At 33.2% G+C, this 72089-nt stretch overlaps 3 protein-coding genes and 1 long non-coding RNA gene across 9 annotated transcripts; 2 read left to right on the plus strand and 2 right to left on the minus strand.

Annotated features, from left to right (window-relative positions):
* Positions 1-10136: 10136 nt before the first annotated feature.
* Positions 10137-10609, minus strand: LOC127149503 (uncharacterized). The gene is made up of 2 exons (XR_007821182.1): positions 10359-10609; positions 10137-10273 (listed from the first exon to the last, which is right to left on the minus strand). It is a non-coding gene; the product is annotated as an uncharacterized LOC127149503 (long non-coding RNA).
* A 16602-nt stretch (positions 10610-27211) lies between these two features.
* Positions 27212-29871, plus strand: LOC103491218 (uncharacterized). Of its 3 annotated transcripts, XM_051085257.1 has the most exons (5): positions 27280-27608; positions 27956-27976; positions 28115-28549; positions 28632-28824; positions 28914-29871. In XM_051085257.1, the coding sequence occupies exons 1-5, from the start codon at positions 27591-27593 to the stop codon at positions 29504-29506; spliced, it is 1260 nt and encodes a 419-aa protein (XP_050941214.1). In that variant the 5' UTR covers positions 27280-27590; the 3' UTR covers positions 29507-29871. The 3 variants fall into 3 exon arrangements, with proteins under 3 accessions (XP_008449296.1, XP_050941214.1, XP_050941215.1); XM_008451074.3 differs by lacking the exon at positions 27956-27976 and having other exon boundaries at positions 27212-27608; XM_051085258.1 differs by lacking the exon at positions 27280-27608 and having other exon boundaries at positions 27961-28026.
* A 13777-nt stretch (positions 29872-43648) lies between these two features.
* On the plus strand, positions 43649-45848 carry LOC127149396 (uncharacterized). The gene is made up of 3 exons (XM_051084607.1): positions 43649-43916; positions 44594-45013; positions 45724-45848. The coding sequence occupies exons 1-3, from the start codon at positions 43649-43651 to the stop codon at positions 45846-45848; spliced, it is 813 nt and encodes a 270-aa protein (XP_050940564.1).
* A 22121-nt stretch (positions 45849-67969) lies between these two features.
* Positions 67970-71815, minus strand: LOC103491216 (uncharacterized). Of its 4 annotated transcripts, none has more exons than XM_051085260.1 (5): positions 71549-71815; positions 71385-71446; positions 69723-69810; positions 68868-69019; positions 67970-68355 (listed from the first exon to the last, which is right to left on the minus strand). In XM_051085260.1, the coding sequence occupies exons 4-5, from the start codon at positions 68994-68996 to the stop codon at positions 68254-68256; spliced, it is 231 nt and encodes a 76-aa protein (XP_050941217.1). In that variant the 5' UTR covers positions 68997-69019; positions 69723-69810; positions 71385-71446; positions 71549-71815; the 3' UTR covers positions 67970-68253. The 4 variants fall into 4 exon arrangements, with proteins under 4 accessions (XP_050941217.1, XP_050941216.1, XP_050941219.1 ...); XM_051085259.1 differs by having other exon boundaries at positions 68868-69029; XM_051085262.1 differs by lacking the exon at positions 69723-69810.
* Between the last annotated feature and the right edge of the window lie 274 nt (positions 71816-72089).

A 72089-nucleotide genomic window follows, 5' to 3' on the forward strand; every position in this document is an offset into this window, starting at 1 on the left:
AAGAATGTTGCTAGCAAATATGTGAAGAATGAGATGTATATCCTAGGATTTTAATTTAATTAAATAAGTATGAACAGTTTAGAGGGGGGGGGGGGGGGAGGGGGAGGAGGTTGTGGAAAAGGAAACATTTAAAGATGTTTTCGTTAGTTGTTAGTTTACGATATGTTAATGTTTATTATGATTTTTTAGAAACATTAGTAGTTGCCAATGTAAAAATAATTAACTATATTTTTGTATTTACACATTTATGTAATTTAGGAGCGTGTCTACGAAATTGAAAATGAAGGGATAAACAAGTCTACAAAAGATGTGACAAAATAAGTAAGGTTCTTGGTCCTGATCGGGGTCATATTAGAGCATTTGGATTTAGAGTCACTACGTCAAACTTTTCTTTATTGTCTAAAAAAAGATGACCATTATGCCAAACTCAAAAAAAAAAAAAAAAAAAAAAAAAAAGTGAGAAGATGGAGGTTGAAATGACTCGAATGAGTTTGAAACGACTTAACCATTAGAAATAACATTTTTTGATTTTTTGCAGGACATTATAAATCTTTTGAGTTTTATTTTGTGCAGGCAATATGTAAGAATCATTTTTTGTTACTTGACTTTTTATGTATGAGTTATGAACAATAGCATTTGAAATATATTTTCTTCATATAAGTGAGATGATTTTATATGTTGATGTTGGGAATTGAATATTGATATTTAAAAAAGTTTATTATAGATAAAATATGTGAAAATACTACTTTATTAAAACTTTTATCTAAAGGTATCACTAATTGTTTAAACTTGTTAAAAAATGTTATTATAAACAATAAATAACAATTTATACTTGCTATAAAAAGTTTTTCATAGCTCTAACAAAACCCTATCATAAATAATATACATACAAGAAATGCTATTACAAAGTTGTTTTTATAGCCTTTCTAAAATGCTATCAAAATGCACACTTTTCATAGCTTTCACAAGACACTATAAAAATTTTTTCATAGCTTTAAAAAAACGCTACCATAAATGATAAAAATAGAAAATCGCTATTACAAAGTTGTTTTCATAACCTACACAAAACACTATCAAAATGCATACTTTTTATAACTTTGAAAAAATATTATTAAAAATCAAGACTTTTAATAACGTGAACTGACACGACTTTTTGTTAAACGCTATAAAATATCTAAGATAGCATTTTTAGCGAGCTATCGTAGACATTTTTTCTTGTAACGTTAACAACATATTTTATAAATTGTTACAAATATAATGTCTATCGCAACACTCACGTTACAATTCATTATTTAAATCGTTCAATGGAACCAATTAACTACGAGAGTTCAATAACAAACCATGAGAAGATCACCATAGATATTAAAATTGCAAGGAATCAAAATGTCCAATCAATACATTGGGTTGCTAAATGTAAACTATTATAAACATATTTATTACTTTCTTCCCCTTAATTACTAGCAAATTTTATATAATCAATATCAAGTTCTTTTATTATATTTAGAAATTTCATCATTTTAGAGCGGTTAGGAATAATATCCCCTAAAATCGATAAACAACTTATTTCAAATTTTGTCGTTATTGGTTGCGAGATGAGATTAAAAAAGTAATTAGATCACATGATCTTTGGCTTATTTTCCTATGGGCAAAAATGGACCATAACTGATGTAGCTTAAGTAACCTGAAGGTGAAATCCTCCCAGAACCAAGATTATAGATCTTTTTATTTGAATGAATAATATGTTTCATATAAGAGGAGAGAACCCTTATTATAGAGTTATATTACAAATGGGGTAAAAAGGGAATCAACCTAGAATATTATCTAATTACCCAATTAACACTTAGTCTTCTTGCATCAATAATATATCAAAAATGGAATAATATATAATTAAGATAGGCAACATACTCCTATAATGAAAGAACCAAGTTAATGTGTTGCATGAAATCCTGTACTAAAAAATAATACAATGACTCACATACCTAAGAAAAGATGATCAAACTCAAACAAAACAAATCACAATGGTCGAGACCATAATTCAAAAGTTTAGTCGAAATCTAGAAATTTTGAAGATCTCTCTCACTTAGACATCATTTATATATATAACTATGATAGGTGAGGGAAATGAAGTTTTTTCTCGTTTATCATGTAAAATTGTTTCCAATAAACTAAGTATTTTTGTTCAAATACTTTCTAGTAAATTTTCATATCATTTTTTTTTAAAGGAACGTAAGTTCTCTGATAATTACTTTCATTCTGATCTTTCGGTTCTATCTATTTGTAGAATTTTTATTTTTTGCATATCATGTTGTGTTATGTTTAATGTTATGTTTTTGTCTTTAGATAAAGGATTTTTTTTTTCTTTTTATGTTATGTTAGTTTATTATTCAATTTTGCATCCATTTCATAATAAACTATATTTACATTATTTTATATCCAAGTATTTCATATCCTTTAATTAAATATTGTAAATTATAATTTGCAATATTTGATATTGTTTCTTTCGTTTTTTTTTAATATTGGCTTTCACATAGACATTTAATAAGATATTTTACGATATATATACATTTAAATGTTGTTTTACTTTATATAAATGATTATTAAAAATAATCAATTATAGATTAATACAACCAGAACTAGAGTTTCACTGGTTAAAAGTAAAATGATTGATGTACAATCAAACAAAATGTCCTTCTAGCTTAATATTAGAGAAACAAAATCATCCGATGTAATTTCAGTCATCGAATTCTCAAGGTTGACTTTAACTCCCAAGTTATCTATGCCTATCCCACCAACTAATTATCCTAGATTCAAGAAGAAGCGAATTTCATCTTGTATGATTATGTTCCCAGCTCTCCACTCGATCTTGTCCCCAAAATGGTAGACTAATTGAGTCGACAATCTAGGCACTCTCAGCCGTACAAATCAAAGGACAATCCCTTGCGATAGGAGTTCATAATACACTTAGGATTAAAGACTGAGTTGTCTAATTCATCTTATTGAAATAGAAACCTAACTAGTTAATGAAGTTACATCTAGTGGTTACTATTTTGTGGTCTAGTCTTATGCAAAACTCATTACATAGGATACCTCAACTCACAAGTCACCTACACAAACAAGTTAGATCATTGTGTTTGTATTAAATACAAAGTAGGTTATATTCATAGTGTTATTAGGATAAGGTCCTTATCTTTATAATATAGACTTTTTAAGTTATATGTTGAATATTAATCCTTGTATGTCTCCACATACAATTCAAGACTAATAAGACGACATATAATGTTACTTTATTTGATTTAGGGTTACAAAGCCAAAACTGATAAAATAATCAATTATAACACTTATTAAGAAGTAAAATATATAAACATTATTAAGAAGTAAAATATATTAACACTTATAATCTTATATTAGTAACAGTAAATGAGTTACATTTACTATCTATGAGTTTTAAGACATAAAATCCAACACATATATTTACAAAATATAGAAAATGAAAAGAATTAAAAATCAAAATAAAAAACAAGGATTTTTTTTTCCGCGAGGATGTGATTCCAAACAAGAATTTCCCGACTTTCCAAAGCTGAGAAGGACCAGACGGGCACGGGAGTGCATCCACGACCCTGCCCTGCCTCATTGCCAACCCTAGCTTAAACCCACTAATGGAAGTTTGTAATTTTTGCCACTTCTGTCCCAATTGCTTTATTAGGTTTTGAATTATTTCGTTTTAGCTCAATTTTCTTCGTAACACTCGATTCTATTTCTTTGATACTTGATGCCTATAAAATCATTAAATAAACTCATAAAACTAAGAAACAATCTTAAATTAAGTGGAGCATGATACTACAGTTTTTATGCTATCATATATTTTATAATTTTTTAAGGTTTAAAAGTATTATTGAAAAATTTAAGAGGACGTTTGAGGCAAAATAGTTTATGTATTATAATTCTATGTTATTAGAGTTGAGTTATAATAGTTTGTGTTTGAGTTTTAGATTATTTTAGTTTGAGTTATGAGAGTGTGTTTGAGGAATAAACTATTTTAATTTAGAAATGAAATAGTAAACATTGTAACAGCGAATAAGAAATGATGAATATAAAATAATAAAAAATGTAACAACTAATACATATCTTAGTAAATGAGGATTTTTAAATAGTGTTGGTTGTAGTTAATTAGAGAATATAAAATAACATACGGTACCTATCACCATATTAGATATTTCTTATTTCAAACATGCCCTAAAAATTCAAGAGGATTCTAAAAACAAAAAGTATATATAAAATTTAAATGTATTTGCAAATGTAGTTTTAATAACGTTGGACGTACAAGGGATGAGGGATGAGGGGTGAATCCACGAAACAAAGGCTCAAGTGTGAGTGCTCTCCAACTTAAAAACTGTATCACGTGTACACTTATACACACCAAAAATTTTGAGACTTAAATTTAATTATAATTTTGGGTCTTTTCAAAAATATAAAAAAACGACAAAATATTTACATTGTATAGAACAATTCTAAAAGTGGAAAAAACTTACACGTCCATCATGAAAAATATTTAAAATGCTCAATCGACAACGCGCATAATATATTTGGTAACGCATCATTTAGATTTGGTTATTGTCTGGTACATGATTGTTTAAATTTGGCTATTATTTGGTACATGATCGTTTATGTTTGATCATTTACGATTTTTTTAGAATTTAATACACGATCGTTTAGGTTGGCTAAACGATTTTTTAAAAAATTCTTTTCATACACGATCGTTTAGATTTGTTTACATTTGTACAAGATCGTTTAGATTTGACTAATTTTTTTACACAATTGTTTATATTTGTTTACCCAAATTGTTCGTTTTTTTCGGTCTTTTATATTTTTAATACATGATCTTGAACAACCAAATAAAAAAGTTTGAAAAAATTAAATATTTTATATCTGATACACGATGAACCAAATAACACTCTGGATTGATACACAATGAACCAAATAACATTCTTGGAAAAAAATGATGAAACAGACGAAAATGGAAGAAAGGAAAAAAAGAAAAAAGATTGAAACAGAAGAGGAGAAGAGGAGAAGAGAGTCGAACGAACAAATTTGGAATATTTAAAAAATAACTAACTCTATGGGTTTTGTTATACGGACCGTAAATATCTTACCATTTTATTATATTTACATGGACACCATTTTGAAATCATAAATTTTAAATTTTATATATGACTTTTTATATTTAGAAAACAAGATTTTTAAAGCATAAGTATCATAAGTTGACGGAAGAGAGAACAAAAGAAACCAAAACTACCATTATTTTCCTTTCCTATTGATTTTGTAAATTTACATTTTGTTTTCTCTGTATGTGGGCTCCTCTAATTTTACCTTTAAAACAACGATTCAACGTTCTTATATTTTAAACTTTATGTCTTCATCAATCTTCCATCTCCTAAATTTATTTGTAAATAATTCAATGAAAATGTTACATTGTTGTCACACTCCAAATTTTCTTATTAAGAGACAAAAATACATATTATCTTATCTTTCTCATTAAATAACATTAAATCTACCATAAGCTACACCCAAATTATTTGAAAACATTCATCGTTAGATCATTTTTTCTTTTAAGTATTATATAATATCGTATCTTATTAACCTTTACACACATCACTACTTAATTTTTTATTTTATATATTATAATTTCTTATATTACACAATTTTTGTACTAACAAAAAAAAAACACACTTATGTAATAATTGACTAAATAAGATTTATAAGATAAGATCTCGTTGTTTTTCTTTCATGAATCTAAGTTTTTTGGACTATAGTATAGGTGTTTAATTAGATAGAAATTATCTTTTCATAAGATTAGACTTTGTTACTAACTAAACCATGATGTTTTTTATAATATAATTTGATAGGTAGTTGTGTTATACTATGGTTTACCTATATGTGATATATTATATTATTGAGAAAAAAAATATAATGATATGTAAGAATATATCTTGTCAGAATATATATGATAACAAGTTAAGGGTATTGACTAAATTTTAATAACTTCTAATATAAGCCAATTATATTATAAATTAATTAAATAATTAACTCAAAAAAGTTCGACGGTTCTTACAATATTTCAATGTCCAATATTCAATGCCACAAATAATTTGGGGATGATATTTTTATATTAAAGTTGAAATTAGAAACCCTAATGATCTCATTGGTAAGACCATATATGAAAGAAGCTTTATAAATAATTTTGTAAAGTACCTTTGAAATCATCAATATATAATCTTTCTCTCTCTCTCTCTCTCTTAAACTATATATTTAATATATGATTAATCTTTTTTTGATGATACCATGGATAATTAAGTAGGTTTTGCCCTAGGTAGGTCATCAAAATAGGCCTCCTTTTCTTTTTATTTATTTATTTTTATTTATTTGCAAGGACATATTTTATTTATTAAAAAAAAAGTAATATGTTTCCAAGCTTTTTTCCTTTTCTTTTTAATAAATATAATATGTGGATGTTTCATCAACTTCATTATTATGATATGTAGGTGGATTAGTTTGGAATCCCTATGAGTTTGGTTGGAATATTTTAGGGTAAGTTTTAATTTAGTCCCTTTTCTTCTGTTTTTTACTTTGAACAATTTGAAACAAAATACATGCCAAATTAAACCAAATGACAAAAGCCCAAAAAGAATTATTACCAATCACTATTCTCTCTTACTCTATATAAACCCATCAATATTATTATGATCACCGGTGTTTAGGCTTACGTTCACTTCGACTAATTTCATAAAATAATCCATACTTATATTATTTCATGGAATAATCCTAATCCTTTATCAAACTCAATGTCATTTATTTACTACTAGATAAACCCATAATGATAATGGTTATTATGTTAAACAAATTCTCAAACAGGTTTAATTTTGTCATTTCATAATATAGGTTAATTTACAAGTTTCATATGCAAACTTATTTAAAAGAGTGATAAATTTTGTGAATATCAAAATATGAAAATTAAATAATTGACTACACGTATCTTGATGTAGGCCACTAGTTCCCCAATTACAACTTTTCATGATAAAAAATAATTTTAAAAGATAAAATTATTATATTATTACTATACGATAAATAATAGGTTATATGGAGATAGGTGTGAGTAAGCTTTATCATTAGTGTAGCAGAGAGAGTAAAAAGGAAAAAGAAATTATAATGGAATGGAGTTTAGGATGAAAGGTGTGAAAATAGTACCACCTACATCAACAAAATTAAACCACATTTATTATATATTAAGCTCTAGAGATGAATTTATAGACTTCTTTTAAAAAAAAATATTACACCCTCATTACTATGAATGTGACTAAAGATAAGATATGACCTCTCATCTACCCCAAGAAAAATTGTGGATGAAAATCCCTTTGATCAAACAAAACCTCTGTTGTGAATGGAAAATGACACTTTTTTTTTCTTTCTTTCCATTATGTATATTCTAAAGCCTCGTCTTTGGCCTCTACTTTTACCCCTTTTTTTCATTGGCCAAAGTCTTGAATTTCAGGGTTTTTTTATTTTTATTACTTCTTTACGTTAGAATGACTGTTCTTGTAATGATTTATAATTAATGTTTCAATTAATTTAGATTTAGTGTATTAAAACATAACAATATAACCATGAAACGATTACAATGTTTATAACCACATCAAAATAATAATAATAATAGTAATTATCCTATTTCAATTGAAACATTATTATAAATTATTACAAAGATAGTTATTTTTCAACAATCCTCAAGGATGACTACCATTGCACTATGTTAAAATAGTAATAAAGCATTTTCTCGTAGCAAGAAATATAAACTTAAACATCAACATCATTTGATTTGAATTGATGCACAGTGAGGTGAGACAAAGTTACCTTTCATTTAGATTTTCAATAACTACGGTCGAGACCCCCACAATATGTTTTACTTCTTAAATTTTCATTGATTCCACGATAAAGTTGATCACAATAGACCACTCAACACTGTGCTATTTAAGACCATGCACATAAAAAACCTCGGGTCAACGTGAAAGCTCTAGAAAAAGATCATCCTTAAACTTTTTCATAGAAGATGACTTCACCTTCACAATCATGTTTATTGCTCCATCAAGTCTATCACAATAGATCACCCAAATAGAGGAATATGGACCATCAAATGTTTGAATTCCATACTTTAAGAAGGTAATTCTCTTATTCAACAATCCTTTCAAGCTCCATTGATTCAGGCGAATATGCCACAATAGTATAGAAGCAACAAAGCTTGAATACATATCCACAATGGTACATCTTAAATAAAGATAAGTATAGAAGGCACCACACATTGGTACATCTATAACGCTCTAAATGAGAGAGATTTTAAGGACATGAATGTACGGTTAAGAAAGACTTAAAAGAATTTAAAGTTACTACCTATACCAACAAGGTGCACACTCCTTTTCGGTAGCTCGATTATAGGAACTCCAAAGTTAAGCTCGATCATAAGAACTCCAAAGCTAAGCTTGATTAGCTTAGGACAATTCTATGTTGGGTGACTTCTTGTGAATTTTTCGAGGATGCATGCATGTGAGGACAAAGCATGTTGAGAGGACTAGTACTGTTGGTTTGTGGGGATGACTTTCACTCTAATAGACCTTTAAGACAAGTATGGATGATGTTTCCAAGTCGTAAATGATGCAAGGGAATGTCAGAGGATCCAAAGGAATGCAAGGGAAAGTCAAAGATCCGAATTCCAAATCTTAATTCAAATTCTAGGGCGGGGGCATTACAACATCTCCCATGAGGCTTCTAAGTCATTCATACTGATGTGTCCCTGTACAATGGTACATATCTCATTAAGAACACATATTTACTAGCAAAGCTTACTTTGTCATTCAATGTTAACCATTTTGCATACACTACCTCTCTAATATGGTAGAAAATTATTAAAATGCAAATCATAATCTATTGTACCCTTAAGATATCTTAATAAATGACAAAGAACAATAAAATAATCTTATCAGAATTATATATATATATATATATATATATATATATATATATATATATATATACTCAATCTTCTCAAAACATATGCAATAACAAGTCTTGTACAGTACTTTATAAAAAACATAATACTTTCTATAATCTTTACATATTTAGATTGAAAAACATTGTCTCATTTATTTTTCTTAAGGCTCATACTAGAATCACAAGGTGTTCTTACAAGAGTATCGTTAAACTATCAAATCTTTTTAATACTATATTCAATGTGTGATTGACATAAATCAAAATTAAACATTCTCAATAATACTAAACACATCATATTAGTCTCACATAAATCTTTCACTTCAAAATGTGAGTACCTAAATAAATTTATAGCATTACTAACATTTATGTTTGTATCAAAGATAGGTATATCATCAACATACAAACAAATAACCACACAATCAATTCCAAACAACTTTTAGTAAACACATGTATCAACAATTCACTTTTAAAGACATTGTTTACTAAAGTGTTTTTAAAATTTTTCTCATCAAACTTTCAAGAACTAGTTAAAGACCATAAAGAAATCTGACTCTTCCATGTTACCACTGAAGAATATCATCTTTACATACATTTGATGTATTAGAAGAGACCACATACAATTACAAACACTTTTAAGGACCTATAGTTGCTAATTTAATCATATGAGAACAAGCATCAAAACATTCTAATAATTTAATTAGTCACTATACAGTCTTAGAAGCATTTATAGCACTACAAGAGACGTGGGTACTCCCGACGTAGAAATACGTCGGCGAAAATGCAAAGTACGTCGGGAAAGGATATCCCGACGTACAAAACGGCGTCGGGAAGAACGTCGGGAGAAATGCATCGCGAGAGGCTTTCCCGACGCCGGGAGATGCGTCGGCATCGACGGCGTCGGGAAAACCTGTTTTCCGACGTTTTTTTTCCCGACGTAATGAACGTCGGGAAATATTTTTTATATATTTTTTTAAATATTTTATTTTTACTTTTTTCCTTATAATATTTTGTTCAAACATCCACAATGATGTTCGGATTGCTCAAAAAAATTTCGTGACGTTTTGGATTAAATTAAAATAAATTAATAAATATACAAACACAAATTAAAAAAATAGAATTAAAATTAATAATACGAATAAGTTGACTACAAAAAAATATAGTTCTCAATATAGAAAAAACATAAACATAAGACCCAATCTCCCAACGAGGTGCGTATGCGCGTCATTCTACACCTTCGATCCTAAAAATGGTATAAAAATAACTAAGTATAATACATAATCATATATTGCAAAAACTTAAGAATAATAGAGACATATACGACGTACCGCAGAGCTAGGGATCATGTGGTGGTCCCTGTTGTGCACGAGTTAGGTCTTCAATCATCTTTTTGATAGCTTCCACTTGTGAAGCTAATGCTTGGTGATTTCTATCTTGTACTTCAATCCGTTCCAAAGCTTCATGAAGTTTAGCTTGTAATTCAATCTCTTTTTGTGTGGACTGCGAACAAGATGTCGACGAACTGCTTGCACTTGCTGTTCTGCGGGCCTTCGGCTTGGGTCCCCAACCAAGACCTTTTGAGTAGCCTGGTTATCATTATTAAAACTTGTTATCATTATTAATCATGACAAATTACCTGGAATGCACGGCTGATATAATGGTCGCAGAGGAAGTGCCAATCCTCATCACGTCCAACCAATGCGTTTGGTGGGTTGGCACGAGCCTCCTCCGGGTCGCTGTACTTTTTGAAATGTCTATGACAGTCGGCCCGGAACTCTTTAAAGGTCGTGAGCATCTGATGCTCAACAAACCTGTTCATTGCTTGATCATTGAAATCAAGCACAAACAATCGCTGCATATTACAAACATAACACATTAGATTGGTTAAAGTTAGATATGTTTCAAATGAAATCATATATAAATGTGTAGTGCATTTAATTACCTAGAGGTCGCCCTTGACGACCTCAATGTATTCTCTCCCAACATCCGCCCACTTAAGACAGCGGACGGGAAATGTCTTTCGCACGCACACGCCTATCGCTTGGCTGAAGCGAACGACGTGTGGAGAAATAGGCTTCTCCGCTCCAGGGGCGATCGTCATCGGAATGCGCCCATTTATTGCAACGTGGCGCTCTAACTCCAAGAGTCGAGACTGCGCACGTCTCCTAGGAGTCGGAGTCGTTTGTTGAGAAGAAGATCCTGCTCAATAAATAGACAATAACATATAAAGTTAGGAACCCCTACATGAAATATTTGTAAGTTAAAAATGAATAAAATTCTTAGACTCACCCGTATTGTCGCCCACAGATGACGACCCTCCCGCAATGTTATCTAAATCCTCCTCAAACTGGAGGAACATATCGTCCGTCTCCATAAAATTTGATCGTCGATATGACATAATGACTATGGACATATAAAAAACAAACATTCAATAACCAAATACAAACACATAGCTAGAATCAAAATATATAAACTAGATATAAATATGTGCATACGTGGTTTAATTTGTCACTATAATTCCTCATCGCTTGCATGTGACAAGTGTTCATCCACATCGTCGATGAAGTCGTCAGTGACATGACGCACAACCGGTCTTTCAACGATTGTGGGATCAACGTCATTTCTGCATAGAGTGTCATCCTCGATGTGGCCATCCACTTGGTGGCTTACAACAACTTCTAGTATATTAATATGGTCATTCTGAACATCCTCCACTTCTGGCACGTCCCAAATACGCTTATTTTGGATGACTTGCACAACTTTCCAATTGATACCATTTTTTGGATCATCTACATAAAAAACTTGATGTGCTTGAGTTGCAAGAATTACAGGTTCCTCCGCGTACCAAAAACGGGATGTGTTGAGAGATTTTTACCCTACTTCAATGTGTGTCGTTCTTTGACTTTTGTTTACGTCCGTGTCATACCACCGACACTTAAATAGCCATACATTTCTTCCCAACGGATATTGTACGTGCAACACTTCGTCCAGAACACCGTAGAAATTATTGTCTCCAGTTCCACTTGCATCGCTTTCACCAATGACCATTATTCCCAAACATAAACAAATTCAGAACAAAAAAGCTACCATAACTGCAGGATAGCCAAAACAAATCTTAACACACATATTACATTCCCAATTCAATTTAATTATTAACTCCCCCCCCCCCTCCAATTTCAATTTTCAATTCAACTATAAATTCCCCTCCCCCCCAATTTCAATTTTCAATTTAACTTAAACCCCCTCCGTCCAATTCAATTTTAAATTTAACTATACATTCCCCATAATTCAATTTAACTATTAACTCCACCCCCCTCCAATTTCAATTTTCCATTCAACTGTAAATTCCCCTCCCCCCCTCCAATTTCAATTTTCAATTTTCAATTCAAATATAAACTCCCCTCCCAATTCAATTTTCCATTTAACAATAAACCCCCTCCCCCAATTCAACCCCCATTCAATTTTATTCAATTTTATTCAATTTTCTAAAACAAAAATCCTAAACCATTCAAATTTCAAATTTCAAATTTCAATTCAACCACAAATTACACACACTCTATACAAAAATACATTTAACAAACAAAAATCTATTCCAAAAGAAAATCCTAAACTAATTTTCATAAAAAAAAACCTTAAACTAATTTTTATCAAAAAAAACCCTAAAACATAAACTTAAACTAAATAAATTTACATATTTCACTTACCTAAAGTGGCAGACGGCGACGAGGAACAACGACGAGGGCGGTCGGCGACGGACGGCGGTGGAACAAAAGATTTATGCACGGCGGAAACTTCTTCTTCTTCTCCTTTCTTTTTCTCCTCCTCTCGGTTTCGGTTCTGTGAATACAGAACTGAAACGAATTTAAAGGGGATTTCCCGACGCAGTGACGTGGCGTCGGGAAATCCCTCAAAATGCGTTGAGAAAAGGGGAATTCCCGACGCTCATTAAACCCCTTTTCCCGACGTTTCACGCGGCGTCGGGAAAAACCCCTATTCCCGACGCCGCTCCCGACGCACTATTCACGGCGTCGGGAAAAACCCCTTTTCCTGACGTATTCTTGCCGACGCCTTCGTGGTGCGTCGGGAAAGATGGTTTTCCCGACGCAGCTCCCGACGCGTTGTTGAGGGCGTCGGGAAAGCCCTTATTCCCGACGTTCTTTATGCCGACATGCTTTTCGGCGTCGGGAATGCTCCATTTTCTTGTAGTGTAGGTATGTGGTCTTCTAATACATCAAGTGTAAACGGCTTCAATTACATATTGATTAATCTTATCTTTTAGGTTGAGTCTATTAGGGAATTAAAACTTAGAAATTGTGAATAAAGTTTTTAGATTTGAAATGAAAAAACTTCTTAAAATATTTACAAATATAACAAGATAGCATGCATATACATATATATTTATATATATAATAGATCACTATAGGCCAAAATATTTTCGTTTATTTTGGTGTATTTGAAAATAGCTATTACTTTTTTAAGTCGGGTTTAATAAGTTAAACTTTTAAAAGCTTACGATCGATCTTTTTGGTCCTTGTTCATTTTACATCTTCCTATGTGCTTTCAATGGTACATCTTTGAATCAAATATTTTTTTGGTTAATATATCATTTTAATTCTTATATTCTTGAAGTCTCCTTAATTTTAGTCCTCATACCTTTTCAATTATTGTTCAATTTTAGTCCTTTAATAAATCTTAACTTTAGTTTCTCATGAAATTCTTTATATAAAAAATAATGTTTATCTATCATGTTTTACTATAAATTTTGAAACATATTCACATATTCTTTCTTTTTTTCATGAAAATTATTATTATAATTTAATCAAATAAAAATAATTTTGAGAGACTAAATTTAAAATTTATTAGAACTATATGGATTAAACTTTAACAAAAGTACGAGGACCAAAACAGTATTTTACCATTTTTATTTTTATTTTTCAAAGTTCGTGTGACTTATGGGGAAAAAATTGATAGTTTAAATATCTATTAAAAACATTTTCAATTATGAAGACTTTTATTATTCAAATCTTGATTTTCCATAAGATGAATAGTGGAGTTGTTAATTATTTATAAATGAGTAGACATCTTGAAGATTGATACCAAAATATGTATAAGAGAACTTATATCAAATGGTAAATTTTTAAATTTCTTTTTATAAATATAATAAAATTTTAGATTAAGTATTTATAAACTCCGATAAGTGTCTATAAATATCTAACATTTATAAAATCTAAAATTTTATTATAATTTATAAATATTTTAGTTAATTTTGCTATATTTGAAAACAATTATATATATATATAAATAAATAAATAAAGTCCTTCGTGAGATAGATTTAGTAAATATTGATGATAGCGACAATATATGTTTTCTTTTCCAATAAATATAGTTAATTTAAATACAACTCAATTGGTTAATATATATATACAACTCAATTGGTTTATATATATATATATATATATCTTTTAACTATACTTTAATCTATATCTGTAATTAGAAGCTAACAGATCTAAATTTTTGTTTTATATGGATTTCTAAACTAAGAAAAGAACAAACATATTAGGGTAGAATTGGGTAGAACATTTTGACATATTTGATCTAATGATTAAATTGAAGTGGATATTAGTGTTTGAATGTTACTTGATTTTCAAACACATTCTATCTTAGTTTTGATTATAAATGTTAATTAAATACCTAAGCAAAAACTGGAGCTCAAAAGCATAATTTAAGTTTAAATTAAATATGAACTTAATAAACTATAAAGTGTTTTAAGATAAAAGCCTTGGAAATACACAAATCATCAATTAAAGGAGACTTTGAAATTAGATGTTTGGCCATTGAGAAAAGAAAGTGGATGTCCTTTTGATACTTTTCCTCATGTGTCAAAAGAGATGAAAAATAACACAAAATATTATTGGAAGGAGGGCCCAAAAATTCCTTTTCTTTTTTCACATCAAAGTTGAGATTATTATATACTTAATGGTGAATTAATTCATCCATAGTTATTACATAAATTACTAATCTACTGCAAATTGATCAATATTCAACCATTTTAAAACAAAGAAAAAAATTAATAATGAATATATTTATAAATATGAAGAAAATTGATTCTTAGGAAAAATAATAATAACAATAAGAAGGTCATGTGCTTTATAAAGTTTGAGAATGATGAGGTGAATTAATTAAGATGAAAAATATTTAATTGAATCAATAAATTGAAGTAAGTATGATTTAAAGGGCTCACTAATTGATAATCTTGCCTCTTTAAAGCTAAAAACATATAAAGGATGCAACAAAGGTATTAGTGGGGAATTTCTTATTTTATCATCCATAATGATTTTGTTAATCACTTTTTCTTTTTAATCATCAAAAGAATATAGAATAATTTGAAACAATACTATGAATACTTAAGTCACCTTCTTTTTTTTTTTTTTTTTTTTTTTTTTTTTTTTTTTTCTTTTTACTTTTTTATACCTAAATTTTGAATGAGTAAAGTAATTTTTTTTACGACACCCGTATTTGAGCCGCATGCTACATACAAGTTCACTCGAATACCTGTTAAGTTAAACTCTTGTTAGCGAGTAAATGTATTTTAATTTCTTTTTTTTTTTTTTACACAATAGATAGACTTTCAAACATCGAAAATTATCCCTTTATTTTTTACTTTACTTCATTTTCACTCCAAATCATCACTTGTAACTTTTCAGAAAATAAAATTTACTTTTACTTTTATGTTAGATGAGAGTTATGTATTATGTGGTTTATGTTGATTAAATTATGTATGTAGTTTTGTTTATGTCGAGTATAGCTCAACTAGCATTGCAATCTCCATGCATGAATTCAAAGTTTGAAAAATATAGTTTTAGAAATATAGTTTTAGAGAATATTAAATAATTCGACTAAAATTCTCATATTACTTTTTTTTTTCCTTTTGTACTTCAATTTCGTTTTCAATTATCATTATAAATATATCATTTAAAATCATAATAAAATATACATAAAATGTAGGGATGTTTTCAAATATAACAAAATGAACTATTACTTTCTATTTGTAAAAGACTGTGATAAACTCAAATAGACATCTATCACTTTAGTGTTTATTTGGATTTATTGTGATTTACTCTAGAAAATAAAATTTTATATATTTGTAAATATTTTAAATATTTTTTGATTTAAAATAATTTTCCTAAAATATAGGAAGAAAAAAAAAGTAATCTAATGTTAGTGTTATTTTTTAAAGTGAGCGAAAAACTAATAAAATAAGTCTATCTCAGCCGACTAATTAATGTTTGTACTATCAACATCGAAGTCAATAATAAAAACAATGATATTAGTATTTGGTTTCTATATGGTTCTTAGTTCACATTTAATGGGGTTTTATTTTAAATATACTTACGAAATATTTTTAACTTTGTGAATTGTCATTCCAAACAAATCCTAATACTCAAAAAACACTAGTAAATCCTAAAAACTGGAGAGAGATTTAACTTTATGTAACCTAAAATAGAAAAGAAGATAATAGATTAAAAAAATTGGAGTTGACCGATTAAAATCTAAAACAATAATAAGATGTCATTTGGGGTGAAAATTAGTAGATTGCCCAAGACTATAATAACTATCTCTTGCTACATGAAATACTATTTAAAAGTTTCCTATTAGCTTCGATACACACTATTTCTAAGCTCCAAAATTGTTACTGTATTTACTATATATTTGCTACAGTTTTTACTATTTAACATTCATCATTTTTTTTATTCTTTGATATAGTGTTTACTTTTTCCTTATCAAACCAAAATGGTCTACACATCATACACATACTATTATAATCCAAACGCCTTAAATACAAACTATTCTAATCAAACTATAATAACCTAAGATTATAATTAATTACTCATTGTCCTAAAACACCCCAAAATTGTAAAAATTTAAATATTAAGCTCACCTAAATCGATAAATTTAAACAATTTTATTAGCCATTTGTAACTATATTCACCTGCTTCTATCTAAAACCAATTCAGAGTCGATTAAAATTAAAATTTTCCTCTCTCGTAATCCTACCAATGGAAGAGAAAAGCAACATTTTAGAACATAACAAAATGAACTAAAATACATTTTAAAAAATAGAGCAATATATTAGATTATATCATTGATGAACATTGGTAAAGGTGAACATAATAGACCGAAAAATCGAGTCGACCGACCAAACTGAAATCGGTTGGTCGAAAAACGAGAGGAATCGGTCGGGATCAGTTTCAAAAAGTTTCAATAAATCAAGAATTTCCAAAAAATTATTCTTTTAAGTGTTAAACCGATCCGACTGATAGACCCTTACTCATTGATATTAAGGTTGATTTGACAATTTACTAAATTGACTATGGTCAGTTCGAGGTCGATTTTGTCAAAAAAAATCGACTCTGATCAACCGATGATCAACTCTAGACATTGATAAACTTCTATAAATATATATTAATGACACCGATAGAAACAGATAAAAGCATATCAATATCTATCAATATCTACGATAAAATAAAATTGTACGGTAGGGTTGGCAGGCAAATTTTCTATAGAAAAATTAAGGAGAAGATAAAAAAGAGAGAAAAAAAAGAAGGCAAACTGCTGTGAATGAAATATGTCGGCCGGATTGCATCTAATTATAATATTGATCTCCAATATTTCGCTTAGTACTCCTCCATTTAAAAAAATATTAAGTACGTGTAAACTTCATAAAATGACACCTTTTTAATTAAATGAAAAACGACAAACCACAATTAAAGGGTGTCACTCCTCCAAAGAAAAACCATTTCCCTAACAAAAAAAAAAAAAAAAATTAAAAAACAAACAAATCAATCGTAAAATCTAGCCATTAGATACAAAATATTCGTAGATATAACACAAAAGAGAAGTCTTCGTAGATATAACAAAATTTAAATTATACTTTTGAAATCTAAAATCGTTGTTACACACTTTAATTATTATACATTCCAAAAGTGTTATTCAATATAATTATTTGAAGGATAATCTAGTGAATTGATGATGGCGTTGAAAATAGACTATCTTATTCTGCTTAAGTCAGAATTGTTCAGGTATTTTACGTATATATTTCATGATTTTGTAGGTAGTGAGCTGAATTCACGTCATTCTAGGTTATGATGTTCAAACAAGCATAATTAAAGGTTTAGAGCATTACAGGAGCAAGAAGTTTTGATGATTGGTATTGAAGACATGGAGTCGTAGATGGTTGTAGTGTTGCAGTATCGTAAGGGAGAATGGATAACTTTTTTAGCATAATGCATAGTACCGCGATGTTGTCCTATAGTGTTGTGATGTTACGAACTTCGAACGCGAAGGATGAGGATGCAAACGCACAATGACGCGTCCTACACCACAAAACGCTGCAACATTGTTTTTTAGCCGCCAACCTCAAGACACACACTTTGATATATACTTTTAGACATTCTTCACATAAGCTCTTGGCACTCAAATCTATTAGATTGAAGACTTTTTCATATTATTTTTTTATGTTTTTGATGATGTATTATAGCTAAAGTACTATTTTCTAGCTTAGATTCGTTGTTTAGGATTTTTCTCATATTTCAAGGTATTTGTGACTTTTGAACAAGTTTTTCTTTGTTGTTAATTCAATTTTTTTTGTATTTGATTTATATCTTGTTTTCGGACACTTAAGGATAGCTAGCTTCATTACTAATTTATTGGAACAATAGATTAAGTTTGCTTGCTATAAGCATTGATCAATCTAACCTAGAATTTAATTTGCACGAATACTTAGTTAGGTGGTTGATTAACTAACTATATATTCTCCCTAACAAACACTTGATCTTAGCGCAATTGATAGTACTTAGGATTTAGCATGCTTCTCATTGGTTCAATTGATACCATTAGTTGCTTAGGACAATTCAATTGGCTTTTCCAATTGAATTGGTTATGTGAAAGCAACATAGAAATTTAGTAGTGATAAAAGCATGATCGAATATATAGAATAGGAAACTCTTTTAGACCCAAACTAGATTCCTTTGACATTTCATTTTACAATTCACTTTTGTCTTCCAATTTAACTTTGTTGCACTTGAGAACAACCATAAACCCCCTCCCCCTCGATTACCTCGATTGAAAATAGTTTTATTTAAGAAATTAATTATTGTGCTTCCTGAGTTTGACCCAAACTTACTACTAAAACTAGTGTTTGGTGTAAAATAAAATAAAACTATAGTCTAATAAAATCTTCGTAAATCATCAAACTTTAATTTTAATATCTAGATATTATTTTTATGAATCATAATAACCGAATTTATAATTTAACACAAAAAATGAAAATGTTACTTTTGGGTTCGGACTCTAAATATGTTTTCAACTAACATATATATATATATATAAAAGTCTTACAAAATTTGTTGATAACATATCATTGTTTGATGTATTGTTTTTCAAGGTTTTGACTTATTTGACAACATTTTTTTTAAAGAAAACATTGCTTAATTAATTTTATTTGTTTTTTGGGAGCAAAATTAGAACCCCACTCTTTAGGCTTATTCATCTTTTGTTACCAAATAATTTTTTTTTTTTAATTTTTTCTTTAAAAGAAAACCTTAAGAATCATAACCATTATTTTCAACATAACACATTTGTTATTTTCTTCATTGAAATCAACGAGCAGTTGAAAGATAATATACTAATGGCATTTAATATCTCTTTATCTAAACAAAAAGAATAATTAATTATATTTGGAAAAAGAAAAAGCAGATTTTATGTCTCCTTAAATGGAAACCTCCTTCATTATGTCTCCATTTTATTGCATTTTAGTACTCTTTTTAATCATATTTTTTTCCAAAAAAAAAAAAAAAACTCATAACTTTGAAGTATTTTACTGTTTCACACTATTTTTTTTATTGAGAAATTCTCTTGTATAGCAAAAAAGAGAGAATATATATGTTGAAAAAAAACTTGAATACCGAGAATTTGTATAAATTTTGCAGTATTTTGTAAATAGTTTCAATTTTTTTTGCTACATTCGAAAACGTTAATTTATTATTTTTGTTTTCATATTTTCAGTATAAGTATATGAACTAATTTTTGTCTAAATTCCAAAAAAGTGAAAAATGATTTCAACACTACAACTTTTATAACTTTTGTAACTATTTTGTATTTGATTTTTCTAATAAAATTAAGCCTATTCTTTCTTTTTTGTTTGCAATAATTTATTTTTTTCTTAAAGTATAATAGTTGAATTATTAGTTAAATTCTGAAAACAAAAACAAGTTTTAAAAAACTTATTTTTATTATTTTCAAAATTTTACTTGGTTTTTTAAAATCCATTGGTCAATGGTAGATATTAAAAAAGGAAGAAATTTGGAAGTAGTAATGTTTATATAGGTTTAATTTTTTTAAAAAAAATAGTTATCAAACAGAACTGGGTTTCTTAGCTTTTACAAGTTTAACTTGATTTTGAAAATGTTGTTAACATGTAAACAACGCATAAAAATCACAGATGAAAGTGAAATTTGTAAACTTAATTTAAAAGAAAAAACAAAAGTAAAAATGCCAAATAACGTTACTAAACGTAAGAACCAAATATACAATTCAATATTAATTTTCTAATTAAAAAATTTTATACTTTTCTAAAACTACATGCCTTTTCTTTCAGGATCATTAGCAAAAAAGGCAAAACAAGAAGTTATAATAATTAAGTCCATAGCACACACATTTATTGTTTGTAAAAATGGCAAAAACAAAGCTCAACTTATATGATACAAGATGTAAAATGTCACAAATACCCTCGTTACTGATACACGTTTGATACACTTAATATCCATTGGTACACACTTATACTTCTTGATACATTTGATATATATTTGATACTTCTTGATAATCTTTGGACCATGATACACTTATACTCTTTGATATACTTGATAACTTTTGATACACCTGAAACACCTTGATACACCTAAAACACCTTTTTACACATAATACTCTTTGTTATATTTGATACACTCGATACTCTTTTGACCTTGATACACTTAAATGCTTCATTAATAAGTTTAATACACTTGATGCTCTATTAATAAACCTGTTATACTTCATTGGTCCACTCAACAAATTTAATATGCTTGATACACGTGATATGTTTGAATACATCTGATGTACTACAATACACTTAGTATTCTTCACTGATACACTCGATTAATTAAATACACTTGATATGCTTGAAGTCTTACTTATAGACTTGATACCCTACTAATATACACTTGTAAACTTGATTGATATATCTGATAATGATTCACTTTACTAATTTGCAATATTTTAATAATATATTGTTGATATACTTTCTAATGATACACAGAGTACGTTATATTGTTCATATACTTATATAATCAATAAACTACAACAAACTACATAAAATTTGAAAAAATGAAAATCACGTAATAAGTATATCAACCAACTAATACATATAATATTAGTACATAACGAATAAAAAGTAAAATAAAAAAATCAACACAAAAAAATAAAATAAAATCATTTCAAATCAGATTTAACTCAAAATACACATCAAAGAAAGTAGAGAAAAATCACAAACGAAGTTAAATTACTCCAATCAACAACCATTATATTTCATATTGAAAATAATGTGCCATTAATATCTTAAAATCAAGATTAAGATAGAAAGAAAAAATTATTTTTCCCGTACAAGAAAGGATGATTAGGGTCTTAAAAAGATGGAGAAATAATACGTACACTATTGAAGAAAAAAATTGTTTTTTTCCATAAGAGAGAATGATTAGAGTCTCAAAAAGTGGGAGAAGAAATAAGGAAAATTGACAAAACTAGCACCTTTTTTGTTCTATATTTCAAAAGTAGCACAACTTTATAAAACTCGTAATTTTTTTTCTCGGGGTTAATCTCGATCAAGATTTACCTGAGATTCTTTCTAGATTATAAAAATATTTTTGAAGGAAATTTCTCGACCTCTCTCGATCAAATGCGTCACCGAGATAGTTTGTTTTTTTATTAAAAATTTGAAGTTTATTAAACACTTCTGGTGCTAAATTTGCCACGAGAGTTTTTGAGTTGAAAACACAAGCATTTAGGTTAACTATTCCTTGACCATCGTGGCCTCGAGATGCATCAAGTTGAAAAACAGAAGCAATTATGTCAATGATCCTAGGCCAAAGTTACCCTGAGATAGCCCCGAACATAAGTATTAGGTAATATGTTCTCGAGTTAAGGTTGTCCCGAGATGTCCTCGAGTTTAAAAACATAAGCTAAAATGAAAATTAAAAATTAAGACCTAGACACTTTTTAGTCATTTTTAGGAAAATATCTTATCCATAAATTAAAGATGATGACCAACGTGGAAGCTCCTCCATCACTTTTTTGGGGGTTTAATCATTTCTTAGTCAATATATAGAATAAAATTATTGAACTTGTCCTTCAATAAGCTAAGTTCAACTTCGTGGCTTCTTCATACAATAATAGACTTAGTCAAAGGTTTGAATTTTTTTTTTTTTTTTTATGTGTGTCGAACATTGATCTATTGGATCACATAGTAGGTTATGTTGTTGGTTGACTTGTTTGACAATAGACACACCATAAAGACTTCATTAAAGCTAACACAAAATATGATGTAGATTAGTTTAAAGTTCCATTTTTAGTTATAGAAGGAAGAATATTGTGGAATTTTTTGAACAAGAGCTCCCCTTCATGGCTTCCTCCAATTGCAAGCAAAATGACATCCTCAAATGACCTTGTAAAGCGTCGAACGATCTCCATTTCTTTAAGGTTGTTCTTGCTGATGTTCTCAAGAAACAAAAGTTTGTAACCAAAATTTATTATAATATCCAAAGTCTCTTGTTATGTTGTTTGACAGTTCTTTGTCTTTACTTTCAAACTTTTAATAAAAACGCACACTCCCAGTGCTGCACTCAATCGAGAGAGACTGAAAAATTTCCTTCAAATAGTTTTTTTAAATTTGGAAAGAATTTCGAGGTTGATTTCGGTCGAGATTGACCTTGAGAAAAACAAAATTACGAGTTTTCTAAAACTATGCTACTTTTGGAATATAAAACAAAAATGTACTATTTCTCAAAATTTCTCAAGAAATAAGGGATGATTATGACATTAAAAGAGGAAAAAAAAGGTTATTGAAGGGTTGTAGTTTGGAGATAGTAACAAATTTAAAATGAAGAGTATTTAAAAAAAAAAAAAGAAAGAATTTTGCTGTATTTACAAAATTCGAAAACAATATACTATATTTGCTATAAAATCCACTACATTTTTTTTCTTTTAAATTTAAATATTACATAATGATATCAAATCATCGATTTTTTAAATAATAATTAATGTTTTATCCACCTCACTTCCTATTTTATCTTAAACATTGATGTCCTATTTTATGTCTTAAACATTGAAACAAATCAACGTGAATGCTATTAAATGAACATTTCATCAATTCAATTACATTGGACCCATTTTTTAACTCATTAAAATCATAGCACTAATCAACAATTTCTTTTTTGTCTCAATTTAATAAATAAGTTAAATCACAAAAATTAACCCTTAAACTTAAATTTATTTGATATTTTAATTATTTTAAAGAAAATTGCTAAACTAAAATTAGCCCTTACGCCTAAATCTCTAAAATTTGAGATTTCTATCAAATATTTCCCTGGATAAAATCAAAATTTATTTAAATAAGCCGATCTATTATATACAAGTTTTGATTTCATGTCTAATAAAAAAGGAAACCTTAAACTTCCAAATTTTTGTTTAAAAAGTCTATAAATAAAATAAAAGATTAAAATTTTAATTTTATAATTTTGAAAGTTTTAGACCCCTTAAACACAAACCTTAAAATTATTTAATCTAAATTCTAATTCATGGATTTTCATCATTTTCGTCTTTTTTTTTACATTAAAAAATTTGATATTTTCTCCCTCTTTCCACTTAATATAATGTAAAATATTTTTAACATTAAAATTTTGTTTCATATAATTCGGATATATCTTCAATTTGGGTACTATAAATTTAAAATTTTCAATTTTATCTTTATAATTTGGTTGAATATAGCAAATTGTCTGTTGAGATTACGTCGCCAGTTGATGTTCCTGGTCCTGACTTGAAGACATTATCCTTACAGAAAAATTTCGATATTTGCTCCACTAAGTATTGTAGAAAAAATAAAATTCAATTTTATATTTTACTGAAATAAGTTACAGAATTTTTTCAAGGAAGTTATGTTCCTGATATAGAACATGATATGAGACCTACAGAAACCCCGTATATTTGACACTGATGATGTAGATGAGAATGCTGAAGGGTTCTTTATTCATCGTGACTTAGCCTCCAGAATAATTAATTCGCTTACAGTTGAGTATCAAGCTCTTTCTACATCTATAAATATGCTATCTGATAGAAGATTGGAGGTTGATTCGCTAGTTTGTCACCTGAAGACACTTATTCCCTCTTCTAGTACTGGTGCTCTAGATCGGGAGTAATATTTCTTTTCTGTTCAAAGGGGGAGAAGTTGTGAAGCTAAGGGGCGGAAGTAGCTATAGCAAGCCAATATCCTGAAGCTATTTATACACTACGAAATTAGGAATCTTATATTATTATCTATTTGAGATTATCCTTGAGGAAATATATATATACACTACGAAACTTGTGGGTTGCAGTATTGACTGATGAACGAAGAAAGCTTTTAGAGCTATTAGTCGAATCTATATTGCAATAACTATGAGCGGAAGAAGGTAGTGTGATTATCTATCTATGATCTTGATATGTTGATGTGTGATGATTTTTATGATGAGTAATGAGAAAGATGAAGCTGTGATCAAAGTGGTCATCTTAAACTCAGAGGGATTATGAAGACATCATCAAGTAAATTCACTCATACATTCAGGAGGAGCCTAAAGTCTATAGCTAATAAACATGTTATAGTAGTCATATAGTTGAACAGAGATCGTATGCCGATGTATATTGACTAAGAGTGAATCATAATAATATTACTCATCAGGGATGTGCGCAGCTTCCCAGACATAGACAACATTGTCCGAACTAGGTTACCAAAGTTCCTTGTGTTATTTACTTTTGTTGTCCTTTAGCTATTACTATTGTTAAATACTTTAGATTTAACTAGAGATTAATTTAATTATTTCACTCCATTTTTCATTGTCCATAAACACATCTTTTGACTACATGGGGAAGTTGATATACTTCATTTTAGTTCTTACTCAAACCTAAACCCTAATACCAATGAAAACAATTAGTTAAGTAAAAGATTATGTCTTAATAATGTCATTAGGAACTATTTGTAAGATTCAATTATACTATAAGAACTAAATTACACAATTTAAATTCTTTAGGAATAGATTGATAAAGGAACTAAATAAAACCTCTAAAGTGATAGAGCAAAATTAAATTTTACACACAATCGGTAAGAACCAAATTTGTTATTAGATAAAATATATTTTTAGTTCTTAAGGTTTCAGCCTCTACTAGCATTTGGATGCTGAAGTTTACATAGACAAACTTTCTTAATATTGAAATTTGAAAAGAATTAATTAACCCTCTCTTGGTTCTTGAAATTTCTTGTGATAAATGACTTGTATGCTTTGATTTAAGGTTCAATTTTACCCTAATCTGTTGGGAATGAATCTAATTTAAAAGGTAGGTCCTATGTGATTACATTTGGTGTTGTTTATCTTCGTTTTACATTGGTATTGACAACTATAATTTGATTGACGAGTAGAAGGTGATCAATCCAATTGTGTTCGAAATTATGTCATATTTATATTACCCCTATTGCTATAGTTCGGATTATGGTTATGGTTATGTTTGTCATTATAGTTATTATTAGAGGAAAAAAAATGAATTTTGATTCTTCTATTGTTATCGTTCCATCATGATTTGGGTTATCGTTAACGATAACATAAATTTGACAAAAATTCATAATTTTAAGTAAACACAATAAGAAGTAATCTAGTTATACTTGTGATTACGATCCATTATGATTTATGTATCAATGTAATTTCATTAATTACTATTAGAGAAATTGCCTTTGTAATAATTAAGTTGCAAAGTAGTTGCTAAGCTTTGTTAGTTTGGTTATCTGTTATAATAAACTCTTAGTTATTTTGTTATAAGTTAGTTGGCCATTTAGTATCAGGCTCAAAGGCTACAAATATAGCCCTCTTATTTGTATTTACATTAAGTGGAGATTATTGTTGAATAATATGAGGAATAACTCCCATTTAAGAAACCAGTCTTCTAATTCAACACTACTTAAAATGTTATCACAGTCTTCTAATTCATGCCCTTTTAAGCATCAATATGTTTGGGTCTTACATTCTGGTGCATCTAACACATATTAGTCATAACTATTATTTGTTTAAAAATTTTAGAATTATACAAAACCATGATTGTCATCTTGCCAAACAAAAATAGAATACATGTTCAGCATATTAGCTAGAGATATTGAACTAATTGAGGATACTTCTTTGTGTGATGTTCTTCTCACTCCTAAATTTGAGTACAATCTTTTGTCAATAAGTTCTTTACACAAAGAATCACAGTAGTCTACTTATTTCTGCTTTGATATTACCTTGATAATCTAAATTTAAAATTTCATATAGATCATAAGAAACAAAACAAGTGGTGAATGCATTTTTTTTAAAAAAAAATTCCCCCATTTTTCGATTATTAACCGAATTCAAGAATATTGGAAATTAGTTAATAGTTTCAAAATATAGGATTATTATGAAAAGTGATAATAAACAAAAAAAAAATGGTGAAGTGAAAATTGTTTTGAGTGTTATCAATTTTTAGAGGAACGTAGTGAGCAATAGGGAAAGTACATGTCCTACATGTTGTACCCAAACACCGTCGTCGGAGTGACTGCACATTAATAATACGCATCCCCAAAACTTGGTTTGGACTTTTCGAGAGATTTACTATTTTGCCACGCTGGATTTTGATGGGTTTTGGAGATTCCATGGGTACAATAGGGTGTAGGGTCTTCCAACAGTCCACACAAAACCAAATGCCCATTTATGTAACTTCACAATAATTGACTCACAATCAATTAGAACCCTCCACGTTGCTTCTCTCGGGATAATATCTTCACCCTCCACGTCACAAATCCACATTATCAGAAATCAAAATTATTAAATTCCATGTAAGTTAATTACGTGTCTCAACCCTCCTAGTCAGCAATCTTCATTTTCTATAAAGAAATCCATCCCCAATTTTGCCCACTCCACACTCCACAACCACACAAATCCCTGCAAATTTCTCTATCTTCTTCTTCTTCTTCTTCTTCTTCTTCGTCGTCTTCCTCATCATCATCTTCTTTCTCCTTCTTCTTCTTCTTCTTCTTCTTCTTAGCCGGCGAAGAAAATCGGGCCGGTCAAATGAATATTCCGGCCACCTCTTCTTCCAAATCATTACTCACTCTTCGTATCTCAGATCATCGCCGTCATGTATTTCACGAAAAGCTCTGATCCCAAATCCAAATTTCTCGTTCGCTTAGTCACTAAGTTATCCGCGTCAATTCCATGGAAATTCGGGGAAAGGTATCCATTTCTAGCATTCTCTATGTGAAAGTATTTGGTATATTCTTACTTCCTAGGGTTTTTTTTTTTTTGTCTGTAATTTTGAATATGAGAAGACAGTGGTTGGGTTGGTAGAGAGGAATGAATTTTGATGAAACTGCTGCAGGCATTGATTTCTTGGTTTTAATTTCTCTGATTGTCCATCGATTTTGTGTAATCTTTCCTTTTCTTCCTCTTGATTTCTGAATGGAGGATGAATGTATAAGAGGAAAACTAGAAGCATCGAGTTTGGGTTCATCTACTTCGATTTTATTCACTCTGAGCCTGTGTAATTAATTATGAAGCGATGTTTATTTATTGATTATCAGAATGGAGCAGAGATGACGAGGGTGCGTAATTACTAATTACTGCATCAAACAGAGAGCCTGAGGGTTATAGAGTTCAGATTAAGCTTAAAACTCCCCATTTACTTTCTCTTTTAACTATTCTTGTTCTAAGAACCTGTTTGTACCTTGTTTCACCTTCAGATGAAGGTTCAACCTATCGATATCGATCCTCCAACTGGAAGAGTTGCCATTCGTGCTGATCCTGGCAAACCAGTACTGAAATCGCGTTTGAGGAAGCTCTTTGATCGACCGTTTCCGAATGTTCTTAAGAATTCAACTGCGGAAAAGCCAATCGCGGCTGGGGAAGCTGCACAGTTCATCATCAATAAAGATGGGTTCTCTGAGTTTGAGCCGAGCTCCATTTGTTTGGCTAAAATGGTGCAGAGTTTTATTGAGGAGAGTAACGAGAAGCAATTGTCAGTGGCCACTGCTGTGAAGAACGGTCGCAACCGCTGCAATTGCTTCAACGGGAACAATAATGACAGTTCTGATGATGAGTCCGATGACTTCGGCGGTGGTTTTGGTGAAACTGTAACAATCGGATCATCTGGTGCCGATGTTTACGACTTACTCAAGGTAAATGCCGCTTCAATTCTCTTTAAAAGTTTAATTTTCTCAACTTGTGAAACTGAAATTGATTCAATTCTTTTGGAATCAGAGTCTGATACTTTGTGCTAGCGTAGCTGAGAGAAATCTCTTAGCCGACACCGCAAAGATTGTTGAGAAGAACAACAAAATTCACAAAAGGAAAGACGATTTGAGAAAAGTTGTCACAGATGGCCTTTCATCTCTCGGTTACGATTCTTCAATCTGTAAATCGAAATGGGAGAAATCCCCTTCACATCCTGCAGGTACTCCATTGTGATCTTCTAAAAACAAACATACAAACAATGAAACACCTCCATTATATTCGAATTAAAACTAGAAATTCTGTGTGTAGGAGAATATGAATACATCGATGTGATGGTGGAGAACGAGAGATTGGTGATAGACATAGATTTCAGATCGGAGTTTGAGATCGCTCGTTCCACTGGAATGTACAAGACGATTCTTCAATTAATCCCGAATATCTTCGTCGGAAAAACGGATCGTTTAGGTCAAATCGTATCGATCGTATCAGAGGCTGCGAGACAGAGCTTGAAGAAGAAGGGGATGCACTTTCCGCCATGGAGGAAAGCTGAATACATGAGAGCTAAATGGCTTTCGCCTCACATCAGATCCAAGCCTCCAAATCCTTCGGTGAAGGAGATCGAAATCACGAACATGGAGGAAAACGAGAACAACGAAGAATCGCCGACAGAGACGGACTGCGGAGAATTGGAATTGATATTCGGAGACGAAGAGACGATGATCACATCAGGTGAAAGTAATTCAATCGCTTCATCGCCGCCTCCGCAGGAAGGATTGTATGGCGGCAAGAAGGCGGCGTTGACAGTGACGCCCTGGCAACCTCCGGCGATCAAACCGAAGAGTCTCGATAGAGGAGCTAAGATCGTTACGGGATTGGCATCAATTCTGAAAGAGAATCCGTAAAAATTTTGGGTTTTTTTTTTCTTTTTAAAAATTTTTCTTTTGTCTTTTTTCTTTTTTTGTTGGGAAATGAAATATCATAAACAAAAGTAAAAAGAAAAAAAAGTAAAAAAAAAAAAGAGGAGATAATTAAGGGGGGGTAAACCGTAAAAGTAAATAATAGTAAATGTGAGAAAATGTATGTGCTTTTGTTTAATTGAGGAGGGGGGAAAAAAGAAAGGAAAATCCTTCGGTTTTTTGGTTGCAAGGGTATTCTACTCTGTGTAATGGGTTAGCAATTTTAGCTTTACCCAATCGTGTTTATAAAATTAAAATTAAAAATTAAAAAAAAAAAAAAGATAATCGAATCTTTCTATAGCAATTCTCAATTATTAGTTTTTAAACAAAGAAATCATACATTATTATTTTTGAAATCTTCAACCAATGTATTATGATACTTTGAAATTAGATAAATATTAACAATTTTATTATTATTGAACTTAATGTAGAGTATATGTTTGAGATTAATAGGTGATTCAAATCCCGTAAAGAGTTTCATTATACTAAGGGCATATAATATTTAGAGTGTTTGTATTTATTTATGATTTATAAAGTTGTATGGATAAAATTGAATTGAAGAGTGAGTGCTCCCTGAAAGGGAACAGCTGGACGACTTTAAAGCTTATTTTCCAAAATATTTGTACATAAAACTTTAATCATTTCTCGTCTTTTGAGAACTTTCCTTTCCCTTTTTATTTATTTATCATTATTTTATTCTTTCATTTTCTAAAATTTTATTTTATTTCATTAAATATTTTCTAGTGTGAAACCCGTGGGATCTCGAACGTCGGAACCCAGAAGAAGACAAACTTTAGTTTTCTATTTTTCTTTTTTTCTTTTTTTCTTTTTTTGTGTCATTAATGAAGCAAAAATATCAATTTTTAGAATGTTATTATCTATAAATAAATTTTGTAAAAATAATTTTGCTTCAATACTTATATTGACTCAAATAAGTTAAACAATTAACATTAAGAAATAAACTTTTCTTTAAATAGTGTTAGTGAAAGAAAATCAATGGTTATTTACGTGACGAAAATTGGATTCTTAATTCTTCTCTTTTTTCTTTTTTCTTTTTTTTTTTTAAATTCACATTAAGACGATTGTATTGTATTGTTTTTTTTTTTTTCAATTATTATTGAATTAAAATCTTGGTTATTAAATTTGTAAAATTGATTTTTTTCAGAAAAAATTAGTTATTAGATATAAATTAAAAATTATAACTATCTTTTTTAACTTTCAATTTCTTATTCCATTGATTTATATATTATAAACAATCAGCATTCATGAAAACAATTTGTAATTTTGAAAATCGAAAAACTAAATAGACATAAACTTATCTACAATCAATGAATGGTATGTATGTATGTAATAAATAATTCCAAGAAAACATTTTTTAGAAAATGTATCATTGATTTAATTTTGATGGTTTTCTAAGAAACCAATTGAACTTTTAGTTACAGGGAATATGGTTTTCTCTACTTTAAAATAAACATAGTGGGTCCATTTAATATTCTCATGATTCTCTTCTTTATTTTCACATTACATATTATAGGTTGTTACCCTTGGAAAATATAATAAATTACAATGTTATATGCTCCAAACCAAATAATCAAGACAATTATTAATTATTTAAAGCTTAGGTCATGAAAAGATGCTCATTAAATTTTTAAATCTTTGCTTATAAGTATCTCAATTGATTTTATAGTTAGTAGTTTACCCAATTAAATATCAAATTTTGGATATCATTTTCACAATTTTTTTTTTTTGTTGGATTAAGGTCAAATAAGGGTTAGGGTTGAATTGTTCTCCTTGACTTTAGGTTCAAGTTGATTACACTTGCTTATTGAGTATGATCAAGTCAATGAAAAATTTATTTGTTGAACATATGACTTCTTAATACAATTTTGGAATTACAAATTATTTATCTGTATTTAAAATGCTTGTGTATTTTAAGCTTATTAATTGTCAACATTTTATTGATTTAAATAGTTGTGACAAATCATTATTCATAAGAGACAAAGTTAGTATATATCGGTATTAAATAATGCTCAAATCTCCATCAAATAATTTGAGATAGAAAAGTAATTTGTTAATTATCCTATTTATTTAACATTTATTCTAGATAGTAAAACTTTTGAGAATATTTACAAAATACAATTTCAAAATTGTTATAAGTATTGATGGACACTAATAAAAAAACTATCAATAAAAGACTATAGATCTAAAATCTTGTAATATTTTATAAATATTTTAGTTCATTTTGTCATATTCATTTCTTCCGTGGTTTCTAATATTTATTTGGAAGGAAGAGGGTTTAATTTCTTATAATAAAATTGAATATACATAGCACTAAATTTAGAAATTTTTATTTTCATTTGGATTGTTATATAGCAATTAAAAAAAAAGGCTAAGTTTGTTGTTATGTGTTTGATTAATTTATGTTGTCTATGAAATTAATATAAATGTGTAAGTTGAACTAAGAAATTTTACAAATGAAGCCAAATAATAGTTGTTTAAAATATTGGAATCCCCATTGTTGTGAGCAATTGTAAATTAATTTTCAATAAAGAAAGAAAATTGGCCCAATCAAATGAACTAATAATTTAGAAATTATAATAATACCCATTACATTATTGGAGAGTTTTCTTTTATATATATATAAAAGGAAAAGAAAAAAAAGAATAATGAATATGTCTTATTCTGGATATGACCTATTTATCATTACCATTAATTTTAATCAAAAATCGTTTTCCATTAGTTCAAATTAAAGATAAATTTAAAGTTAAATAATGATGAGTATTTTTTAATCAATTATTATACTTAGAGAAAATATATAAACGATTAAATTAATTGAGTATATGTGAGAAATAAACTTTGCATACACTAATTTATTTTCAAATAATAATTTGATAGAATTGATATACGAAATATTAGGTTTAGTTTTAGTTTATTATTTTGTATCAAATTAAAATTTATAATTTATAATTGTATTAATGAACGTTTGTAGGTATTGATTCACATTTTTTTAGATTCTAGATTTTGTTTAACTAATTTGTGTAAAAGTTATAATTCAAGTCAATTAAAGTCTAAATTTTTTATAAGCAAATCAGTATGAAAATTTTGTTGCAATTATCTTTAAAAACTATTTATGCAATCTGTTTGAAACGTGTTTAGACATTTTTAGATGATTTTGTAAATATTTTTGATTTTTTTTCTAGATCTAAAAATCACATATTGTAATATTTTTGAAGTCTAAATCATGGTAAAAAAAAAAAAAAAAGAAGATGTAAATGGAAAAAGGTTAAACCTAATGAGAAATGAGAAATGAGAAATGAGAAATGAGAAATGAGTGGTTGTTGTTTTGCTCCAAAATTTTCCCTCAATTTAAAGTTGTAAAAAGAAAATTCTTTTCCATTTCAAATGCAACTTCTAGAAACTCCTCTATATTCCCACCCACAGTTTTATGGGGTTTTATTCAAAAAAAAAAAAAAAAAAGTGATTCTTTCCCTTTTTTTCCCCTTTTAACTTTGGGTAAATGATATAATAATAATAAAAACATCTTGTAGTTTGTGTCAAAATATAGAAAATTAACAAAAACACCATAATTTTGATTTTATTTTTTAAAAATAGCACATTCTTTTAAAAACTCATTAAACTATTTTTTTCGGTCCAATCTCAGGCAGATCAACACCAGCATCTCAGTAGACATTAGACGAAATTCTATTTAATCTCTTTTATCTTTTTAAAAAATTTGTAGATCTCAATTCATCCTGGCATTTTTTTTTCTGAAATGATATTGTAATACAACTTAAGGTGGGGAGATTTGAACTCGAGACGAATACATACATGTGCCAATTGAATTGAGCTCATGTTGACAATCTTAGGCAAAATTGTAGCAATAGAGCCTAAAAACTTGATAATCTCGTTCATATCGAGTAAAATTGTATTGAGAAAGCCTAAAAAATTGATAAATCGTATTCGTTTTGGCTCAAGATTACCCCTAGTTTTTAGTTTCTTTCGCTTTGGATCTCCAATTTTAATATTGCTCCCTAAAATATTGTATTAATTAACTAATTTATTATCATTATCTATAATTATTAACCAATTATCATTCTACAAAAAATATGAAATTGTGTATAAGACCTTGTTAATTAATCTTCTTTGCAACAATTTTGGAGTGATTGGTGTAGTGTTTTTGCTATTATTGTGGTGTTCTTCGTCTATCTCTTCAACATCTTCTATTATATCTCTTCGAATCTTCCTCTGTATCACCTTATCTTGATAATTCTCCATAATATATTAATAATTTTATGGTGCTTAAGTTAAATTTATGGAAATTTTGTAGAGGTGATTGTTGGTTGACTTGTTTGATAGACACGTAATAAACACTCCATTCCGTTAAATAGCTAGTGCAAATATAATGTAGATTAATTCAAATCCCTATTTCTTTAAGGTTGTTCTTGCTAATGCTCTCCCAATGAACAAAGTTTGTAAGTTCATACATTTGATAAAACTCTTTATTTGAAATTTTAAAAAAAAACCAGTACACAATTTCAATGTCGATCTTGATCGAGATGGATCGAGAAATTACATTGAAAGAGTTCCTTTTAAATTTGTGAAGCATTTCAGTGTCGAGATCGATTGAGATTGACATCAAGAAAAACAAAATTACGAGTTTTCTGAGAGTGTGCTTGAAATGTAAAACCAAAAGGGTGTTATTTCTCAAAATTTTCTGAAAAATATAACTTTTAAAAGTTTCAAAAATACCCTAAATTTTTTAGAAAAAGTTAAAAAGATACTCTTACCATTAGTTTTAGATGGAACCATTAAAATTTTGTTTCAAAAATACCGTTAAACTATTGAAAAGTTTCATAACTTTAAACTAAAAAAAAGTTAAAAAAAAAAACACTCTCACTAATTAAATTTTTACACTAAATCTCTTAGCATCCAAAATAAAAACCAAAATTTTAATTTAAAGCCATAGTTTAAATTTACATCGATATGTCGATATTTCTATCGATATTTTTACATTTTCATAGAGTTGATGTCGACATAGTAGGTTGAATCTATATTTCCATTATAGTGTAGAAAAATCTACGAATCACAAAAAATAAACATCAAAATGACAATTATAAATATAATATAATTAATAGGGCATGTAATTTACTTATTTAGAATAACAATAATTATTTTAAAAAATGTCAAGAATGGAAAATTTGACAAAATACTCACAAAATATAGCAAAGTTTCAGATTTTATCAATGATAGACATTGATAGGCACCAATATGCTTCTATCAATTTCGGTCAGTGATATTGATAGATAAGCTTATCAGTGTCTATCATTGATAGAATCCAAGATTTTGCTATATTTTGTAAATATTTTAGTTTATTTTACTATATTTGAATAATATCTCTATTTATACTAATTTAAATTTATTTTTTAAATTTTTTATTTTTATAAATTTTCCAGAAATATCCATCAAAATCTAAAATAAAATTTCACAAATTCAAAATAAAAAAAATTCTTCTTAAAACATGTTAAAGCAATAATTAGACGAATAAAAAATTTTATACCGATAGATCTATCAAAATATCGCAGTATGTTAATAGTCAAATACTTTTTTTATTTGACAATTAACTATTTGTTAATTACAACAAAAATTATTGAGATTAGTTGTGTTCGTGGTCAATCATTCTGTACTAATAGTCAAATAAATTTAAAATTGTAGTTGACTTAAAATTTTGGTTGTTGAGAAAATTAATGTAAACTTTAGATTAATGAGTATTTTTAAAAAACTTTTAAGCTCAATGGTATTTTTGAAGCATAATTTTAACAGTATCCATCCAAAATTAACGATAAGACTATTTTTTAAACCTTTTTTTGAAAGTATAAGAGCATTTTTTAAACTTTTGAAAGCTTATGGGTATTTTTGACACAATACAAAGTTTAGAGGCTTTTTGTGTAATTTGACCTTAAAGTTATCATTGTTTGACCCAAGAATAGAGTTGTATAGAAAATTATTTTAAAGGACACAACTGCTAAAAATATTAATAATATATAGAAAAAATTTAGATTCTATTGACTTTAGAATTCAAATTTTGTTGATGAAAAATTATTTAAAGAAAAATATTATTATTTTATTCATTTCCACATTGCTTATAAAGCAAAGTGGAAGCTTGTCACGCCTTGCCCCGTGTCACAATCATAGCCTTTCAAACACGATTGTGCGGCACTTGTTCAACTCGGTCAACAAGTCAGTTGTTCAATATTTGAAATTCGCGAACAAACTCGCGGTATGATGTAGCCTCCCTCCATGTTCTCAGAAAAATATTTTAATAAAACGGGAGAGATAAAGTAAATTGTTGAAAACATCATAAAAGGAAGCATTGAAGACTGTCAATTGCAAGGTAAATAGCTTAGATTGCAAAGAGTGCGACAAGGCTTGGGCGGGGGTTGGACTACTCAGGTACCCCCTATAGTACATATTGAGATTTTTGGCCTTGGCAGGCTTGCATATGAAAAAGCCGAAATGTTACACTGTGGCTTGACGACACGAAAACGAAAGAAATAGACTAAACTACTTTTAAGACATAAAGATAAAGCGATTTAGGGGTATTCGGACATACAGCCATAGGTAAACAACACCTTGGACAAGTATGCCCGTGACATTCTCCCCCACCTAAATGGTTGACGTTACCGTCAATTGGCAAAGCTGGAGCTCTTCCGTCTTTTGCTTTCACGCTTCAAGATCTCGACACGTTCTTTGCTTGTTACCTCAACGAGGGGGTTCTTCCACTTCACTAGGAATTTATGTATCTCCCTCGTGGGCCTTCTACCTGTCCTTACCCTGTCAGCAAGGACTACCTTAACTTCTCTATCTTCTTCCTGTTCCAGTCTGACAGATAATCGTATGGCGTTGTTGCACTGCTGATCGACAGCTTGGTCATCCACTCGAACACAAGGGGGCATCGCTTTTGATCCACCCTCTCCTCCATTAGCCTTGAAGCTTCTTCTAGGCACACTTGGGTGATGTCAACCATATGCTCCCATTCCTTTTCAACTCTGTGCACTTGAGGGTTGTTCCCAGTAAGGGTCATCAATGACCGGCGGCAATACAGAATGCCTACTATCGTTAATCTCAAACTGACTTCTCCTGATCAGCGAATCTGTTTGAGCATCATGACCAAACTGGGCTACATTCAACATCTGGACCCAATTCCTTTGTCTGCCATCAACAAAATGATGCAGATATTCTCCGAGCATACAGTTGAATTGCTCGGCCTCAACTTTGGGAGGCTTGTTAGCATCGACAACCCCAAGACTTGACCCCTCAATCGTGGCTTGCTTCCGACCATCGAAGGCGGCCTGATGCTTGAGGTTTCCACCCCACTGAATGTTTTCTTCCTTCAACAACTCAGTCAGCGAGCTTGCTCCTTTTAAGAATCCTTCCATGAACTGTCCATTACTATTGGCCCGTCCAGGGCATGAGCGTAACTCCACGACTGATTTTGGTACTCTCCCATCACATGTTGCGGCAATCTTCCTTTTTCCCACCTCAATCTGGTGAAACTCCACCACATGACCCAGCACGTTTATCTGTCTCTGCATAGAACAACACTTTCCTCCCTTGGCATCGGTAAGACTAAATGGTACAACGGGAAACTCGTATGCTCTAAGTCCAGTGATACAAGGTGTCTCGAGTCCCTCTGTCTTCGTTGCTCTTACTCGACAGTGCCTCGATCGGATGTCTGACTTCGGGAAATACTTCACCCCACTTGAGCGATCAAATAGATTGGGGAGTATGGGAAATGGATATTTGTGGCTAGCTGTGAGCTTATTCAGGATACTGCATTTGATACGCCGTTGTGAATTTCTATCCTTCTTCTTCATAGAAAGGACCGGGGCTCCATACGGAGCTTATACAGGTCTACTAAATCCTGTACTCAATAATTTCTTCGACTGTTTTTGAAGTTCAGCTAACTCTGGTGGCGTCGTGCGATGAGCATTCTTTGTAGGCGCTTTCGCCTCTGGCGACGATTCTATCCCATGGTCGGTCATCCCTCACATCGACAAGGATTGGGCCAACTTTTTGGCATCACCCCATGATACTTCTCAGGGACACACAGATTGTCTTTGGGGACTGTCTCCTCTAGTTTTCCCAATGACCCAAGCGGGATCGCCTTAAATGGTGGTTCCTCTTGGACGAGACTCTTGTCTAGTTGCATGGCCGATATCATTTTAAACCTATTAGGCTGGCAAATATCTGCTTGCACGACGGTGGGAAAAGACCCAGTAATCGCTAGACATTTGGCTGAGGGCATTGGTATGACTTGATGTTCAAGGAGGAACTCCATTCCTAGTACTACATCGAAGTCGTCCATCTTTACAACCACAAAGTTTACAAGGCCTTTTCATCCTTCCAACTTTATCAACGTTCGTTTCACTAGTCCAACGATAGGTAGGGCAACAGAATTCACGGCCTTCATTCTTCCTGAATCCTTCTCTCAACGGAGTCTTAGACATCTGCCTTCTGCCTCTGTTATAAAGTTGTAAGTTGCACCGGAGTCAACCATAGTGCTCTTAGTCTGTTTTTGGTTGATCCAGTTGTTAACATACAATAATTCCCTTTCCACTGATACACTTCTCTCCTCTGCCTTTTTTTGGAGAGACGACAAATACTTTAAGGCCCCTATTCTAGGCTTCTCGCCCCCTTCTATTTGGTGACTTCACCTTCGGCTTGATTCGACTTATCATCTGAATCTGGGATTAATGAGGCCTGAAAAAAATGGAAGTCAACTTTATTCAGGCATTCTCTTACCAGATGTGGCCCCTCACATATGAAACAACTGAGGGCACGCTTGGGTTGGCTTCGATTATTTGGCCTTCGCCATGTGTTCTCTGTGTTTGGTTGGTAAGGCCTGCGGGCTTTACCAAAACGTTTGTCTCCCCCGACAGCTTTGGGAGAACTCGAGCGACTATTCCTATTCATTCCAGGTGAGGAGCTTTGGTGACGTCTCACATCTTGAGAGTCACTAATCAGATCAATCAACTGTTCGACTGCTGCATACGTTGACGTGAGGTCTTGGACCTTTTGTTCATATAACTTGGTCTTGGCCCACGGTTTCAGCCCTTCGCAAAACAGAAAACTTTGTCTTTCTCTGACATATCGCGAATGTCTAACATCAAGCCCGCAAACTGTTTCACGTACTCCCAAATACTACCGGTGTGTTTCAGCTCACGCAACTTTCGGAGCCAAAATCTCAACATTTTCAGGGAAGAATTGTGAGCAAAGTTCTTTCTTCAAGGCATCCCAAGTATCTATCATACAACGTCCTTCTTCCATGTCCACATATCTGGATCTCCATCATAACTTGGCATCCTCAGACAGATCATCATCGTCAGTGTAACTTTGGCTTCCTCAGTAACCGTGTTTGTGGCCCTGAAGTACTGCTCGAGGTCAAAAATATAGTTTTCCAGGGCCTTTGCATCTCTTGCCCCACAGAAGGGCTTTGGTTCCGGAAATTCACTCTACTAACTGGAATTTCTCCTCCAGCTGGAGCTTGGTTTTCCATTAATCGCATTGTGAGGTTCAGTCTCGCATTCACATCTACGATTTCATTTCTGACGACATCGAGGGTAGCTCGAAAATCCTCTGATATGTCGTTTATCATCTCTAAGAGTGTCTTCTGAGAGCTGTCTAGCTCATTGACACGTTCTTCCATGTGGGCAACAAAGCTCGACAAACTGTCCCCATATTCATATTTAACAGTTCTTCCAACGTTTCCTTCTAGAGTGTCGACTCTTGCCAACAACTCTTGTATTGGTAATCCTTCGACACGGCCAGCTACCGCATCAATCGTGTCAGTTTTCTCAGCAATTTCTTCGAGACGGGACTCCAAAAAGTGGACGGAATCGGGAACTTCAGCTAGGTAGAGCATCTGCTCCTACAGCTTTACCAGTCGGTCTCTTTGGGCCTTGCCCGATAGACTCGTTGACGACATATTTCGGTCTTATTATCAACTAGCCGATTTGGCTCTGATACCACTTGTCACAATCGTAACCTTTCAAACATGATTGTGCAGCATTTGTTCAGCTCGATCAATAAGTCAGTCGTTCAATATTCGAAATCCGCGAACAAACTCGCGGTATGGTGTAACCTCCCTCCACGTTCTCTGAAAAATGTTTTTATAAAACGGGAGAGAGAAAGTAAATTGTTGAAAACATCATAAAAGAAGCATTGAAGACTGTCAATTGCAAGGAAAATAGCTTAGATTGCAAAGAGTGCGACAAGACTTGGGCAGGGGTAGGACTACTCAGGTACCCCCTATAGTACATATTGAGATTTTTGGCCTTGGCAGGCTTGCATATGAAAAAAGCTGAAATGTTACACTGTGGCTCGGTGACACGAAAACGAAAGAAATAGACTAAACTACTTTTAAGACATAAAGATAAAGCGATTTAGGGGTATTCGAGCATACGACCATAGGTAAACAACACCTTGGACAAGTATGCCCGTGACACCCTGCACGCATCCTTAATCTCACTATGCGGCATAAGACATGACTTCAGGAGTCCTGTCGCCTCAATCGAACGCCAGAACGCTCACTTAAATCCTTATACTTGAACTTAGACTTGTACCAAGGAGGGAAAAATTATTATTAGAAAATAAGTGATAAACAAACCATTTCTTATTACTTAAATCAAGCGATATACGATTACACTTTCCATATAGGGATTGCATGTGTAGCGCCGGTCTAAGTAGGAGCTAACGATTTTTTATTTTGTAGATTTATCCTTCCAACGCGTATAGCTCCACCGAAGTGCAACAACAAAATTGAGCTATGTGAGTTGGGATGTTTATATTGAGTTGTAAGTAGAATCTCACACCATAACTTCGTATACATAGAAGCTTAATTATGTTAGGACTTGGTCTTAGATTGATATGGTGTGAAATTGGTTAGTAAGGATTTGGTTTGAAATCGAATGGTTTTTTGCCTTTTGTAGAAAAGAAAGCGGATGAGAAATATTCCCTATCGTTTTTTTTTCTTTGATAATATGTTCATGAAGCTTAGAGGAATAATATATGTAAAACTCAACATTATATACCCATTTAAGGTTTTTAGGTGAGATTGTACTCAGACTAGGTCGAGTGTGCCTTTGTTGTTGTTTCTACTAGAGCCTTCACTTCCACACCTCAAACAAAAGCTCAAATGTCACTCTCCTCGGTGATTAATTGAGTAGCATGATGACAAGTTTTGATTTATCCAACAATTTTAGGAATGTTATTTTGAATGCTTATAAATTTAATTAATAATAGTTCATTTATTGTAAATAATTTTCATAAATCATAACTCAATAATTTGTATAGGAGTCCCATATATCATCTTTAGTTTGATTTAAAGTATTTCATTTTTTTTAACATTTTAAAATGTTATATTATTTAGATAAAGTTCATAAAGAAATAAGAAAAATCTTATAGAATTGGATCTCCATAAATAAATTAATAATAGTAATAATAATAATTATTATTAAAACAACACCAACAACAAAGATGTAGATTTTATGTCACATAAGGATATTTCCACCTTTTTCTCCACTAAGAAAAAGATGCAACTTTTTTTTCTATTAATATTTAATTAGATAAAAAAAAAGCTTTTTTTTCTTTAAAAAAAAAAGATCCATAGATAACAAAATGATTAGCTAAAGGAATAACAATTAGCCACAAAAAATAAGAAATAAACAAAAGCAAGGTCAAATCAATAAGTTAGCTAAACATCATTTCATGTTAACTTTAATTAATTGACCACTCTTTAAATCAAAACGTATAATATAACTTAAATGCTACTTAGATCTATTTATTACTTTTCTTTAAAAAAAAAAAAATTCATTTAAGCAACATACAAATAAATATACACTAAGAAACAGCACTTGGTTAAAATACACACAACCTCCCAACAAGTATCACACAACCTCCCTCTTTGAACTAAGAAATTTGGGAAGTAAAAAAAAAAAGATCTTATTAGAGTGAGCGACAAAATACAAGAGTGCTTAAAGAATTCATACAAGAGTTTCTCAAAATACTTCGTTACTACAATACTAACCTCCACCTTATTGATTCAAGTTTGAAGTTAAATTGACAAAATTGAAATTTTAGAATTAAAATTGTCCAAGGTGTCAAACTTTAGGGTAAAAATGGTTAAGAGAAATTATTGTAAATGATAAAATTGTTAAAAATATTTACAAAATATAATAATATTTTTATTTTTATCAACGACTTTTATCAAAGCATCAATAGACACTAATAGAAGAATAGACATTGATAGAAGTTTATTAAAGATAGAATATGAAATTGTTTTTATATAATTTACTATAATGGAAAATGATGTGATAATTATTTCTAATATATATTCTTTTTTTTTGATAAAAAGATTGAAGGATAAGTCATGTTTGAAGCATCTAGTTTTCCTCATAAAATCTTCTTTATGAAAAAGAAATATTCTAATAATATATAACATTGGTTTCATCTTTGTTGAAAGCAAATTTGGACCTAAAATTCAGACTAAAGGCATTAATATCCCTCTACTTTATTGGTTGAGGTAATAATTTGGTTGCTTGATTTAAATAAAGTTCTTAAGATATATTACGTGTTTTTTCTTTTATTTATTTATTTATATATATTTTTTTCAAATTTCTTGTGTTTTGTTGTTTATTTTTTGAAAAACAAGTTGATTGGATAAAGTTTTGTATTTCTTATTGTTTGAAATAATTAATATACGTAAACCAAAGGTTGTTTATAAAAATTGGAAACTCGATTTTCTTGTAGACATGAAATTGTATGTTCCTTTAAATGCTTATGAAAAGAGATATACTAATATTTAAGAATCATTAATGAAGCTCCTATTTCTATTATTTTGGACTTATAAATTACATTAACCACATAAGAAAAAGATTAACTTTAAGAAAGAAAAAGACAAAAAAATTAAAATTAAAAACAAATGAAGCTGTACTTTATTTATTGGAAATTAAATTAAGATGAAAATTTATTTATATTTGTTTTATCAAAGAATAGAAAGCATCTATATGGAAAATGGTTTATCACAACAAAGGGTTTGTCGATAACCTTTTTTTGGAGTGAGAGAAAGATAAATAAGAGTAAAAGTAAGGGAAAAAAAAAACCAAATTGTGTATTGGGCTTAGGCCCAACAAATGAAGGGCATATTTGAAAGAAAGGAACTGGCCCTGGAAAGCCCACCATCAAGGGTTTCAAAAATTATAATACAAATATATATTGTGAATTCTTTTATAGATTTTATTTGGTTTAAATTTTGGTATCTCATGTGTAGATTTGATATCATATTAACCAAAAAGTTTGATTAAAATTTGATTCTTTCTAATATGTTGGTTTATCTACCAATCATCATTAAAGTCCTAGTATTTTGGAGTCTGTTATTCGTGTAATCTCTTCTATTTATTAGGTAGCATATTTCTATTAGTTGCTTATTTTTAACTTTTATACGTTACATGTATTGTCTATTTAAAAGACTTCTTAGCTGAATAAAATTGATGACTTAATCTCCACTTCCGCTAATCTCGTCTGCTATTATTCTAAAATTCTACTGTTATGCTATTATTCTAACACAGGTATCAGAGCGAAGTTAATTTATAAAGCAACAGACGACAGTTTTAGCTTAACCACAATGGCCTCTGAAAACTTTGTGCAACCAGCGATTCCTCGTTTCGATGGTCATCACGATCATTGAAAAATGATGATGGAGAATTTTTTGAGATTAAAAGAATATTGGTAAGTTGTGTCTAATGGAATGCCAGAATTAATAGCAGCAATGACAGACACACAAAAGACTAAAGTTGAAGGAACGAAATTGAAGGATCTGAAGGCCAAAAATTACTTGTTTCAGGCTATTGATCGTTTAATCTTAGAGACAATTCTTTGCAAAGATACCTCCAAGCAGATTTGAGATTCAATGAAGAAAAATATGAAGGCTCGGCAACAGCAAAGAGGCAGCAGCTTCAAACACTACGTACCAAGTTTGAAAACCTTAAGATGAAGTCAGATGAGTCGATTGTTGTTTACTTCTCACGAGTCATGGCAATCACCAACAAAATACGGATGTTCGAGGACATGTCAGAGGATATCATCATCATTGAGAAGATACTTAGATCCTTAACACCAAAATTCAATTTTGTTGTTTGTGCAATTGAGGAGTCTAAGAATATTGATGATCTATCACTTGATGAGCTGCAAAGTTCTTTACTGGTACATGAACAGAAGCTCAAGCAACAAGACAATGAGGAGCAAGCTTTGAAAGCTTCAATAGAAACTCCATCGTTGTCAAAAAGAGGTAGAGGCAGAGGTAAAGAGAAGAAAAGCAACAACCAATGGAATCAGTAGCAACACCAGCCACGATACAGTCAATCTCAAGGAAGAGGAAGAGGACGAGGACGAGGAGTCCATAACTCAGAAAGTCATCAACGGAGGTCGGTAGACAAGTTAAATGTTGAATGTTATAGGTGCCACAGGTATGGTCATTATCAGTTAGAATGTCAAACTAATTTGAATAAGCAAAATAGGGAACAATCAACTAATTTTGTAGAACAAGACGAAGAGGTTTCTCTTTTGATGGTGTGTCATGTGAATGAAGAAGCATAACCAAATTTGTGGTACTTAGACACTGGCTGCAGTAATCACATGTGTGGTGATAAAGGAGTTTTTTCGAACTAGACGAAACCTTTCGTAACACTGTCAAGTTCGATAATAACTCCACGGTATCTGTTATGGGGAAAGAAAAAATCACTCTCCAAACCAAAGGTGATATCATCCATACTATTTCAAATGTCCTTTTTGTTCAAGATTTAAAGACTAACTTACTAAGTGTGGGTCAGTTAAAAGAGAAGGGGTATGAGGTCTTCATCAAAAATGGTGTATGCAAAGTTCATGATAAGAAATTAGGCTTAATCGGTCAGGTGAACATGACATCGAACCGGATGTTTTCGCTTTATCTCCAAAGCCACACTCATTCATGTTTTTCAGCAAAGGTGAAGGATGAGGCATGGCTATGGCATTTACGCAATGGGCATCTAAAATTTGGTGGACTCAAAACATTGCAAGAAAAAAATATGGTGACGGGTTTACCACAAATTAAAAGTCATTCTGAGATTTGTGAAGATTGTGTGGTTGGGAAACAACACAGAGATAGGTTTCCAACAGAAAAATCATGGAGAGCAAAGCATGTTTTGGAACTTATTCACTATGATCTTTGTGGACCCATAAATCCGACATTAAATGGTGGTAAACGTTACTTTGTAACATTCATTGATGATTATAGTCGAAAAACTTGGGTTGACTTTTTACAGAAAAAATCTGAAACTTTTTCAGCTTTTAAAAGCTTCCAAGAAAAGGTTGAAAAGGAAGCAGACATGTCAATAAAGATTCTTCGTAGTGATCGTAGAGGTAAATACAACTCGCAAAATTTAAAAAATTTTGTGAGGAGCATGGCATTAAAAGGCAACTTACAACAGCATATACGCCACAACAAAATGGCATTTTAGAGAGGAAAAGTCGCACAATCATGAGCATGGTGCAGTGTCTATTAAAGAGCAGTGGAGTTCAGAAAACTTGTTGGCCTGAAGCTGTCAATTGGAGTATCCATGTGCTGAATAGAAGTCTCACATTTGCTATTTAAAATCAGACACCAGAAGAAGCTTGGAGTGGAAAAAAAACCAAATATTGATCATTTTAAAATTAATTGACTGCATAGCATATGCACATGTTCCAGATGCAAAGAGGAGTAAACTTGACAACAAAGGAGAAAATATATTTTTCTCAGTGTTTATGAGCAATCAAAGGCGTACAAACTATACAATCCAATCACCAAGAAAATTGTCATTAGCCGCGATGTTGTTTTCAATGAAACACAATTCTAGAGTCATGAAGAATGCAAGCCTAACCAGCGAATCCAGGTTGATTTGAAAATGGAGATGAAGGGACAAGGCAACAGATTGAAACAAATGATGAAGCAACTATCACTCAAGAAATTCCAGCTGTCAGTGGGGTAGAAAGAGCTCAGTGAGTCAAAAGAAGGCCTGCTTGGATTGAAGACTATTTGGTAACTGGAATGGATTAATCTGATGATCCAGTTGTTTATTTTGCTTTGTTTGCAGATTGGGATCCAGTAACCTTTGAAGAAGCTGTCAAAAAACCGAAATGGCAAGAGGCAATGAATGATGAGATAGTAGCAATTGAAAGAAACAACACCTGGGAATTAATTGAACTTCCAAAGGGGTAGAAGACTATTGATGTGAAGTGGGTCTACAAGACTAAATTAAATGAAAAAGGTAATGTTGACAAATATAAAGCGCATCTGGTCGCTAAAGGCTACAAGCAAGAATTTGGTGTTGATTATAAGGAAGTCTTCGCTTCGGTAGCCCAACATGACACAATCAGATTGGTGATAGCATTGGCAACACAAAATTCTTGGCCCATTTTCCAGCTAGACGTAAAATCGGTATTCTTGCATGGTGATCTTCAAGAAAAGGTGATATAGATGATATGAAAAGCACTTCATGCTATGTCTTTATGCTTAGTGCAGGGGCTATTTCATGGTCATCGAAAAAAGCAGTTTATTATTACTTTGTCAACAATTGAGGCTGAGTTCATAGCAGTAACTTCATGTGTGTGTCAAGCCATTTGGTTAAAGAAAATTCTTGAAGAATTGCAATTCAAACAAGAAGGATCCATTGCAATTTATTGCGACAACAGCTCAGCGATTAAACTTTCAAAAAATCCAGTTCTACACAAAAGAAGCAAGCACATAGATGTGAAGTTTCATTTCCTAAGGGATCAGAATGTAACAATAGATGTTTTTTATTATAAAAGTGAAGATTAAATTGCTAACATAATGACCAAGCCACTAAAGTTGTCCAGGTTTAAGAAATTCAAGAAGTTTATTGGAGTCCGCTCATTGGATGAACCTAAGTAAACTGAATGTTTGAGAACTTTCAGTTTAAAGGAGGAAATGTTAAGCAAATTTGTTAGTTGTCCTAGTCTGTAGCTAAAGTCCTAGTATTTTGGAGTCTGTTATTCGTGTAATCATTTTCCTATTTGTTAGGTAGCATATTTCTATTAGTTGCTCATTTTCAACTTTTATTTATTACATGTATGATTTAAAAGACTTCTTAACTAAATAAAATTGATGAGTTAATCTCCACTTCCTCTAATCTCTTTTGCTATTATTCTAAAATTCTACGGTTCAGCTATTATTCTAACAGTTACAAGATTGTTTAGACTTGCTCAGGATCGTTTAGATTAGGTAGAAGAGTACAAAATCGTTTAGACTAGGTAGAAGGATACAAGATCGTTTATAATTGGTACAAAGGTAGAAGATCGTTTAAACTTTGCTATGAGATCGTTTAGACCTACTACAGATCATTGCTAAGAGATCGTTTAAACTGGGTACAAAGTCATTTTTGCGCGTGTGTGATTGATTAATTGTGGGGTACTTTTGTTATTTCATGTAGTGAGCTTATGAGTTTGTTTCTTTTTTAAAATTGTTCTATGCAGTGTAAATATTTTCAGGTTTGTTCTATTTTTTAAAGAACCCCTTATTTTAACCCTATAACCATTTATGCTTGGTTGATTTAAATTTTAAAATAATTTCAACATTAGATACCTTGTTTGTTTTTTAATATATCTTTAGATTGTTTCCTAAGTTGTTTTTTAATACTTTTTGTTGTCAACCACAAATCACAAGTCTATCTAATCTAGTGCTTCTTGGAGTAATATTAACATACGAATTATATGTCACCTATTATACATTGCACAATCAAACATTAGTTGTCAATCAATAACAATAAAATGTAAATCATAAAAATCAATAAATTAATAGTAAAACTCATAGACAATGTTATCAATTATACTATAAAAATACTCACACACAAAAAAAAAAAACAATGGATTCCTCCAAAATCAAAGAACAAAGTATCACGCACGCCCCGCACACATCCTTAAACTTGTTGTGCGAAACAAAATATGATTTAAAAACTTTGAACCATTAACCATCAACATACAAACTTAACAGTAACAACAAACTTTTAAGTTATGCAACACATCTCTTATTTATTTAACCCAAAAATTCCTATTACAGAACAGAACAATCTATAATTCTTAAAACAATGGCTTAACAAAGAAATGCCAAATGCCTTCACAGACTTCATCCCTCAACGATCATTTAGCTCTTCCAACTTGCTCGTTTAGGTCCTTGATCGATTGCTTATTCCTGATCGCATACCCTTTCAAACACGATTGCTTAGCATCCTAAACAATCACTTACCTCTGATTGCTTACCTGTCTACGCTCGATCGCTTACCTTTTACAACCTAGGGAGCGAAAACTTAAAATATAAGTCAAAAGACTTAGTGAATGATGCTTTTAAAATCTTTTGGGAATACAATTCATAAATCACGTTCGTTTAAACATACTCTCAATGCCTAAGTTGAATAACACATTTCAATTCTCATAAATATACATTAGTTTCACTTATTCCTTTCAGCAAGACAGAAACCATTCTCATGCATGGACTACTATGATGGCCTTTTCATTCCATAGTGGGACTAGTAATGGATCATTTACTGAGTATATGTTTATATTCACCATTTTTCTATGTTTAATATTTCAGGCAAAAGTAAAGATAGAGAAAGTTAGGCGAGCGACAGGAAAGACTCGTGACATGTCATATGAGGACTCAGTTTTGCTTCTGCTTTTCATTATTCGTTTTCAATGTTTTGAGCTTAAACATTTTTATCTATTTATTTTTATTATCTTTAACATTTGTACAAACCAATTGCAACATGTTTTCATTGTATTTTTAATAAATATTTAGTTTTTCTCTTTTCAAAAAGTTGTCAAAATTGTTATTTATCTTTAAGGTAATGACCTTGGCTTAATATAAAGAGTTGGATCAATTTCGTTCAAATCATGCTTTTCTGTAAACATAAATATGCTTTTCAATTTCAAAACTTTTGGTCTTCTGGCATAAATACATGTTAGGACTCCGAGTTGGTCCACTTTCTTCATAATGTTCAATTCTATCGAAACCTATAAAATAATCAAATAAACACATAAAATATAGAAACAATCTTGAATTAAAAAGAGATGGACAATATTTTTAATGCTATCAATTGCCCTTGGGTTTTTTTTATCATCATGGATGGGTCTTTGACTTGTTAATCTCTCAGAGGACTTATTCATCTCTTGAAGAATCAACCTTCGAACTTATTTCTCTTTTTTGGATGATCGGTTTTTAGGTTTGATGATGTGCTTTGATCTGTCTTACAACTTCAAGAGATCAGTTATATTCTTCATAATCTTCAATCTTCAAAATTTTAGAGCTTCAGAGCTCCAAGAAGTATCACTCCAAACTTCGAGGCTTTAGTGGACTGTAACTTTAACTTTAATCTTCAAATAGTGTTTTCACGTTCAGTTCTTCTCCTCTTCTTCCTCAACTCAAATGAATAGGTAAGACCTCTATCTATATAAAATTTACATTGGCTTTAAATAAGGTTGTCATAGGTATCTGACAAGCATAAAAATATATGCAAAACCATAGAGGTGGTATTTCTCAACGTTCTACATTGCATGTGCCTTATTCATTTACTTAAGAACCTGAAGTTGAAGTATAAGAGAATAGTCGATATCGTATTTCATGCATGTGGGAAGTTTTATAATATTATAGACTTTGAACACGAAATACGATTGTTGGAATCTTTTACCCCTGGTATACGTGAGGACCTTGAATTCATTGGTTTTTTTAAGTGGTCTCGTGCGTACTCACCATGTAGGAGATACAATATCATAACCACTAATATATCTGAGAGTTTGAATTCTGCAATACTCAAGGCTAGAGAGTTACCAATATATTCCATGTTTGAGGATTTGCGAATGATGTTGTAAATATGATTTTTCGAACGAAGAAATGAAGCTGATTATCAAGTTACTGATTTTACAAAAATAATTGAAGGTATATTAAGGGAACAGATTGAATGTAGTTGATCAATGAAGGTATGCTCCATTTATATATACTTGCGTATTCTGCATATACATCAACATATTAAATATATATATTTATAATTCTTTTGTATATTTGCAATGTAGGTTAATCCGGTTAACAACATTAAATACCAGGTCATAGATGGAACCTTCCAATATATGGTTTACTTACCTACGAAGGTTTGTAGTTGCAGGCTGTGGGATATATTGGAAATACCTTGTGCGCATGCATGTGCTGTTTTCACCATGAAACATTTGTCAATTAAGTCATATGTCTCACCTCTTTACTTAAACAACACCTTGAGTTTAATATATAGTGGAGTAATAAATCCCTTAGGTGATCATTGACAATGGCAAATACCTGATGATGTTATGATTGTTATCCTTCCCTCGAATGTAAAACGTGCAATTGGTCAATCAAAAAAAATTAGAATTCCTTCAAAAAATAGAGTTCAAGAGACGCGTTAAATGTTACCGTTGTGGATGTGTTGGTCATAATCGGAAGAGATGCAAGTTTTCCTTATTGAACTAGATTATTCGTTATTTATTATGTTTTTTACTTTTAATTTAAATTTTTACATCGTAATGTTGTTAAAATTTAAATTTAATTTTAAAGTTGTCCTCAAATGCCATGAAATTATGTGTACATTATTTTACTTAGTTATTTATTGTTATATACGTGATATTATTGAAAATATTATCCATGTTGAGTATTGTTAAAAACTTTCCATTCGCTTGTTATATACGTGATATTATTGAAAATATCCACTTTAACATTTTCCATTTTTTGAACCACATTATTTTTTTTCCATTTTAATATATATCCAATTCTAATTATGTTTAATATCCATTATATACACAATATTATTACATATATATGACAATTTTCCATACAAAACATTCAAATTTTATTCTTTAATTATCCACTAATTTCCTGAATATTCTATATCTACCAATGGTGTTTACATTATTTTCCTTAGTTTTGTAGTTGAAAGTTTGTACTACATTATTATATACGTAATATTATTGCAAATATAATTAACATTAACACTTTATCACATTTTTCATTTCAATATATATCAAATTATAATGTATAATATCCGCCATATACATCGTATTATTACATATATATGATATTAAATCTAATGCAACGTATTCATCCCTGTCAATAAACTTCTCATCAAATTTCTTTTATATTCCTAACCTGATAAATGCTGCTACATCCCAAACATATATTTCATACATTACAACCATGTTCCTTTAGAGAAATAAAACATTCAATTTATAAAATCATTTGAACAACTTACATTTTTCTGTTTGTTACCAAATAAAGTATACACTTTATAAAACTAATCAAATTAGAAAGACATTTTCGAAACATAACTAACCATAATAACATAATAAAACCTTCAATGTACTACAGGCCTAAGAAGAGCAATTTAAAAGTTGATCATTCAAATCCTTCACTATTGAACTCTAATTTTTCCTTTTTTGGCTTCGTCGATCCAAATTTTGTTGTGAAGGGAGACCTCATTATCCATGAAGGTAAAGTTCCTCTCCTCATGCTCCTCCTCACAACTTGTTGATAAGCAAAAATTTCTCTACCTCGAGCTTGTTATTCCAGTCAAGAATTAAAATTGTACATTTTCAATATTACATCATACATATGATCAACATTTAAAATGTACATACGCTCATTGTAGCACTCTTGATAGCTATAGGTTTGTGAACAGGTGCTTTTTTCATTTTTCTCTTCTACATAAAGCACATTAAACGTAATTGATAATAGTTTCAAACTACATATAAATTTAAAAATAATAACTATATTTACCACTATACTTCCCTTCATTTTTATTGCTTCATTTTCAATCTTGTCTACTTCATTCAGTAGAGCAATGCTATATACTACATTATCAAAACAATCATTTTGTCCTCCCTAATCATCTTGATAGTTAGTATGTAATATATACAGTTATAATTTAAAATATACAGTTATGTATATGTGTAATATACCTCTTGTCCTTCATTTTCTTTTACATTTTTTCCATCCTGATCATCATTAAAGTTATAATGTAAAATATGCAGATATGTATATGTGTAATATACAGAGCAATACATAAACCGTAATATACAGAGCAATAGAAAATTTACCTACTTTTCTTCACTTTCATTTCCAGTGTTTCCATCCTGATCATCAATAAAATGAGTATGTAAAATATACTGTTATGAATAGAACTACAACGACAAATACATATATGTGTAAAATACTTGTTTCCCCTCTTCCACTTTCTTCACCATTATTTCTATCACCTTGACCTCCATCTTTCTCGTCCCTCTGTATATTTTCATAGGGTTCCAGTATTGCACTTTCCTTCTCTTTCAACATATTTTCAGTCTAGAAGCAGTTTGTTCAATTTCACGTTCAAAGATTGATTGTTGGCCATAATTAATTCTTGAAATTTGAGAAAGTATCCAGGAACTTTCACATTGGTATGCTCAGCTTGTCTGAGCATTCTCCTTTCTCAAATCTTTCATGATTTCCTCTATACTTTTCCTTTCATGGAACGTGCTTCATTCCACGAAATCATCCTCATGAAACATGGCCTTGTATTGAAACTGTTGCAGAAATGACATTGAGAAATCAGTTTATACTATTTGTACGTACATATATAATATTCCCAGTAGTTATACAATATACAGTTTGTGTCATCAAACTTGTTCATGGTCGAAGACCCTCTCTGCTAGGTCTTTCCATTTTAGGTGGCTGTTAACTACCCAGTTCAGGATGCATATCTTTTTCTCATCAATTATTTGAGCACAGAATATTGAAGATACAGTCAACAGTGGAATGTACTCGTACACTCATCCTAAAAGAAAGAAGACAAATCCAGAGATGCCAACAGCTAGGGCAGAAGCGTTTTTTATTGATTTCTTGATCGAATCTATTAGGACATTATACCCTATCCTTCCCCATGGATACGCATCAAATTTCTTTTCATCATCCACCAATTTGATGTGTTCCAAATCTATACCCGTTGTGAATTTTTTACCTAGTACAAAATTATCTAGGAAGTATATTTTTGCCATTTTCATTTTATTTTCCTCCTTTAATTTCTTTGAGTCATTAAATAAAAAATGAGACCCTTGACCTCGGGATAGAGTCTTAGTTCTTGAAGTACTTTGACAAAAAAAATTTCTTCACCTTAGAAATATCTACTGTTGGCAAGGGACTGCAATTTAGACCCGTTATTGTCTCGAATTCCCTAATGCCAAATTTTACTATAGTTCCTTTGAAGTTAAACCACAATTCATTGTCCTTCGTCAATGTATATTGACGTCTTATAATGTGTATAGAAGTTGGCTCTGAAATTTAGAGAATTTAATGTCTAGGAAACTACCAATTCTGCAGTATTTAGTTTTCTTTTTATATTCCTAAAGACCTCTAGTCTTGCGTAAATGTTTAGTTTCAGTATCCTTGACCATTGACTCCTTTTCAGGATCAATGGTGCACCATGCAAACATAATTTATAGGAGAATACATTCTATGTATACTTAATATATACTATTACATTATATGACACTAAGTATATTTCACTAACATATCACTACCTCATAAACATCCTCTACATCAACTGTTTTTCCCCTTTTTTTTCCTCAGTAAATTTCTGAAAGAATATTAGTAATATAGATTTTAAATTATAAGAACAATTTTTAGTGAAAAATGAATGCAATTTACTGTTTACAAAATATTATATACATATATTATATATATCTTTTTGTTTTATTTCCTTCCTCCTTTCTTCCCATGTTTTGTTCCTTGTTTTTCCATCTTTGGTTTCTTATCACTTTTTTTAAACTTCTTAGTATTATCCTTCTTCTCTTCCCTTCCTTTGACCATTCTCTCTATCTCTTCTTAGATACCTACATTTCATATAAACAATTAAAAGGTTATATTAACGTAAGGTTAGTTTCTTAAAAACAAATACAACTAAATTTTACATCACATGGACATTTTCATTTTAACTCGCCTTCCGTTTCCCCCTCAACACAGATTCGAACAATCTCCTTTTGGCATGGGTAAATTGTCCTGCAAAAAACATAATACCATTAACGTATAATTTCATAACTCGTCATTTGTATGATAAGCTATTTTCAATCCATACAAAACATAAATAAACCTCATCAAACTCTAATGAATCTTTAAGTGGTATGTCATATGATGTTTCTCCTTCATTCATCTACAAACAAATATAATAAAAGCATCAGCACATAACAGATGAAATATATACTTCAGTAAATTTATAATATACTTACTGGTTCTTACTGTTCCCTTTGTCATGTGTTGGCACTTTTGCTTTTGGTGTTTCAAATACAGCATCCGATTTCACAAATTTTCAATCCTGGTACACCACAATCTATGTACTTATAGATCCTCTTAACTCTTGTTTATCATTGTCTGGATATATAGTTTGCAGTGGTTCGTACTGAATTAGTTCTTCATATCTATCTTCCTCCTACCATATATATACATATTATATTTTGTTTAACGATTTATATCATTTCAAATACACCTTTAGAAACTTAAAAATATACCTCTGTATTATCGTCAATCAGAATTGGATCATCCTTGTTTGATTTAATATGTTTCAACCTTGATCTTAGGCATCTTTTGCTTCGACACAAAAACATCATAGCCAAACACTTCTTGTTTCTTTTCAAAGTTGCATTTTAAGATTATAAACATCAGAACAAAAGATATACAACATGCATCACTTAATTTGTGGTTTTAATAGAAAAACAACACTTTACATCCATCGATTTCACTATACGAATCATGAATGTTAATAAACCCCAAAATGCTTCTTCAGTCTCATTTTCTAAATAAAATAGTATGAAGAAGACGATTCTAGACTTTAATGAAATACGATATGATACAAATATATCCCATTTTATTTCATATAAGAAGTTTAAAAATAGACTCACCGTAATGGAAAATTGCTTTGTAACACAGTGATGGTAAATGGCTTACACCCGAATGTCGAAACTGTTGGAGACGAAGAATGAAAACTCTAATGTGAGCTCGGAATGGTTGACGGTGAACGACTGAGAGATTTTTGAAAAAAGGATGGTAGTTTTCGCCAAAAAAAATGCAAATTCCTTATACGTGCAAACAAATTTCCCTTTTCACGCGTTCAATGTATCAAAAACTTCCCTTTTCAATTTTTTTTTTTCATTTACATTAAAGAAATATGAGTAATAAGGTAAATTAGTGTAACGCCCAACATTTTTCGGTTTCCTTTGTTATTTTGGACCACTAATAATATTAATATTAAGTGTGGTTATGGGAATTTTAAACTTCTTGGAAGAACCTTGTCTTTTTAATTCTCGAGTAATTAAGGTTGAAAATCTTCATTTGGTTTATGATAATAAGTATTTTTTGGAAATAATTGGGGAAGTTTTATAAAACTAAGGTTGGTTGGTTAAGGGAGAAATGTGGGGACCAGTTGGGGGTTAATTGGTAAATTCCAAAAGATTTGGAGATATGGTAGGTGGTTATTTCTAATTAATTAAAGGAATTGGAAAAAGAAAAAAAAGATAAATTCTCTCTTTAAAGCAGCCTCGGGACGCGCATAAGAAAATCAAAAAAAAAAAAAAAAAAAAAAAAAAAGAAAAGAAGAAAGAAAGCATTTAAGCCGCCGCCGCCGCCGAAACCCTAGCCGCCTACCCACGCCACACGCCCAGCCGCGCCGGAGACATCAAACCAAGTCAAGCCACCGCACGCCGAGGATCAGCTACGCACGCCAGTCGTGTTTGCAGCCGGAACCAGCCGCGCCGCGTCGATCCGAGGAAGGGCAGTCAGCCGCGTCGCGACGCCCCGATCCAACGCTGAGGAGCCGCAGCCGATTCCTCAGCCAAGCCGTGTCCGCAACGCCGTCGTTCACACGCCCAGCCACGCCGCGCCGCTTAGATCCGACGCAGCGCAGCCGGAACGTTCGCCAGCCACGCCGCGCCGCTTAGATCCGACGCAGCGCAGCCGGAACGTTCGCCAGCCAGCCGTCGCGCCGACTGAAATCCAGCAGCTAAGCCTCGCGCGCCTCCAGCCGCCGAACCCGAACCCGGAACCGCCCCGCGCCCGCTCGCCCGAACCCGAAACCGAACCCGCGCCCGTGCCCACACGTGCCTAGCTCTCCCCGCGTGCAAGCCGCGCCGCGCCGCCTGCACTGCAAGCCGAGCCGCGCCTCCTTGCTGACGCGAGCCGAGCCGCATCCCCTCCCTGTTGCAAGCCGAGCCGCCCGCGTAGCTTCCTGTACCGAGCCGAGCCGGTCCTGTCTTCTTCCAGCCGAGCCGCCAGGACTAAATTGGCTCCATCCACCTAAATTTTGGTAATCCATTTAATTATTGTGGTTTTTCCGGTAAGACTCCATGTTCGGACGTTAGTTAAATTAATTTGGGTCTAAATTAAATTATTTTCCTCAAGGGACGTCTTGGACCAAGAAATTACTGCAGCGCGGGATTTCTTCAGTAGGGGCTCGAGCACTGCAACCTCCTTCTAGGGTAAGTTAAATTCAATTGAGTCTCGAACCGTTAGTCGTTGGCGACCTATTTACAATTTTGACTCATTAAACAGTTAGGACTTCGTCGCTTGGAAAGCGTACTGCCTCGCGGTTAGGACTCGACAAGTAGATCTCCAGGTAAGAGATTCTACTACTAGTTTCATGTTTGAAGTATGAGACTGTGTATGCCCTATGTTGCATATTGAGAGTTTGACAGTATGATGCCTGAAATAAATGTTAGTATGATGCAAATGACGATATAGTTGTGCTATAGCCTGTTATGCGTGGCAAGATTTATTATGGCTACGACGAATGTCGGGACGGAGAGTGTAGAAATGATTTATGCGACATGTTATATGCTGATGCCATGTGTATGTATACTGCAATTAGGGTACCTGTTAGCTTGATTCTGTTAGAGTCGTACCTGCATGGGTGTCCTTCGGGATCACCACCTACTGAGGACTGTGTGGTCCGACGGGACGCCAGTCTAGCATGAGATAGACATGACTCGAGTGACTCGACGGGGTCCTCGCATCCCGACTGTCCTAGGTGTCCCCGGGCACCGAAGACCAGAGTTACGTTCCTACGGGAGCGCATGATTGCACGTGTTCGGGAACGTGCCAGAGATTGGGTACCAGTTATCAGGACTCTAACAGGAAGTTAACAGGCACCTAGTGGGACTAGTAGTGGGTCCCTTACTGAGTATTTTTATACTCATTCTCTCCATTTTATGTTTTCAGGTAGAGGACGAGGCAAGGGCAAGGGCAAGCTGGCGAGCGACCCGAAGTGAGACCGAGGAGGGCCATAGGGACTACCGCTTCCGCTTGTTTCTTATTTCGGATTTTAGCGTTTGAGTTTGAGTACTTTTTTTCTTTTCACTATCTTTTATGTAGATAGGGCCCGAGTAGGATTTCAGAACGCTTTTACACTTTTTGCATGACTACCATGTTTATGTTTTTATAAATGAATTTCTTGAACCGTGTGCTTTTTAATAAAATTTTTCGACTTAAACCACTTGTTCTATATTTAGTAATGACTTCGATTCAGCATAAGGAGTTGGGTCGTTACAGTTGGTATCAGAGCACAGTGTTTTAGGTTCTGTAGACTGACCTACGATGTAAGTCATTTTTGTTTGGTTTTACTTCACCCTATGGCTATACGGTCCTTCGGCACTCGCCAGGTATGTCTAAAGCCTTGCTAATGTTAAGATTACAATTTTGCCTGAATAGTCTAAGACCTAGATATAGGGTGTTAAGTTCTTGTGGTGAAAAGTTTGTTGGTGAATTTTAGGGAGAATGCCGCCACGTAGAGGTACACGCCGAGGAGGTGGTAGGGGAGGCAGAGGAGCCGGTCGTGGCCAGCCGGAGGCGCCACCTGTTGCACCGGCAGTCGACCCAAACGCACCGGTCACCCAGGCGGATCTCGCCGCAATGGAGCAGCGTTATCAGGACATGCTGCAAGCTGCTTTGGCGCCTTTCCTTGCCGCCCAGCAGAACCAGGCCGCCCCTGTTCAGGCCGAGGCCGCCCCTGCTCAGGCCCAGGCCGCCCCTGTTCAGGCTCAGGCCGTCGCTCCTCCAGCCCCTGAGGAAGCTCAACCAGTACCAGTTCAACTGTCGGCCGAGGCGAAACACTTACGGGATTTCAGGAAGTATAATCCCAAGACCTTTGACGGATCCATGGACAACCCCACAAAGGCCCAAATGTGGTTGACGTCCATAGAGACCATTTTCCGGTACATGAAGTGCCCAGAAGACCAGAAGGTGCAGTGTGCAGTCTTCTTCTTGGAGGACAGGGGCACCGCCTGGTGGGAGACCGCGGAGAGAATGCTAGGGGGCGATGTAAGCAAAATAACATGGGAGCAGTTCAAGGAGAACTTCTATGCTAAGTTTTTCTCCGCCAATGTGAAGCACGCCAAGCTGCAAGAGTTCCTAAACTTGGAGCAAGGCGACATGACGGTGGAGCAGTACGACGCCGAGTTCGATATGCTGTCCCGCTTTGCTCCCGATATGGTAAGAGATGAGGCTGCCAGGACGGAGAAATTTGTTAGAGGACTCAGGCTAGACCTTCAGGGCATTGTCAGAGCCCTCCGCCCAGCCACGCATGCTGATGCACTACGTATAGCACTGGATTTGAGCCTGCCTGAGAGAGCCGATGCGTCTAAGGCTGCCGGCAGAGGGTCAGCCTTGGGACAGAAGAGAAAGGTTGAGACGCAGCCTGACGTAGCACCGCAGCGAACACTGAGGTCAGGAGGTGTCTTCCAGAGACACCGACGGGAGCTTGCAGCAGCCGGGAGGACTCTGAGAGAGCTACCCGCTTGTACTACCTGCGGGAGAGTCCACGGAGGTCGTTGCTTGGCTGGAAGTGGAGTCTGCTTTAGGTGCAGACAGCCGGGGCACACTGCTGATATGTGTCCTCGGAAACCCTTTGAGACGACACCGCCCCAGCCTTCTGCGGCCCAGCAGGGGAGAGTTTTCGCCACTACCCGGCAGGAGGCCGAGCGAGCTGGCACTGTGGTGACAGGTACGCTCCCAATTTTGGGGCACTATGCTTTTGTGCTATTTGACTCTGGGTCATCCCACTCGTTTATATCCTCCGTTTTCGTTCAGCATGTGGGTTTAGAGGTAGAGCCTTTGGGTAGTGTTTTGTCGGTTTCTACTCCATCTGGGGAGGTCCTGTTATCCAAAGAACAAATAAAGGCATGTCGGGTAGAGATAGCGAATCGTATGTTAGACGTGACCTTGCTAGTGTTAGACATGCAGGATTTTGATGTGATACTAGGCATGGATTGGCTATCAGCCAACCATGCAAATATAGACTGTTATGGCAAGGAAGTTGTCTTCAACCCTCCCTCCGAGGCTAGTTTCAAATTCAGGGGGGCAGGCATGGTATGTATACCCAAGGTCATCTCAGCCATGAAGGCTAGTAAACTACTCAGCCAGGGTACTTGGGGTATTTTGGCAAGCGTAGTGGATGTGAGAGAGCCGGAAGTTTCCCTATCTTCCGAACCAGTGGTAAGAGAGTACCCCGACGTTTTTCCAGACGAACTTCCAGGACTTCCGCCTCCCAGAGAAGTAGACTTCGCTATCGAGTTAGAGCCGGGCACTGCCCCAATCTCGAGGGCCCCTTACATAATGGCTCCAGCCGAACTAAAGGAGTTGAAGGTCCAGTTACAGGAGTTGCTGGACAAAGGCTTCATCCGGCCCAGTGTGTCGCCTTGGGGAGCCCCAGTATTGTTCGTGAAGAAGAAGGATGGGTCAATGCGCCTTTGTATTGACTACCGAGAGCTGAACAAGGTGACAGTCAAAAACCGCTACCCCTTGCCCAGGATTGATGACCTGTTCGATCAGTTGCAGGGAGCCACCGTCTTCTCCAAGATCGACCTGCGATCAGGCTATCACCAGTTGAGGATTAGGGACGGTGACATCCCCAAGACGGCCTTTCGATCGAGGTACGGACATTACGAATTCGTTGTGATGTCTTTCGGCTTGACTAACGCTCCTGCAGTATTCATGGATCTGATGAACAGGGTGTTTAAGGAGTTTCTAGACTCGTTCGTCATAGTCTTCATTGACGACATCCTCATTTACTCAAAAACTGAGGCTGAGCACGAGGAGCACTTACACCAAGTTTTGGAGACCCTTCGAGCCAACAAGTTGTATGCCAAGTTCTCCAAGTGTGAATTCTGGTTAAGGAAGGTGACGTTTCTTGGCCACGTGGTTTCCAGTGAGGGAGTTTCAGTAGATCCCGCAAAGATTGAAGCAGTGACCAACTGGACTCGACCGTCCACGGTTAGTGAAATTCGAAGTTTTCTGGGCTTGGCAGGTTACTACAGGAGGTTCGTGGAAGACTTCTCACGTATAGCCAGCCCGTTGACCCAGTTGACCAGGAAGGGAACCCCTTTTGTCTGGAGTCCAGCATGCGAGAGGAGCTTTCAGGAGCTCAAACAGAAGCTAGTGACGGCACCGGTCCTGACAGTGCCCGATGGTTCGGGAAACTTTGTAATCTATAGTGACGCCTCCAAGAAGGGACTGGGCTGTGTTCTGATGCAGCAGGGTAAGGTAGTTGCTTATGCCTCCCGCCAGTTGAAGATCCATGAGCAGAACTACCCTACCCATGACTTGGAGTTGGCAGCTGTAGTCTTTGCACTGAAGATATGGAGACACTATCTGTACGGTGAGAAGATTCAGATTTACACCGATCATAAGAGCCTGAAGTACTTCTTCACCCAGAAGGAGTTGAACATGAGGCAGAGGAGGTGGCTTGAGTTGGTGAAAGACTACGACTGCGAGATCCTATACCACCCAGGTAAAGCAAATGTAGTGGCTGATGCGCTAAGTAGGAAAGTTGCACATTCAGCAGCGCTAATCACCAAGCAGACCCCCTTACTCAGGGACTTTGAGAGGGCAGAGATTGCAGTCTCAGTAGGTGAGGTTACCGCACAGTTGGCTCAGTTGACAGTTCAGCCAACCTTGAGGCAAAAGATCATTGCTGCTCAGCTGAATGATCCTTACTTGGCAGAGAAGCGTCGCGTGGTAGAGACAGAGCAAGGTGAAGGCTTCTCCATATCCTTTGACGATGGCCTTATGTTTGAGGGACGCCTGTGTGTGCCGGAAGACAGCGCAGTTAAGACAGAGCTTTTGACTGAGGCTCACAGTTCCCCGTTTACCATGCACCCTGGGAGTACGAAGATGTACCAGGACTTAAGGAGTGTCTATTGGTGGAGGGGCATGAAGAGGGATGTGGCAGACTTTGTCAGTAGATGCTTGGTGTGCCAGCAGGTGAAGGCACCTAGGCAGCATCCAGCAGGGTTGTTGCAACCCTTGGGTGTGCCAGGGTGGAAGTGGGAGAGTGTGTCGATGGATTTTATTACGGGACTGCCCAAGACCCTAAGGGGCTACACGGTGATCTGGGTTGTGGTCGACAGACTCACGAAGTCGGCCCACTTCGTGCCAGGGAAATCCACTTACACTGCCAGTAAGTGGGGGCAGCTATATATGACAGAGATTGTGAGACTACATGGAGTACCCGTATCCATCATTTCAGACAGAGACGCCCGTTTCACATCGAAGTTCTGGAAAGGACTTCAACTTGCATTAGGTACAAGGTTGGACTTCAGCACGGCATTCCACCCTCAGACTGATGGTCAGACAGAGAGATTGAACCAGATTTTAGAAGACATGCTGCGAGCCTGCGTACTAGAGTTTTCAGGAAGTTGGGACTCCCATCTGCATCTGATGGAGTTTGCCTATAACAACAGCTACCAGGCTACTATCGGTATGGCACCGTTCGAGGCTCTGTATGGCAAGTGCTGTAGATCCCCTGTCTGCTGGGGCGAGGTTGGAGAGCAGAGGATGCTAGGCCCCGAGTTAGTGCAGACGACCAACGCAGCCATACAGAAGATCCGAGCTCGTATGCTGACAGCCCAGAGCAGACAGAAGAGTTACGCTGATGTACGACGTAAGGACCTCGAGTTTAAAGTGGGAGATATGGTCTTTCTGAAGGTAGCGCCTATGAAGGGTGTTCTGAGGTTCGCGAAGAAGGGGAAGCTGAGTCCACGCTTTGTAGGGCCGTTCGAGATATTGGAGCGGATTGGCCCCGTGGCTTACCGCTTGGCGCTACCCCCATCGTTTGCTGCAGTGCACGACGTATTCCATATCTCCATGCTGAGGAAATATGTCGCAGACCCAACACATGTGGTGGACTTCGAGCCACTGCAGGTTAGCGAGAATCTGAGCTACGAGGAGCAGCCTGTCGAGGTCCTGGCAAGGGAGGTCAAGAAGCTTCGCAGTCGAGAAATCCCACTGGTCAAAATCCTTTGGCAAAACCATGGAGTGGAAGAGGCAACGTGGGAGAAAGAAGAGGACATGAGAGCCCAGCACCCCGAGCTGTTCGAGGATTAGAACTTTCGAGGACGAAAGTTTTTTTTAGGAGGGAAGATTGTAACGCCCAACATTTTTCGGTTTCCTTTGTTATTTTGGACCACTAATAATATTAATATTAAGTGTGGTTATGGGAATTTTAAACTTCTTGGAAGAACCTTGTCTTTTTAATTCTCGAGTAATTAAGGTTGAAAATCTTCATTTGGTTTATGATAATAAGTATTTTTTGGAAATAATTGGGGAAGTTTTATAAAACTAAGGTTGGTTGGTTAAGGGAGAAATGTGGGGACCAGTTGGGGGTTAATTGGTAAATTCCAAAAGATTTGGAGATATGGTAGGTGGTTATTTCTAATTAATTAAAGGAATTGGAAAAAGAAAAAAAAGATAAATTCTCTCTTTAAAGCAGCCTCGGGACGCGCATAAGAAAATCAAAAAAAAAAAAAAAAAAAAAAAAAAAGAAAAGAAGAAAGAAAGCATTTAAGCCGCCGCCGCCGCCGAAACCCTAGCCGCCTACCCACGCCACACGCCCAGCCGCGCCGGAGACATCAAACCAAGTCAAGCCACCGCACGCCGAGGATCAGCTACGCACGCCAGTCGTGTTTGCAGCCGGAACCAGCCGCGCCGCGTCGATCCGAGGAAGGGCAGTCAGCCGCGTCGCGACGCCCCGATCCAACGCTGAGGAGCCGCAGCCGATTCCTCAGCCAAGCCGTGTCCGCAACGCCGTCGTTCACACGCCCAGCCACGCCGCGCCGCTTAGATCCGACGCAGCGCAGCCGGAACGTTCGCCAGCCACGCCGCGCCGCTTAGATCCGACGCAGCGCAGCCGGAACGTTCGCCAGCCAGCCGTCGCGCCGACTGAAATCCAGCAGCTAAGCCTCGCGCGCCTCCAGCCGCCGAACCCGAACCCGGAACCGCCCCGCGCCCGCTCGCCCGAACCCGAAACCGAACCCGCGCCCGTGCCCACACGTGCCTAGCTCTCCCCGCGTGCAAGCCGCGCCGCGCCGCCTGCACTGCAAGCCGAGCCGCGCCTCCTTGCTGACGCGAGCCGAGCCGCATCCCCTCCCTGTTGCAAGCCGAGCCGCCCGCGTAGCTTCCTGTACCGAGCCGAGCCGGTCCTGTCTTCTTCCAGCCGAGCCGCCAGGACTAAATTGGCTCCATCCACCTAAATTTTGGTAATCCATTTAATTATTGTGGTTTTTCCGGTAAGACTCCATGTTCGGACGTTAGTTAAATTAATTTGGGTCTAAATTAAATTATTTTCCTCAAGGGACGTCTTGGACCAAGAAATTACTGCAGCGCGGGATTTCTTCAGTAGGGGCTCGAGCACTGCAACCTCCTTCTAGGGTAAGTTAAATTCAATTGAGTCTCGAACCGTTAGTCGTTGGCGACCTATTTACAATTTTGACTCATTAAACAGTTAGGACTTCGTCGCTTGGAAAGCGTACTGCCTCGCGGTTAGGACTCGACAAGTAGATCTCCAGGTAAGAGATTCTACTACTAGTTTCATGTTTGAAGTATGAGACTGTGTATGCCCTATGTTGCATATTGAGAGTTTGACAGTATGATGCCTGAAATAAATGTTAGTATGATGCAAATGACGATATAGTTGTGCTATAGCCTGTTATGCGTGGCAAGATTTATTATGGCTACGACGAATGTCGGGACGGAGAGTGTAGAAATGATTTATGCGACATGTTATATGCTGATGCCATGTGTATGTATACTGCAATTAGGGTACCTGTTAGCTTGATTCTGTTAGAGTCGTACCTGCATGGGTGTCCTTCGGGATCACCACCTACTGAGGACTGTGTGGTCCGACGGGACGCCAGTCTAGCATGAGATAGACATGACTCGAGTGACTCGACGGGGTCCTCGCATCCCGACTGTCCTAGGTGTCCCCGGGCACCGAAGACCAGAGTTACGTTCCTACGGGAGCGCATGATTGCACGTGTTCGGAAACGTGCCAGAGATTGGGTACCAGTTATCAGGACTCTAACAGGAAGTTAACAGGCACCTAGTGGGACTAGTAGTGGGTCCCTTACTGAGTATTTTTATACTCATTCTCTCCATTTTATGTTTTCAGGTAGAGGACGAGGCAAGGGCAAGGGCAAGCTGGCGAGCGACCCGAAGTGAGACCGAGGAGGGCCATAGGGACTACCGCTTCCGCTTGTTTCTTATTTCGGATTTTAGCGTTTGAGTTTGAGTACTTTTTTTCTTTTCACTATCTTTTATGTAGATAGGGCCCGAGTAGGATTTCAGAACGCTTTTACACTTTTTGCATGACTACCATGTTTATGTTTTTATAAATGAATTTCTTGAACCGTGTGCTTTTTAATAAAATTTTTCGACTTAAACCACTTGTTCTATATTTAGTAATGACTTCGATTCAGCATAAGGAGTTGGGTCGTTACAATTAGCCCATTATTTTGTAAAATAAATTAGTCCATTTATGACTTTTATGTAATATATTAGGAAGAAAGACCCATTGTGTAATATCATATAACAATTTAGACCATTTAAGTTAAAAGCCCTAAATTTTATGATGAGCTTGGTTTTCGTTGTAATGATATGATGAAATTTAATTGTCAAGAATTTTCCATTATTCCAACAACATTAGCATTTAGAATATAAAATTTTATAATATTCATTTAAAATAAAAAGTGTTCAATAACTTTTTATATCTAATATTAGAGTTTGTTCTGTTTAAAGTTCTCTTCATATTTCAAATTTAGGTTCGTGATTTATTTATCTATACTTTTATACTATCTAAATGTGGTTATGTGATTGTTTGCATTTTTTTAAAAAATTTTGTTATAAACAAATCTAGATTGTTTGTCCTTGCATGATTTAAAGATATTGACTTTTTTTACGTTAATAAAAAAAATCAAAATTTTGGGTGTTAAATAATTTTTTTTTATAAAAAAAATCATATTTCATCTTATCTTATCACACTTTAAAAGGAAAAGAAGATTTTTTTTTTTTTTTTTTTTTTTAATTAGGTAAAACGAAAGAAATTGAAAACATCACAGAAATCATGTTAAAGAAAATAGAATAAAACTCTAAATGTAAAAAGTAAATATAAAACAAAAAATAATTATTTACTATCTAAGTCTAATCTACTAAAAATCTATAAAGGTTTAAAAAATATTTATCTATATACTATGAAAAATCACCTTAAAGGCAAGATTTTATATATAAATCAAGGGGAAAAAAATCACATAAGTCATGAAAAAATCAAACTATCTATTTACTGTCTAAATCTATTCTAAAATTTTAAAAGGGGCTATGAACATGTATATGTATTTTATTTCTTGTAATTTCACATTATTAAATACTTCTTTTCATTTGTATTCTTGTTGAAGTGAGAGAGAATTTTGATATTATATTTTATCCAAGTTATAGTGATAATATAGATTTTTTTAAAACTATATATATTTTATCCACAAATAATTCACATTAAAAATTATCTTTTAACAAAAGTTATAAATCTCATGGTGTTAGAGAAAATAAGAGAGAGAGAGAGAATTTTGATATTATTTTATCTAAAAAATCATTTCCAATAGTTGTGTAGTCTATAAGATGTGTATATATATAAAATATGATCATGATTTGAAATCTAAATTTTAACAACATTAATATTCTAAATTAAACATCTTCTGATTAAGTTTTAAATTTAGAAGTAACATTTATCTCAAGATCTTTTATTTGAAGTATTTCACTTATAAACGTATGACATTATCAAAAGATTTTTTTTGTTTGAAGTACTAAGCATAAGACTTTAATTTCAATTTATACATCTACATGAAACATGTGTAACATACATAGTTCTAATTAGTATAATAAAATGGATCATAATATATATTAAATATACAAATTTTTATATTTTATCAATGATTACATTAATAAATACTGATAGATTTCTGTCAAATCTATCGATGTTTAAAATTTTGCTACGTTTGTAAATATTTTTTAACAATATTGTCATTTAAACATTTTTTTTTAATCTTAAAAAGAACTTACATGGGCCAAAATGAAATCAAAAGTTAGAACTCTTGTTAGAGAATCTTTAGGGTGTGTTTGGGGAAAGAGTCATCATAACACTTCCTCAATCCATTGATCCTTCCAGGATCCTTTTTCAATCCTTAATTCATTTAAGTTTAAATACTATTTAATCAATTTTTTCTTTATTTATAATTTGTATACTTATAATTTTTGTTAATTTTAATTTTTTTATTTTAAAAATATAGCTTGTTTTAAGTTACGAATTTGGTAAAATTACATGAATTTAAAATTTTCATTTCTTCTTTTACTCTTGAATTAGGTAATTTATTTTATGATTACACCTCTTAACCCATTTATCTTTTTCTGTTCCTGCATTACGGAAACTAGGACGATTTGGTAAATTAAACATACGAAATTTGTGTATTGAATTTAAAATATGAATTTTAAAAATATTAATGATTTAATCGCACGTAACGATTACGTAAAAATGGTTAAAAATGGATGTTGTATTCAAAAAAAACTATTTTAACTACAAATTGTTTTACGAAAACTAAGACGATTTAGTAAAATTAAATATATGAAATATGAGTTAGAACATAAATTTTAAAAAAAGAATAACTTTTGCTCTGCATTGTGTTTGTGTTCCACGTAATTGACTCATTTTATAACTCCCTAAAAAACTATTTTGCTCTTTTATATCATTTAATTTGAATGAAATTATATTATCCGTCGTTGGTTTAAATCAATTAAATATACGTAATTTGTATATTGTATTTAAAATATCAATTAAAAAATAAAAGCATAATTTATTCACACGTACAAACCCAACGTTAAAAAATGTTGAAATTGGACATCATATTTGAAGAAATTATTGGAAATTGTTTTACGAAAATTATGACGATTTGGTAAATTATATATAATTTGTGTATTGGAGTTGGAATACAAATTTAAAAAATAATAATTTATTGACACGAAACATATAAAAAAACGTTGAAAATGGACATCATATTTAAGAAAACTAATAGAACTTTTATGAAAATATGACAATTTGGTAAATTAAATATACAAATATTTATGTATTAGGTTTAGAATATGAATTTAGAAAATAATAATAAAAAATAATTTTCATAATCATTCCCCAAACAAATATTATCATAACATTACTTATTATAATCTTCTTCCAAACACATACTAGCATAACACTGCCATTTACAATCCTTCCCAAATACATATTATCACAATTCTCATCCCCTTACTTTCGATCCCCATAACTCTTTCCCTCTTCTAAGCGCACCCTTAATGATCTTATTTCCAACATTCGTAATTTACATTCCAAAGAAGCTATTGCTAACTCGATTTATTCTTTTTACAAATTTCATTAAAAGTCTACCATTCAGAACAAGTGGAAATGTACATTTTCTTCGGTTATTTGAGACTTTTTCCTACGATTTTGTGTTGGGTTGTTTGGTGGTTGGTAGGCGCTTAGATGTCTCACTTGGATTAATGGGATTTGTAGAGAGTTTCGTGATAATTATCATGTGGAGCTTGTGGAACTATCACTACAAGATCTGCTTCAGAAAAGGGTTCCCAATGTTGAAGTACTCAAAATCTCAATCAACAAGCACTTGGCAAGATAGGGTGGGTCAAATGGGTGTTCTAGATCATGAGGATTGTGCTTTTGAGCGACTACAAATTTACCCTGACGAAGGATTTTGTTCTTTTTGCTACGCTTGAAACTAGTCCAAAATTAATTTACCCCTTTTTCAATTGACGAAATAAAGGGTTGGCAAACACACAAACACTTTCATCATAGAAAGCTCATGGAGTAGGAAGCTGTCTTCGTCATTCGGTCTTGCAATTGCTGTAGTAAAGACTATTTACAACAATTACAACCCGAAACAAAACAAATTAGGATGCTGCACCACTGGTAATTCAATGACATCGTAATGATAGAAACAGAAATATTTATCTCATTATCTATCACATAACCATAACACCCAGTTGAGCAATAGCTCTTATGGTTAAATGGTTTCCTGTTTCCCTACTAAAGCACAACCGTATAGGTAGGAAGTTGAGCTTGACCTTTATTTACTTTATCCCACCTGTGTTGATGATAGTCATCAATCACTTATATAAACCTAACACATGCAATCCAAATAGCTCGACAACCCCAGAAATACGACCTGAATTGCAGTAGACATAAGACCACATATCATCGATGAATGTTGTTCTTTCGAGCCAATTCGCGTGCCATCTCTCTTACTTCTTCTGGAGACGGAGGCCTTGGTCCCTCGGGAGGATACACTATGTAAGACTGTCAGAAGAGAATGTAATTAATAAGAAAACATAGATAATTAAAATAAATCTTGATAAAGGAACATCGACGAATCCCGATAAAGGAAGATCAATTCAAATAAATCTCGACTTCACGAACAATGTGCATTTCGATTAACTTCTATGGTTCAGTACTGCATCGAACCCTCAAGTCAGGTGCATTATTCCATAAGAGATACAAGCATTAAATAAATAAAATTAGAGCTAATAATATCCTGAAAATATTGTAACATGGTCTGCGTGGATTGTGTCATTTATGCAAATATGATGAATTTAGCCATCAACTAATACCTATACCCTGAACCATATGCAAAGTCCCACAGCTACCTATAAATTCTAAAAGAAAGGGAATTGAACAGCCAAAGATGCCCTTAATTACAAGATACCTCCACCCAAAAATAAGAAGAAAATAATAGTCAATAATCTATCCATATAAAACAAAGAGTAAACCCACAAACATAATTGTATGAAGAATGGGAGATAGAAAGTTACTTTGCCCATGAATCTCTGCAGGTTTTTGCTATTGTTGGCAAAGGTGTACATTAGAACGATAGGTATAGTAACATAAATCCCAAACTTGGCGATCTCCAGAATTCCCTTGGATGTTCCAATCGAGGACATTTTGTCTGCAGAGATCGTGAACCCTAGAATGCCCTTGCAAAAGGGGAAAAGAAGCCGAGAGAAAGAGATGAGCGGTGGTGCAACAAAAAAAGAAGCAGAAAAGAAAAAGCCGAATTATTAAGGGATTGCAAATTGATTGTTCAGCTAATATATTTTTGTCAGTATTTGGTTACTCAGTTAATTAATTTTCTATTTTATTCAACAGGCATCATGATATCAAAGCGTTTCCATGGAGTAAGGCAATGTCTGGCTCTTTCTGGTAAGAACTAATTAGGTTTTATCACTGGAGCTATTTCGAAACAGACTATCAAAGGAAATCTTGTCTGACAGGCTGTGCAATAACATTATCATCACATCATCAATTATTAATTCAATTTTGAAAGAGATGGATGCAAGTTTGAAGGAGCCATATCATCGGTCCAATGGTCCTCATGTATATCAATTGCACCAATGTTCTGGTTATGACTTTCCAAAGTACTTCCTGTTGAAGCTTACTATGCTAAAACTACCACCATTTGGCAAAATCTCATGGAATACCCTCCTCTTGATGAATGCACATGTGGAAGATTAAAGAAATTATTGGAGTTTCTCGATGCTAAATTCGTTATGATTTTTATAATGGGACTGGATGAATCACATGCTCAATTTGTGCTCAAATTCTCTTGACCAATCCTTTGCTAGCTATCAACAAGGTATTCTTGTTGATAATTCAAGAGAAGAGACAACCTTCTATTGGATATTCCTCTTCGTCATTTGAGGTGGTTACTTTAATCGCAACTTCTGATATTACAACAAAACATGGCAACTGTGATAACTACAAGAAGAAAAATGGACAACATTTAATTGTGGTATTAAGGATCATATTGTTGGTAAATGTTACAAAACTCCATGGTTATCCACCATGATACTAATTCAACAACAATTCATTTGTTCATCAGAAATCAATCGTCTCTACAACATCTTTCTAAACTAGATTCGATAAGAATCATGATGGTCCAAAGACCAATGGATCAACTTTTTCGGTGACCCTCAATGGTTATCAGTACTAACAACTTCTCAATATGTTACAATCTCATCTGCAAGTAACATCAAGAACAAAACCACTCATGTAGCAGGTACATGTCTCTCTACTCTTATGTCTAAGCATAATCATTATGTTGTATGGGTTCTCGACTCCGGGGCGTCCAACCATGTAAGCTACAATCATTCCTTATTTGTTAACCTTAGACGTTAGACCTACTTAAAATAAATTAGTTCGTTCTCCCTATTCAGACTTGGTTTATAGTTGAATTCATGGGTGATATCATCTTCCAGACAGATGTTTGCTTGCGTGATATACTTTTCACTACAGAATTTGCCTATAATATGTTATACGTTGGTGCGTTGCTTAAGGAACCCTTCCACATTATCCCATTATTTTCTCTAATGATCATTGCCTCATTCAGAACACGTTAAAATTGAGAACAATGAGGAAGTTTGAACTTGTCAACGACCTTTATTTCCTTTCCATTCCATGCTTTCACACATGAACAAGGATGAAGGTTCTACAAAATGTATTGAAAGACATGCTCTGCTATGTCAAGTCCAATTCTGTTTGGCATCAGCGTCTGGGACAAGTATGAAGGATCTATCAAGTATTTTGTCTTTCTCTCATTCTGTTCATAGTCATGATACATGTCACGTGTGTCCTTTAGCAAAGCAACATCGACTTTCCATTCCTAGTTTCAACAATGTTGCTGCTAAAACTTGACTCACAATTCAAACTAAAATAATCATCTCCATTTCACAAACAGAACCCGATGATATTTTCCATCCATGTCCATTTCACACACTGAACCTCCATATTCTTCATTAATGTCTCCCTGATTTCTTTCATCACTTGAAGGTAGTAGTATCTCATCGTGATTATAATTCAAAAGACTTAAACTCAAAATCTAGTTTTGAATGAACACTTGTAAAGTTAAGAAGACCCATCAAACTCTTATAAATGTCCATTTTGTCCACTCCCTTTCAAAGTTTCAGCAACACAAGTATGAATCTATTTAACAGGCTTAAATATCATCTCACAGGCTTAAATAAAGTACAAAAACATCTCCAATCTATTTAACTGACATTCGGGCAATACGAGTGTAAAAACTAGTAAAAGCCTTATTTAAAGTTCAAGTTGAGCAATACTCAACCAATTATAGGAACTTTAGTACAAAAACAACTCCAAATTTGGTGTCATATTTAGTTCAATTGGCAATACGAGTAAAGATTACAGTCAAAAAGTGTAGAAGCCTTCTTTAAATTGAGATTTAAGAGACCCTCGCATCCTCAAAAAAGAAGATAGACAGAAACATAAGTGAATCCAAACATCTAAGAAGAATTTTGAGGCTTAATACTTACCAAAAAGTTGCTAAAACAACCTTAATCACCTTGGACAACACCTCGAAAATCTTCAAATCAACCTAATTATCCAAAACAATTATGGCTATATTAAAACTTAGACCAAAACTAAATGGGAATTTAAGAAATTTTAAGAAAACCCACGATATAAAAATAAACATTACCCTCAACCACGAATTCAGCGACGGCGGCGAGAGAGGCAACAGCTGAGGACGACAGCAGTGGTGTGTAGTAGAAGAAAACCGTGAGGGTCAAGGAAATAAAGGGAGAAGAAAATACAGAAACTTGCCGGCGGCAACGGGTGGAGGACGACTGGGCAGACGCGATCTGCTGCGCAGAAGTGTGATTGACGACGCGCGAGGGAGAGACCTAGACGGGAGCTGCTGTGTTCTTCTTTTTTGCTTTCATTAAACTTAGAAAATGAAAGGTAGATCGACCAACTTTGATATTGATGAAAAGTAATAAAAATTTATCCGAATTCAAAATATTATTTTATTTTGTAAATATTTAGTTTATTTTACTCTATTTAAAAATGAGTGTTCTTTTATATAATTATAATTTGACTCACAACTTTAATTAAAACAATTAACAAATTGTGGAGTGTTAATATTTTAAAATTAAAAACTAAATAGTTAAAAAAAGAAGAAAACAAACAACTCAACTATCCATTCCAAGATTCTTTTAAGCTTGTTGAAACATAGTTAT

This window comes from Cucumis melo, chromosome 5 (assembly GCF_025177605.1).
Source record: "Cucumis melo cultivar AY chromosome 5, USDA_Cmelo_AY_1.0, whole genome shotgun sequence".
NCBI classification, from domain to species: domain Eukaryota; kingdom Viridiplantae; phylum Streptophyta; class Magnoliopsida; order Cucurbitales; family Cucurbitaceae; genus Cucumis; species Cucumis melo.

Coding starts and splice junctions, on each gene's coding strand:
- LOC103491218 (XM_051085257.1), top strand. Junction 27,977..28,114: donor ATGGAGCAGAGATGACGAGG/GTGCGTAATTAC, acceptor TTTCACCTTCAG/ATGAAGGTTCAACCTATCGA. Junction 28,825..28,913: donor ATCCCCTTCACATCCTGCAG/GTACTCCATTGT, acceptor TTCTGTGTGTAG/GAGAATATGAATACATCGAT.
- LOC127149396 (XM_051084607.1), top strand. CDS start 43,649: ATGGCAATCACCAACAAAATACGGATGTTCGAGGACATGTCAGAGGAT. Junction 43,917..44,593: donor AAAAAGAGGTAGAGGCAGAG/GTAAAGAGAAGA, acceptor CATGTTTTTCAG/CAAAGGTGAAGGATGAGGCA. Junction 45,014..45,723: donor TCTTCGTAGTGATCGTAGAG/GTAAATACAACT, acceptor CTTTGTTTGCAG/ATTGGGATCCAGTAACCTTT.
- LOC103491216 (XM_051085262.1), bottom strand. CDS start 68,996: ATGTCCTCGATTGGAACATCCAAGGGAATTCTGGAGATCGCCAAGTTT. Junction 68,356..68,867: donor TGCAGAGATTCATGGGCAAA/GTAACTTTCTAT, acceptor CTCTTCTGACAG/TCTTACATAGTGTATCCTCC.